At 44.0% G+C, this 72,089-nt stretch overlaps 2 protein-coding genes across 2 annotated transcripts; both read right to left on the bottom strand.

Moving 5' to 3' along the window:
- Nucleotides 1–15,713: 15,713 nt before the first annotated feature.
- LOC143963977 (olfactory receptor 10A7-like) lies at nt 15,714–16,680 on the bottom strand. Its single transcript, XM_077473702.1, has one exon. The coding sequence runs from the start codon at nt 16,678–16,680 to the stop codon at nt 15,745–15,747; it is 936 nt and encodes a 311-aa protein (XP_077329828.1). The 3' UTR covers nt 15,714–15,744.
- A 40,106-nt stretch (nt 16,681–56,786) lies between these two features.
- Nucleotides 56,787–62,783, bottom strand: LOC143963976 (olfactory receptor 10A7-like). Its single transcript, XM_077473701.1, has 2 exons — nt 62,680–62,783; nt 56,787–58,488 (listed from the first exon to the last, which is right to left on the bottom strand). Exons 1-2 carry the CDS (start codon nt 62,707–62,709, stop codon nt 57,550–57,552), a joined length of 969 nt encoding a protein of 322 aa, XP_077329827.1. The 5' UTR covers nt 62,710–62,783; the 3' UTR covers nt 56,787–57,549.
- Between the last annotated feature and the right edge of the window lie 9,306 nt (nt 62,784–72,089).

The raw sequence follows: 72,089 nt of genomic DNA, 5'->3' as shown, positions 1-72,089 counted from the left end.
ATTAATTAGAGGTAAAGAAATGTTTAAAAATGCAAATAGATATTTTATCTATACAGCTTTCATTTACAAGACAAGCTAAGATCATAATTTCATTCACATGGTGGCTCAACAGAGCTTGTCATATCTAACCCCAGTAAAGATGAATCTTCATTTGAATGCTTTTGCATTTTTTGCACACATGTATAACATACATTTTAGGCCTGAAGATTACATAAAACCCCCAAAACATTATATATTTTCTGAAATCTGACACCTTAGAGCAGTAATGGGGAACCTTGGCACCCCAGATGTTTTGGAACTACATTTCCCATGACGCTCAGCTGCTCTGCAGTGGGCATGAGCATCATGGGAAATGTAGTTCATAAATATTGGGGGTGTCAAGGTTTGCCATCACAGCCCTAGAGAATAAAATAGTGGTATTTCCAATTTATTATGTCACACGATGCTGCCACAAAGGTCTAGGACAGTGATGGCAAACCTTGGCACTTCAGATGTTTTGGAACTACGTTTCCCATGATGCTCATGCACTCTGCAGTGTAGTTGAGCATCATGGGAAATGTAGTTCCAAAACATCTGGAGTGCCAAGCTTCGCCATCACTGGTCTAGGAAATGCAACATTTTAAGCAAAAAAAAATAAACTAAAGTTAATTTTAGGGCACACAAAAATAATAAATTTACCCAATTTTTTGTAAAATATAGAAGACGAGGTTGTACTGAGTAAATACAGTGCCTTGAAAAAGTATCCATATCCCTTGACATTTTCTACATTTTGTCATGTTACAACCAAAAACGTAAATGTATTTTAGTGGGATTTTATGTGACAGACCAACAAAAAGTGGCACATAATTGTGATGTGAAAGGAAAATGAAAAATGGTTTTCAAAATATTTTGTATAGCGCCCCCCCTTTGTAGAACCACCTTTCACTGCAATTACAGCTGCAAGACTTTTTGGGGATGTCTCTACCAGCTTTGCACATAGAGAGAGAGTGACATTTTTGCCGATTTTTCTTTGCAAACTAGCTCAAGCTCTGTTAGATTGGAAGGAGAGTGTCTGTGAACAGCAATTTTCAAGTCTTGCCACAGATTCTCAATTGGATTTAGGTCTGGACTTTGGCTGGGCCATTCCAACACATAAATATGCTTTGATCTAAACCATTCCATTGTATCTCTGGCTGTATATTTAGGGTCGTTGTGCTGCTGGAAGGTGAACCTCCGCCCCAATCTCAAGTCTTTCTAACAGGTTTTCTTCTAAGATTGCCCTGTATTTGGCTCTATCCAACTTTCCATCAACTCTGACCAGCTTCCCTGTCCCTGCTGAAAAAAGCATCCCTAAATATGATGCTGCCACCACCATGTTTCACTGTAGGGATGGTGTGTTCAGGGTGATTTGCGGTGTTAGTTTTCCGCCACACATAGAATTTTGCTTTTAGGCCAAAAAGTTATATTTTGTTCTCATCTGACCAGAGCACCTTCTTCCACATGTTTGCTGTGTCCTCCACATGGCTTCTCACAAACTGCAAATGGGACTTCTTATGAATTTCTTTCAACAATGGCTTTCTTCTTGTCACTCTTCCATAAAGGTCAGATATGTGGAGAGCATGACTAATAGTTGTCCTGTGGACAGATTCTCCCACCTGGGCTGTGAATATCTGCAGCTCCTACAGAGTTACCATGGAGCTTATTGCTGCTTCTCTGATTTATTCTCCTTGCCCGGCCTGATTGGGTTGTCCAGGTGTTTTTTTTTAGCCAGGATGAGGGAGAAGAGCTGATTTACCCCCCCCCCCCATTACTTTTTTGATTGCATCATCCAAGGTCTTTCCAAACAGTACCTCAAAACAAAAAAACTGATCTTGTCTTTTATTCACTACTCTGGTTATCTATAGTGAAAATATAAGAAGATTTTTTTTCTTTTTCAATAAACCGCTTTATGCCACTCCTCCAAATTACAGGAGGCTAATGCTATAGCCAAATCGCAAACAATTTTTTTTTTTTCCACTTAGGACACACCTAAGAGGAGGGGTGTCCCAAAGTGGTAAAGGTGGCTACTCTAGCTTTAGTGGGCAAATAAGAGATTGGAGATTGTATAAATCAAAAAGGTTTATTAAATTGCTAAAATGTATACATATAAAATTAGCTTGGCCAAATGGCCTACTAAAAACAATCTTATTATGCTCTACCTATACATCCTACTAATACCCCACAATTCTATTCATACTGAGCAACTACCTATATACACCAAAGGACATACATACAACAATTAACAGACAAGGTGAATGGCTAAGTGTCAAGGATATCAGGGTTTTGGAATTTTGAGCAATTATTTAAACACTGTATTCTAGATGTGTTAAACTTTGGTGACCGACTCTATAATGATACAACTCGTAATGTTTAAACTATTTACATTAACTGACCAGGCAAAATGTTTTGTCAAACTTTTTTATGGTTTTTGACTTTTTTTAAATGTTTTTGCTTGTGTTAGCTTTCACATGTAAACCTGTATCCATAAACTGTTTGGATATCTTTACTAATGTACTTCTGAACACCGAAAGACAGTCATCCTTGCAATATCTGTATTGAAGGGCATTTCTTTGTTCAAAATAAAAAACAAAACAAAAAAAAAAGTCAAAGGGTGTAGCCAATAGGCAGCTTTCCTATACAAGAATAACATACTGTAGTTTATTAACTTAGCAAAGGCAGTTTTTATGTCTCTGTTTCTCAAGCTGTATATAATTGAATTAATCAGTGGTGTTCCCCCTGTATAGAACAGTGATATGAATTTACTTATAGTCAATGACTGCCCACTTGTTGGAAGGTCATAAATGACAATTACTGGTACATAAAATATACAAACCACCATCAAATGGGAGCTGCAGATAGAGAAAGCCCTTGTACACACGGTCGGAGATTCCGACAACCAAATCCGTCGGACAAAATCCGACGGATTTTGTCCGAAACTGTTGTATACACACAGTCGGACGAAGTTGTCGGAAAATCCGATCGTTCAGAACGTGATGACGTTATTTCGTTACGACGGGACTATGTTCAGGCTAGTAGCCAATAGCTTTGATGTAGGAATTTGATCTAAACATGCGTGGCACTTTGTCTGAACGGAATTCTCTACACATGATCGGAGTATGTCCGATCGGAGCATTTTGTCGGAAAATATTTCCGGCAAGTTGGAAAAGTTGGTCCGACGGATATTCCGACGGAAACAGTCCAATGTAGACCACACACAGTCGGAATATCTGACAAAACGCTCTGATCGGACACATTCCAACGGAATCTCCGACCGTGTGTACAAGGGCTAAGTCTTCTGTTTTCCAGTGTTGGATGGGATTTTTATTATGGTGGAAATAATATAAGTGTATGATATCATAATGGTTAGAAATGGCAAGAAAATAAAAGGTGCACTATTCAATAATATATTTAACCAAACACAGAATATATTTGAACAAGATAGTTTTAAAACTGGTAAAACATCACATAAGAAATGGTCACTTATGTTAGGTTCACAAAAATCAAGACAAGCTCTCATAATTATAGGATCCACCATAGAACACATGCTAAACGACCAAGAAAAGATAGTAAGCTTTATGCAAAACACCTCATTCATTATAGATGTATATTGCAAAGGGTTACAGCCAAATATTGGTCATAAGACATCACTGTTAGAAGAAGGCATTCAGTGAATCCCATTACTACAAAAAGATATTGCTGGAAAATACAGTTTGCAAAGGACATTATTGTACCTTCATAAAGTTGAACATAAAGCAAATTTGGGGCAATATCTGTGGTTATCATAATATCAGATAAGGAGAGTTGGGCAAGGAAGAAGTACATGGGAGTTTGGAGGGTCTTGCTGTAGACCACCAATATGATGACCAGAAGGTTTTCAACAAGAGTCAAAATGTTAACCATGAGGAGAAGAATGAAAATTAAAATACTGATTTCTTTGGAACTATGGAATCCCAAGATGATGACTTCAGTAATGAACATCTGGTTATTTTTATACCCTACTGCAAAAAAATACTGAATATAGATATTTGTTATTTAGGTGTTTATTGGATCATCAAAAAGCAAATTATAGGCAAAAGTAATGTTCATACACACAGTTACCAATGCATTCTAGCAAATTTATTTTCCAAGAGCCTTCTCTGTTTATGTGAACAAAATCTCCTAAAATCCTTTTTATGCAGTAGAAGTAAAACTTTAACCTCCCTGGCGGTATGATTAGTTCTGATTTTAGGTGCTGAAAGCGGTACAATTATTTTGCATGGAAATTTGGCGTTTTATATTGTAGGCCTGCAATTCTTAGGAATAACTCTCTTAAATCTGCTCAAACCAGAGTCTAGCAGACATCCCGGGTATGATAAAATCTATATTATAATAAATAATGATAATAAATAATAATAAAAATTATTCAATAATGTAATCAAATCCAAAAACACTGACATTTTCTCATTTGCAGAATTGTCGCTGTCATTAGATTTAGTGTTTGATGACTAATTTCCCCACAAATCGCTATCGCTCAATTCTGCAAGTGATTATAATTTATTATCTCTGTTTTCTAGTTGGTTTAAAATCACTTTTGAACTTCCAGTTCCGGCGCCGCATGAGCTAGCTGCGTCTTAGCTAAGCTACCGCCACAGAGCCTCCTTAATCAGCCTACAAAGCCATCGCCAGCGGACACAGCACCCTGCCTTGGACCCGAGCGTCCCCCTCACGTTCCCCGACACCATGGACCGTTTTGTGGAAAAAACGGGGGCCCGGTCGTACGCGGCCGCGGCGGCGCCTCCCGAACGGCCGCAAATTGAGCCCCCGGCTCCGGCCTACTCCGCGTCTGCATCACAGGCCTCAGCTCCAGACCTTCCGGACACGGCCATGGAGGTAAGCGGGGTCGCCTCTCATACATCCCCTGCCCTCACCGGACCCCCCCCCACTCACGGGGGCAAGCCATAGGACCACCGCACGTCATTCCGGGGGATGCTAGCACGCCGTCCCCCGGCGAGGACAGCCATACTAACCGCATTGCACAGGCTGTGGCGGCCTTGCTGTCCCCTATGATCACCGCCTCGGTGGAAAAAGCCATCCAGGCTGGCATGAAACAAATCAAGGCCCAGCTCACGGAACACAGCAACAGGCTTAATGACCTTGAGCACAGAGTGTCTGAGGTGGAAGATGATCTATATCAGTTTCAGGCCACGGAGCAGTCCCAGGAAAAAACTGTCCAATATATTATACAGAAATTAGATGATTTGGAGAACAGATCCAGACGATCCAATCTGCGATTCGTCGGTGTCCCCGAGACGCTCCCTACAGCCGAATTGAACGACTTCTGCTCCAAACGTGTGCCAGAGGCCATGTGACTTTCAGGCTCCTTCACGGTGGAAAGGGCGCACCGCATGGGCTCCTTCAGCGCGGACCGCAAGAATCCTCGCCCCATCATAGCCAAGTTCCTCAACTATGCAGATAAAGCCCTTATTCTACACACATTCCGGCAATCCCCATCCCTACATGTTGATGGGGTCAAAGTTCTTGTTTTTGCAGATTATTCTATCGAAGTGTCTAAGAAACGCAAGGCTTTTCAACCGATCTGTTCGGAGCTGTTTAAGATGCAGATTAAGTTCTCCTTGGCATTCCCCGCAGTGCTCCGCCTCAAGTCCCCTAAAGGGGATCAACTCTCCTTCCAGGACCCCTCGGAAGCAGAAGCCTTCTTACGTTCTCTGCGCTCAGACACACAGCCGGTTACACCCTCCAAACCGGCCTCATCAATCCGGGCACTGGACCAGAGGAGCCCCAGGAAGGACTCACCGAAGCGCTTTAGAGCATCTGCCCCGGATCACCGTCACCGTAATGTTCCACGCTGAACCCTCACCTGCATTCCTTGTTTGACTTATTTCTTTTTTGTCTACCTCTGTCCGGGTCACAAGGGAAGCTATTTCCAGCGGCGGCTCTCCGCCACTTATGTCACTCTAATGCTTTTCTTTTTCCCTCCTCCTTGTCTCTGTTAGCAGGTCCGCCACTCTCTGACCCCAGGAGTTGCTTCCCTTCCGACCACAGAGAACTCAGACGCTGGGCACTGCAGGCCATCTGTCTCTTTGCCCCACCTTAGAGATTCTTTTCCGAGTTTCACATTGGGCTGCTCAGGTTATGTTTTATTGTTTATATTATCTTGACTTACACTAAGATTGTTGATGTTCTTTATGTCTTGCTATGCCAAGCCATGCATTGCATTGTTTACCACAGCGCAACAGTTCTGGCATGACTCCACTGTGTATCCTACCCCACCACTACTTTCCGGCAGCCACGCCGCGATTTTTCGTCCCTGACTTATGTACCTACTTAACCTTCTTGAGACGAGCCCCTGGCTCTCCACTTTACCCCTAGGGCTCTGTTTGTGGAGCGTTCCTTTCTACACAGTGAACTCATGCGGAAAAAAGTGAAGTGTGTGCTTTTGTTATTTAGTTTGGTTATCCCTCCTTTACTACTGTTTTACCCTTACAGTTCCCCTACATCTCCCTCCCCCCCCCCCCGTCCTCCCTATATGCTCACCGGGGCTCCCCCCCTCATCTGTTTAGGACCTATGAACAGGATATATCTTTTCTGATCCATACTTTCACCTACCCAAGACATCAAATCTGTCCCACACCTCTCAGCCAGATCACCAGCCTTCCAAATCCCCAACCACTGCCCCTCTTAGAGTAGTTTCTTGGAACGTCAAGGGCCTTCGCTCTCCTCATAAGAGAGTGAAGATCCTTCGGCATCTTAAACGTCTCAAGGCAGATATTGCCCTTCTACAGGAAACCCACTTGCTTGCATCTGATTTCCCGCGCATGCAAAAAATGTGTGTGGGCTCAGTTCATGGAGCTGAATCTTTGGGACGGAAGGCTGGTGTCCTCCTTTTGATACACAAAAATCTCCCTTGCACAATCCTATCCACCGTCTCGGATGATAAAGGCCGCTTTTTCACCGCAACGGTACGGATAGGGTCTAAAGAGTTGTTCATCACCAATATTTATGCTCCCAACAACCCCACTAAACACTTCTATCAGGAACTCTCTACATGGCTACTTGACTTCACCCGCCTGCCTCATTTGGTAGGAGGTGACTTTAATGACGTCATGTACCCCTCGTTAGACAGATCCTCGCCAAGACCACTGACATCGGGCACGACCGTTTCAAACCCCTCCCTATTTTCTTCCACCATGGACTCCCTACACATGACTGATCTCTGGCGTCTTTCACACCCTGTGGACAAGGAATTCACTTTTTTCTCCAACCCTCATAGGTCTCTAGCGAGACTTGATTACTTTTTTGGGTCAGACGATCTCATATGCTTGACTTCTGACGCCGAAATTCATGACATCGCGATATCGGACCATGCCCCTGTAGCAATCTCCTTGGATAGGCTGGACCTCCCTCCTCACCCTAACCTCTGGTGCTTCCCCGCCTTTCTAACAAATAACTCCGATTTTCTCCAATATCTAGACAAGGCATGGGCAGAATACACGTCTGCAAATGCCACCCACCTCGCTAATCCTAACCTTTTCTGGGATGCTGGGAAAGCGTATCTTAGGGGGCGCATTATTAGCTATGCCATATCTTTTAAACGTAACGCTCTCCAACATTACAAATTGGCCAGTGCCAGACTTCATACCGCCCAACGGCAGTTGTCCTTCGCCAATACCCCTAAACACCGTGATGAATGGGTCTCAGCTAAGTCGAATTTTGACAACTGGGCTGACACCCTTGAACGCACGAAGAAGGCTCATTTAGATGCCACTCTTCATAGATACGGTAATAAAGCAGGAAAGCTTCTCTCCAGGTTATGTAAAGGCAGTTTTCGCCCTACTCATATCACTGCCCTCTCTGATCACACGGGTCGCACACTCTCGTCACCTCAAGCCATTAACGAAGCGATGCTACGTTACTACACCAATCTGTACGCCCCAGACCCCATTAGTCAACGAAAGGCTCGACAATTCCTAGACACTCTTCACCTTCCCTCCATCTCGACGGAGCAACTGGAGGCCCTTAATGCCCGCATTACTCTCCCTGAGATAGAGAACACCATACGCCATCTCAACTCGAACAAGGCCCCCGGCCCTGACGGCTTTACTAGTGATTTTTATAAAAACCACACACATATAGCGGCACCCACCCTACTGTCCGTCTATTCCGCTATCTGGGCAGGAGGTCCGTACCTCCCCTCAGGGAATCAAGCTGTCATTAAACTCCTCTCAAAAAAAGGAAAGGATCCACTTCAGCCCGGCTCTTACAGGCCCATCTCCCTCCTTAATTTAGATGTAAAAATCCTTTCGAAGATTGTCGCCACGAGATTGGCTGATATCTTGCCCCATTTAATACACTCAGACCAATCGGGTTTTACCAAAGGGCGAACAGCCACACTAAATATCCGTAAAGTCTTACTAGCCCTTGAAGTAGCCAAACAGAACCCTAAAGGCTCCTATGCCATTATCACGTTAGATGCAGAGAAAGCCTTTGATAATGTTAGTTTCCATTGGCTCTCTCTAACCCTCTCCAAATGAGGTTTCTCAGGCCCCTTCTCCCACCTCATTAACTCTATGTACTCGTCCCCTTCCGCCAACCTGGTAGCAGCTGGCCTCCTTTCACCCAGTTTTCCCCTACACAAAGGAACTATACAGGGCTGCCCTCTATCCCCTCTACTTTTTAACATAGCCCTTGAACCTCTTTCTAGACATCTAACCTATACGGCTCCACTCCACGGCATAGACATAGGGGGCAAGGAACTCCGCACATCTCTGTTCGCAGACGATGTACTTATATTCTCATCCAATCCAGCAGCTGATATCCACACTATTAAGAGAGTTTTCGACGAATTTAGGCTTTGCTCAGGGCTCCGCATCAATTATTCTAAAAGTGAGATTCTCCCTATTGGCTCCCATTCCACCCCCCCCCCCCCCTGGGCCGCTGGCTCTTTATTTTCGGTTGCCCCTTCCTTCATTACATACCTAGGTATCAAGATTGGGAAGCTACCCTCCTCATTATACCAGTTGAACTATCCCCCCCCTGCTTTCTAAGATTTCTCAAGAACTGACCAACTGGATGGATCTGCCCCTTTCGCTCCTGGGAAGGTGCCACCTTGTGAAAATGGTCAGCTTTGCCAAACTCTTGTACCCTATGCAAACTCTACCATTATTGCTTAAGCATAAAGATGTTACTTCTTTGGATTCTGCTATCTCGAAATTTTTATGGCACGGCAAAAGGCCACGTATTGCCTACAAAAAATTACACCTTCCCAGGGGCAAAGGGGGTATCAGTTTACCTAATAGTAGATTGTATAATTTAGCTTGTCTGCTCAGAACCAGCCTAGATTGGATCACACACTCGTCCAGGTACTCCAATTTTGATCTTGAATCTGCTATGGCTCACCCTTTCTCCTTGTCTGCTCTACTGCACTGCCGATGGAAATCCGTCCCCCCCCTCACCAACACAATCTTGTCTTCAGAGACACGGCGATAGCCTGGAGAGAATCCAGGAAACTGGCTAACCTCCCACCCTTCATCTCTACTCACCTGCCTATCCAAGGAAATCCTTGCTTCACTCCAGGCCTTCATTGCAAAGCTTTCTCGTCTTGGTCAGAACGGGGCCTATTCCTCTTTTCCTCCCTGTGCGACACGGCTACTGGCAGACCTCTTCCCTTTCAGTCAGTGATGGACTTGTTCTCCATACCTGCTTCGCATTTTTTGCACTACCAACAGTGTGTCAGCTTTATCACCCAGAGTTGCAAGTCAGAGCCTCCTCGTTTCCAACCCAGCTTCATGGATCAGCTGATACGGGATGAGTGTTTTAAGATCTCTGATGTCTATAAACCCCTTCTGGAACGCTCAACGCCACCTGCCTCATCTACCTCTATTGCAAACTGGTCCTCGGCCTTCCCAGATCCCGATATCGTCTACAAGATTATGCTGGGTCTTAACAAAGTACTAAGACTCACGCCTAACGAAATCTGGAGAGAAACTCAGCTCAAGATTGCCCACAGGGCCTACGTCCCTTTTCTATCTCCCAAAGCAAAGCAAGACGGAGCATCCTGCCCTCACTGTAAAGATTCAAAACCATCTCTATCTCATCGCTTCTGGTCGTGTCAGACAATATCTACGTTCTGGGATCAGGTCATAGCATTCATTTTTGATATTACTCTACTGCAACTACCCAAGGAACCCTTACTCTTAATTTTTGGTTACTGCGACCCTTTGCTGTTGCCATGGTCTACATAGCCGGGTGCCGGACCCATTTTAGGGCCCCACTCCCAGCATGCCACAGTCGACTGGATCTTGTTATGTCTACTTCTGGCCCGCCGACTGATACTTCATTTTTGGCTCTCACCTCCGGGCCCTCCAGCCTCCCAACTTCTCAAGGACCTGCTATCTCTCCTGTATAAGGAGAGACTTCTTGCTGACTTCTCCCATGTCTCTCAAAAGGCTGCTTTTTTCGCCAAATGGAGTCTGTTCATCACCGCGGTCATGCCACCATCTGATCAACGTGCATTGGATCAACTGTCTTTTACCTACAATAACTTGCTGCACTCCCAACACATCTTCAGAATTTATTTAACCGCCTGGACTGTCACGGTCCGTATTTGCTCCTCAGGTTTCTCCATTGTGATCACTGCATATGAACCACGTCCTAAAGTGTTTTTCTTCTTGTTCCTAATCTGCCTTCTCTCCCCCACACCCCGGTCCCTTCCCCCCTCCCCCCGTTCCTCTTCTTCCCCTCCCTCCTACCTACTTGGATTTATATAATGTAATTTAGGCACTCGCTCCGCTAGGGAGCCGGTACTGTTACCTACTCTACTTATCGTTCGTAACAGTCTCAGATTCATCCGGTTGGTCCTTACTGCCTTATGATACTATAGTGTTACTGTTTGCTGAACTCTCTTTTGTACCACGATTTTTTTTTTCTTTACCCCAGGGATTGCCCTGGATATTTATATCCTCTCTTCTTATCACTGATTGTCCCTTCATGCATGCCTTTGTATGCTTGTATATCCTTATTTCTTTTTCTGAATAAAAATTATTAAAAAAAAAAAAAAAAAAAAAAAAATCACTTTTGACATAAAGGGACAGTTTTTGGTTGCTATCGGCAATCTCCAAATTTCAGGCAGAAAAAAAACAGTATTTATAATATAAAAGTGCATGCAGGGCATTGGACAGACCACTAGGGACAAAGGGGGTGTGTATTTTTTTTTATACAGTACTGTAATCTGTAAGATTACAGTACTGTGTGTGTTTTTACTTTTTTGAATTTGGCGCCAATCTCCGATCTGAGGAGGACAGCTCGATCCCACAGCGTGGAGGTCATCGCTGGATCCAGGGGACAAGGTAAGTATGTCTATCTGAATACACGATGCGATCCCGAGTCTGGCTCGGGGTTACCGCTTATGGTACTGAAATCCCAGCCTGAACTCGGGATCACCGCCAGGGAGGTTAAGAGATCCACTGGGTAGACTTTTGTGGAGTTAATATAACTATGAGTGCACCCAAACTTCTTAAATCTTCTCTGGAAAAAGTAAGTAAGCAAAGAATGTGGCTGTGAGCATCTGCTATTTTTAGGTGGCAATTAACAGAAGAGTCCATCACCTTGTGAGTCATTTAAAGACTTGAAAATATCTAAATATACAGGGATGGGCCACAAGAATTGTGCAAACTGATCTGCCTACTGTTATTTTATTTGCATTGGGTTCCTGAGACATTTGGTATATTAGTGTACAGTATATTACATATATTACATATTACGTATATTATCTCCTTCACGCTGACCGTATGCACATTTTCATTCATGGCTTGAAGGGGTTAAAGTACCGTTTATTAGAGAAAGCGGTTGGCTTTTTAGTTATAACAACTGATGTGGCTAAAAGACGCTTGCCTGTTATCCTATAGGGTGGGAAGGGACTTCTGCCACCTTCCGCCACTCTTCCCAGGCCTCCGCCCCACCGGGAGGCCCGAGCCACCAGTCGGCACATCCGCAGCCTAGGTTGAGACTCAAAGAAAGCCAGATTCGGCTTTGATCAGGTCTCCATTGTAAAATCCCAGAAGCAACGACATCACTTCCAGTTTACTTGACTGCTAATGGTGCCGATTTTTAAAAAAATTACAGTATCAGAATCGCTGATTTTGGTGACAGGTAACAGGCTGTTTTTCTGTTTTGTTTTTATTCATGCAAGCGTCTTTTTTCCCAAAATAAAGTGTTTAAAAGACCCCTGTGAAAATACCGTAAGACATAAAAAATTGCAACATGGGTCTCTTATAAAAAAAATTAAAACATTTTATCTCTGAAAAAAACAAAACATGTAACATGCTACAAAAGGTGAACTTATCTTTTAAGTCATCATCAAACTGATCTAGAATAATGTACTCATTGTATGCATTAATCATCCACATATGGCTTTGTGTTTTTTGCTCTGTTCATAAACAATACACATGTGAATTTTTACCTAACATTTACAAAAAAAAATGAAAGGTTCATTACCTAGTTCAGCTCTTTGGATGTACTAGGTACTCCCAAAGAGTAAACCATTAATCACAAGTTGATAGCTGTAATCTGTTTTTTCTGTTTGTTCAACCAGATCCTGGCTTCAAAGTGAATGTATTGTGGTGGCTCTATGGCTCTATGTGGCCATCACTTTCACAAAGTGGGGAGCACAGTGCCCCCTGCTGGCACCCCCCCAGTAGGAGCCAGAGAGCCTGAAACAACAAACGCCAACTTTGGAGAGAAGAGAGAGAGACTGTGGCACACCCATGCATCAATCTCACATGTAAATAAAGAAACCAGAAGTGACGATAATTATCGCCCAAACAGTGCTCTCCTCTCCTCCCAAGAACTCTTGCTATCTAGCTTTCTTGTCTCCTCCTCCCATGCTTATCTCCAGGACTTTTCCAGAGCCTCTCCCATCCTCTGGAACTCTGTCCAGCTAACTTTGGCTGCCTTTTGGCGATCCCTGAAAATCCATCTCTTCAGGGAAACCTATCACACCTACTAGTAATTAACCACTTTCTGCCTGGCCTATAACAGATGGACGTTTGGAAAGTGATTCTGTTATCCTGACTGGGTGTCATAGGATTACATGCCGGCACACGCCCGTGGGATCATGCAGCACGGCGATCGAGAGTGTGACGTGTCAGTTTGACGCACCACATCTCTGATCGCTATAAGAAGCCTCTGAGAGAGGCTTCTTACCACATGATCAGTTTTGACCAATCACAGCTGATCATCGCGTGAAACAGGAAGTGCCGGTAACCGGCATTCCTCGGTTTGCACTGACAGAGAGAGCTGATTGGCAGCTCTCCATGTCAGGGGGGGGGGTCTGTGCTGATAATCAGCACTCTGATTATCAGCACAGCCCCCATCAAATGTACCCATACGCTTCCAATTGGTGCCCAGTTAGTACCCCTTCATAACCTCTTGCCCAATAAAGTGCCAATCAGTGCCCAACACAGTGCAAATCAGTGCCAACCATAGTGCCAGTGTCCACCACAGTTCCAATCAGTGCCCAGCATTAACACCTGTCAGTGCCTGCCAAATCAGTGCTGGCTATCAGTGCCAATCAGTGCCCCCAGTCAGTGCCAATCAGTGCCCCAGTCAGTGCCCATCAGTGCCACCTGTCAGTGCCCATCCGTGTTGCCTGTCAGTGCCCATCCGTGTTGCCTGTCAGTGCCCATCAGTGCTGCATATCAGTGCCAATCAATTCTACATATCAGTGCCCCCTATCGGTGCCCATCAGTGCTGCATAACAGTGCCACCTATCAGTTTCCATCAATTCTACATATCAGTGCCTCCTCATCAGTGCCCATCAGTGCCATGTTATCAGTTCCAACTCATCAGTGCCCATCTGTGCCTCCTCATCAGTGCCATAAGTGAGTGAGAAAACAACATTCTATAAAAGAAACTAAGAAAAACTTTTTTTTTTTTCAATAATGTTGATGTGGTGATCAAATACCAAAAGAAAGCTCTTTTTTTGGAAGAAAATGATAAAAATTTTGTTTGGGTACAGTGTTGTATGACCACACAATTGTCGTTCAATGTGCGACAGCACTGAAAGCTCAAAATTGTCCTGGGCAGGACGGGGTGAAAGTGCCTAGTATTGAAGTGGTTAAATTTGTATCAGCTCATTCCCCACAGTTTTCACCCTTTGTACCACTTGCCCCACCCTATTTGTTTTTAAGCTCTCATCTCAAGTGGGCCCTTCTTAAACCTCTTGTATCTTATTGTGTTGTAACTGTTTTGTCTCTCTTTACAAGTGCTGCACAGACTGTTGGTGCTATATAAATCCTGTATAATAATGATAATAATAATTATAATAGATTTATATTTTGGGGATCTTTTGATAAATCAACATAAATCTGGAATTGTCAATTTTTTGCCAATCTATTCATCACTCTTTACCATAAGTACACAATATACCGTGCATGCATACCCCTGCATATGACAGCACATACTACATACTGTGAGGATATGACTGATTGTCTTTATACTATCAATGTGCTGACATATGCAAAAAAAAAAAGAGTCTTAGTAAATCAGGTCCAAAGTCTTTCAGCTTTTATTGAAGATCAGCACTCAAGATCAATATAAGAAATCAAGATATAAAGTATGAATCCACAGTCATTTCTCCTGTAAATTAGGTCATCAGCAGAGAATTTCAGCATGTTAGCCATCAGGTATTGGCTTTAAAAGTTTGCACCATATTTAGAGGAATTATATTATCTTAACCACTTACAGGCCGGACCATTTTGCTGGTCAAAGACCAGACCACTTTTTGCAATTCGGCACTGCGCTGCTTTAACTGACAATTGCGCGGTCATGCGACGTGGCTCCCAAACAAAATCGACGTCCTTTTTTTCCCACAAATAGAGCTTTCTTTTGGTGGTATTTTATCACCCCTGCGGTTTTTATTTTTTGCGCTATAAACAAAAATAGAGCGACAATTTTGAAAAAAACGCATTATTTTTTACTTTTTGTTATAATAAATATCCCCCAAAAATATATAAAAAAACATTTTTTTTCCCTCAGTTTAGGCTGATACGTATTCTTCTACATATTTTTGGTAAAAAAAAATCACAATAAGCGATTATTGATTGGTTTGCGCAAAAGTTATAGCGTTTACAAAATAGGGGATAGTTTTATGGCATTTTTATTAATAATTTTTTTTTTTACTAGTAATGGCGACGATCAGCGATTTTTATTGTGACTGTGACATTGCAGCAGACACATCGGACATTTTTGACACATTTTTGGGACCATTGTCATTTATACATTAATCACTTCTATATAAATGCAGTGATTCCTGTGTAAATGACACTGGCAGTGAAGGGGTTAACAGTGGGTGGCAGTGTAGGGGTTAAGTGTTCCTAGGGGTGTGTTACTAACTGTGGGGGGGTTGGGCTTTCATTTAGTAAACACTGATCTCTGCTCCAATCACATGGAGCAGAGATCAGCGTCACTAGTTGCTAGGCAGAATGGGGAAATGCTGTTTACACAGCATTTGCTCCATTCAGCCGTCCCGTGAGACCATCGCGGGTATGTCCACGGCGATTGAGTCCGCGGGACCCGGACTCACGGGGGTCCCAACCGGCACGCGAGCGCGCCGTCGGCAGGGCGGCATTGAAGATTGGACGTACCTGTACGCCAATATGCCTGCCTGTGCCATTCTGCCGACATACATCGGTGTGCGCCGGTCGGCAACCGGTTAAATACAAACGTTCGCTAAAAACTTACAAAACTGTTTTTTAACTTAGCAAAAGCAATCTTTATGTCTTTGTTCCTCAAGCTGTATATGATTGGATTCAGCAGTGGTGTCCCCACTGTGTAGATCAGTGATACTAATTTACGTATAGTCAATGACTGTCCACTTGTTGGAAGGTCATAAATAACAATTAGTGTTATATAAAATATACAAACCACCATTAAGTGGGAGCTGCAGGTGGAGAAAGCCTTCTGTTTTCCAGTATTTGATGGGATTTTCAAGATGGTAAAAATAATATAAGTGTATGATATTATAATAATTAGGAATGGTAAGAATAGTAACGGAACACTATTCAATATCATGTCTAACTGAACCCAGAATGTATCTGAACAGGAAAGCTTTAACACTGGTGACACATCGCAGAATAAATGGTCAATTATATTTGGCCCACAAAAATCAAGATACGCTATTGTAATTGCAGCAATCACTGTTGTCAAAATGCTAAATAACCAAGAAATTATGGTCAAAATTATGCAAAACAACTCATTCATGATAGAAGTGTAATGCAAAGGGTTGCAGATGGCCAAATATCGGTCATAAGACATCACTGTCAGAAGAAGGCACTCAGTAGATTCTATTATATCAAAAATGTGTTGCTGGAAAATGCAGCCTGTAAAAGACATTGTTCCACCCTCATGAAGTAATGTATACAGCAAAAATGGGGCAATATCTGTGGTTAGCAGCATATCAGATAAGGAAAGCTGGGCGAGAAAGAAGTACATTGGAGTGTGGAGTGCTTTATTGTAGTAGACCAGTGTGATGATCAAGAGGTTTCCAAAAAGTGTCAAAACATAAACAATGAGGAGAAGAATAAAAAGAACAATTCTGATTTCTTTGGAACTTTGGAATCCCAAGAGGATAACTTCAGTAATGATGGTCTGGTTGTTTTTATACATTGCCTTAAAAACAAAAAATGCTGAAATAAATAAAAAAAAAAAAACATTTCTTGGTAGTTATTTGAGCATTAAAGAGTTAGGAAATAATTACAATAATTGCAGTTTACGATTAAACTGATTCTCCTCCAGTTTTAATGAATGTCTGCATGTCTTTTTAAACTCTCTGCAACTGCGTATATCACCATTAGTGTTGGGCGAACAGTTGGGCCCGAGCAGGAGTTCAGGCCAAACATTGGTTGTTCGTCCCCTTCGGGAAACATCCAAGTTTGCAGGGTGTTCAGTGGGTGTTTGCCCCTCCAAATGCCCTGCAATGCACTGCGAGCTGAACAGTGCATTCTTCACCCTGATTGCTTTGCCCAGTTAGGGTGCAGTAAAAGCTAGTTGTTAAGGAATGGGGCCGTGAAGCCATCTGTGATGTCCTTTATAACCGATGAGTCATCAGCTGTCAATGGGCTTCCCCGCTGATAGCTGAATGAAAAAAAAACATTTGCCGGTAAAAAATCCATACCAGACCCTTATCCAAGCATGCAGCCTGGCAAGTCAGGAAAGGGGGGGGAGTGAGCGCTGCCCATCCTGAACCATACCAGGCCACATGCCTTCAACATGGGGGGGGTGGGTGCTTTGGGGCATCAACATGGGGCCGCAAAGCAACTTGATCTGAAGAAGTGCACGGAGGTGCATGAAATGTTAATGCAGCCGGTGCAGGGCTTAACTGTAGGCATCCAGCACACCCCGAATCCAGCAACGGAAGGGGATAAAAATCCTTCATGACTGGCATCTGACTCTGTGTTCTGTGACCCATTCCACTATATGTAGCAAGACCCAGCTTCTTTGGTTTACCTCTTAACATAACTGATCGGTTATGTGACTGTCATGTGACTACAGACCATGTGGAAGGGCGTGGAAGGACTAGAGATGCTCTCTACCGAATATAGCGGCATGTTCAGACAGTAGTCACGGGAGTTACCTGGAACTGCCTTGGAACAGCCATAATTCACACTACCAAAACCAGCAGGTAAACACTGAACCTGAAGTCCTACAGCGATCAGGAGCGGTGAGAGCCCAGCAGAGCAGCCCTTTCATCTGTAATCTATTCAGTGTATTCATATGCTGCTGCCTTCCGCTTGTTTGGTGAGAATCACAAGCGGTGAAGTGAATCAGTGTTACCTCTGTGTCTGACTGGGACATTAGCTGCGCCTTTGGTCTGTGATTCATGAATTTATTCCTGAAAGAACTTGATACTATGAAGGTGTTTCTATATATCTGGATACATTGTTTAGAACAAAAACAGAACTGTCTCAAATTTCCAACAGATGCTTTAATGCTGTGCACTATGCTTTAAGACTTGAAATAAAAAGGGGGGGGGGGGGGCTTCGTGCTACTAAGTGAAAATCTATCTAATAAAATACAAATAGGTTTAAAAATAGTACCTCTTCAACTACTCAATATAAATAAATATATATAAAAAATATACATAAATAATCTCAAAGTGCACGTGCAAATATAAGGTGCAAAAAATGCAGCAAGACGAGATAGGAAACACAAACTACCCAATAAAGTGATAAACGTGAAAAAGTCCTGCTCAAATATGCCAAAAAAAATAGTCCTGGAACTGCTAAGTGCAAAAAATGTGTAAATGAGTCAATATATATATATATATATATATATAAATTATCCCCATGAAGAAGTCACGTGGTCTGACGTAACGCGTAGGGAGTGGCGGTAGGACGTACCGGAAGTGAAGTAGGACTGGCGGAAGACGCCACGCCACCATTTTTTTTACTTCTTGTGCTGTTATTGTTTTTCTTAAATGTGAGAGTCCGATTTGCTTTTATATTATTAAAAAGATTATTTTACTCTAAATACTACACCATTGGAGCTTCCCTTCTCTCCCCCCCTCTTTTATTTGAGCCGTTCACTACGGAAAATATCCTTCAGGTTATTGCAATAAGTACATGTGCTACTAATGGCCCTCTAGTGGCCCAATATGGAAACCATCATCTTTAATCTGGCACAGTAAAGGATCCCTCTGGTGGCTGGACACGAGGAGTGGAGTGGGATACCCCCCTTTTTGTGATGTGCTTGATTTTCTCCTTTCTGAGGTGAGAGTTCTGAGAGCCTTTATTTCTGGATTTTAAATCACCGTTTTTCATCAGCTTATTTTCATCATTGTTGCTTGTGATTATACGGACTTTTAATTTTTATATATTATGACTCATTTACACGTTTTTTGCACTTAGCAGTTCCAGGACTATTTTACTTTTTATTTTTTTTTGCCATATTTGCGCAGGACTTTCTCACGTTTAATGCTTTAAGACTTGCTGCTGGTCTGCCTTCCAAAATAATGGCCTAAGCTCAAGAGGGATAAAATCTCCTGCAATAGGACTTATTACTGGTAAATCCAGGAATGTGGTCTTTAGCTAGTTTATTAGTCCATGAATCTATATGCAACTATTTGTGTGTGTGAATACATAAGAATCCACACCGCAAATTCGTTAATTTAGACCAGAGTATGCCGTCACCTCTGATTGGTGCTATATGGATATATTGAATGCGCCTTTTTCTTGCCTACAGGAACGCCCTGCATTTTTAAATTTTATAATCTTGCAGCATATTTTTATATACTGTTTATATTTAGTGAGATAGAGTGTGTGAATTAGGACTTATTATGTTCCCCTTTTTTGACATACACCTGGAATACTGTGTATGTGGCCCCTCCCCCTACGTTTCAATAAAGCCATTTCTTATTCTGTATCATAAGCCGTGGTGGATTCTCCCTTTGCTCTCTTGGGACTCTCTTGTCCCCAGTTTTTTGTTTTTAATACGAGCGAGCGCTGCCCCTCCTGAACCATACCAGGCCACATGCCTTCATCAAGGGGGGGGGGGGGTGGGTGCTTTGGGGCATCAACATGGGGCCCCAAAGCACCTTGTCCCCATGTTGATGGGAAAAGGGTTTCTTCCCTACAACCCTGGGCTGTGGTCGTGGGGGTATGCGGATGGAGAGTTTATTGGAATCTGGAAGCTTTTAACAAGGGGGCCCCCAGATCCCAGACCGCCTAATATAAATGATTATGGGGTACACTGTACCCCTACCCATTCACCAAAAAAGTGTCAAAAGTAATAAAAACACAGACAGTTTTTGACAATCCCTTTACAAGAAATAAAAAAATAAAAACACTGTCCCGTAAATCCATCCTCAATCATGCCACCTGCCACATCCAATAAAGAACAAAAATACCCCTGTTCCCGCTGTCTATGAAGACCGACCACCTACTGCAGGCTCCACCGTTTGACAGTACTTATATAGGTAAGGGCAGGCCCACCTGATGAAATCAGCCAGCATGCACTGGTCTGTGACATCACAAGGGGGTGGTGCCATCAGGTAATGTTGCCAGGTAGTCCCGCCCTTACCTATATTAGAACTGTAAAATGGCGGAGCCCGCAGTAGGCTGTCGGCTTTCAGGGACAGTGGGATTTTTTTTTTCGGGTGTTTAGCGGGCGACAGGGACACAGTTTTTTTTTGTTTTTTAATAATGGAATTGTCAAAAACTGTCTCTGTGTTTTTATTACCAGGGCTTGTTTAGTTTCAGTCTGTTGTAAAAGATAAGGATTTGCTCTCCACACTGGGGTAGAATTGGAAGATAAGGAATCTGAAATGGTCAAAATAATCGAACATGTGTTAGTATTGATGACTGTTGAGGAAGTTTTAGACAAAAGCCATTGATCAACCAGGAACAAGTCGATGTGTGTATAGGAGTTGTAAGGTGTACAGAAAAAGGTAAAATCCCTCTCTCCTGCATGAAAACAGTGCAATGTATCAAATAAGTCATGTTGTTATATTGATCATTGGAGTGAGGGACCTAGAAGAGGTTGTGGTGTCTATTGATGGATCCGATATTGGATTAAAGTTTACACAAATTATTAGAGAGCCTTGTTAGAGTAAACATGTTTTCCTTAACAGTTTGTGGAAGAAGCGGGAGAATTGGGAGCATAGCCATTTACAAGTGTGTGTACTTCACAGAGTTGATATTGCATATCAAAATTAGGTAGCGACCCTTTGTGTCTTTTATTTCTTTGTGGAGAGTGTAAGATACTGTGTCGTTAATGGCAGTAAGGACTCTGCATCTCTTAGAATCAGTGTTAGCTGTAAAAATGTGTGAAAAACTCATATTAGTGCAGATAGGGGGTGCTTGATCACAAAAGTGTTTCCTGCACACAGATGAATTCATACTTGTAGTGAAGGGCATTCTTCCATAGGGATTTCCTTTTTGCCAGATGGTTGAGACCCTTCACATTTATGGAAGGGAGAGTCAGTCCCATTGTCGCGTGCTTAATTTGGTAGACTTATACAGCGTGCAATGGCAAGTACTCATGCTGTGTAGTAAGCTCCCTCCTGTGGTCATGCTTGGGATTGTCCAGGCTTATTGTTTCTGCCTCTGGGGCACCCGTGAGGTAGGTTCCGGTAGCTTTGGTAGCATCGTGGAATTTGACTGTGTTTCGTCAGAAAACTCAAAAACTAAAAGTGACAGGATAAGGAAAGGTACAGAAAATAACAGGTTAACTCGTCAGACACATATATTGGATTTCATCCAAGACATAGAAGGGTATCTAATACCTGTATGCAGCTTACTGCTGCCCAAACTGAAAGCAGTTAAAGAGCCCAACACAGTCCTCCAACCTCCTGGGGGTTATAAATCTTGCGAGATGCCTCTCAGCCAGGTTTAATTGTGTTTTTTGGAATTTTTGGCAGTTACCACCCGCAACTCTGGCTCCACTTGGTGGATACTTTTGAAAGATGAGGGGTCAATAGTAGATTCGGGGATGATCTGCCATTCCCTCGGTAAGGAAAGGCTATTTTTCCAACAAACCCACAATGAATGTAGAACCCTTCTTTGTGATGGAGCATTTGGTTGGGTAACCCCATTTGTAACTGATCCTATGATTCCTAAGAGCCTTGGTGATGAGATTATTTCTCTTTTGCAGCATATACTGAGAAATATCTGCATAGAACTGAAGGTCTTGGTATTGTGGTGGAATATGATCTTTATTGCGCATAACCACCATGAGCTGTTTTTTGGGATGATAGAAATCGAGACGGAGTATCACATCTCTAGGGACATGTTCAGACAGATGTGGTAGTTTAGGCGATGTATCCTGTCTATTGTGAGGTCCAGATCTGAGAGGACAAGCAGGATTGCTTTAAACATTGTGGTGGCATAAGAGCGGAGATTTGTTTGTACAACTGACTAAGAGATCCCCCTCATCTTCAAATTGTTTCTCCTGGATCTGTCCTCCATGTTGGCCAGCTTGGCCCTGATCAATTCAATCTCCCCCCCCCCCAATTCAATCTCCCCAATCTTCCCATCATGAGCATATACAAGGTCATTTTTTTTTTATTTATTCTTTATTTTCCAAGTTTTCCAATATTATACTCATTTACAAAAAATACAATCAATACATCATAATTTCTGTAATAAATACATCCTTTCCCCCCATCCTCTCCCTCCCCCCCCCCCATATACAAGGTCATTAATGGTTGTGGCAAATTCACCCATCTGAGATTCAATGTGATCTACTCTGGATTACATGGCATGTATTTGAGTATTAAACTTATGCATGCAGGACATCATATCAGCCTTAGTGAACTCCTCAGAGCAGGAAGCATGTCCTTCAATATGGTGTCAAGAACAGGCTGAATGATAGCGGGGAACTCCTCAATGGAGTTCTATAGCTCCCTAGTGTCTTCTTCAGAATCTGAGTTAGGGCTGACTGCAGGGCTGCATCCTGCTCCATTCATCCTAAATTAGGCTTTAGCTGGGCTGCCAGATGAGGGAGTAGGAGGATAGGAAATGGGCTGTGAGGATAGCCACGTTTTTTTGTGAGAGGGGTTGGTTTTAGAGGGCTTTGGATGCATTCTGACTGCCGGGGTAGAGGTTGACCCTGGCCATCTTGCTTACCTCTATGCAGCTGCTGTTGGGAGAAGAAGGTAATCAGCTTCTGCTGCTTCCTCTTCTCATCCTTCCTCTTTCTGGACATGTTCCCTGGGTGCTGTCATGTCAGAACGCAGAGGATGGATTGTGGAATGGTCTTCTGGAGTGCTGCTGTGTGCCACTAAATTAACCTAAGCCCTTATACACACGGTCAGACATTCTGCCAAACCAAATCCGTTGGATTTTGTCCGACAGATTTTTTTCCGACGGATTGTGTCCGAAACTGTTGCATACACACGGTCGGACCAAGTTGTCGGAAAATCTGATCGTTCAGAACATGATGACGTTATTTCGTTACGACGGGACTACGTTCACGCTAGTAGCCAATAGCTTTGGTGTAGGAATTTGATCTGAGCGTGCGTGGCACTTTGTCCGATCGGAATTCTCTACACATGATCGGAGTATGTCCGACTGGACCAGTTTGTCGGAAAATATTTCCAACAAGTTGGAAAATTGGGTCCGACGGATGTTCAGACGGAAACAGTCCGATGCATACCACACACAGTTGGATTATCCGACAAAACGGTCCGATAGGACACATTCCGACGGAATCTCCGACCGCGTGTACAAGGGCTAAGAACCAGAGCTTCTCTCTCAGGCTGTCATCTCACTCTGCAGAAAGCTCCGGCCCCCATTTTTTTTTTAAAATAACAGAAGTGGACATAATTAAATTCACCTGGGATAGTTCCAGTGTTTAATCTTAACATATAACTAAACCCAAGAAACAAAAGGTATCATATTGCAACTTAACAGTTATTAAATGTGTTCACTGCATTACATCTTATAAGGCTAAGAATGTTTTCACCATGTATAGAAAATGCCTTTCAATTCAAAAGCAGACAAGGATGGACTGGCCTGCTGCAATAAAACAACTGTGTGGAAAATACCTCATGATCTTGCCAGAAGTACCAGAGAGTGTCCTTGTCACTAATTATGAGCTAAACTGAACACATAGTGGTGGTGTATATAAACATAGGTAATGCCAACCATGGAACCCTCCACCGATACATGGGAGGAGTAAGCCACCAGGCTTTTTTAATTCAGGCACAAAATTTTACCAAATTAAAATAATGTGAAAAGAGCCTGAAAAAAAAAAAACGATTTAGTAACTACATATAAAGTCTGGGGAGCTTCAATATATTGCATTTTTGTTTTATGGTTAAGATATGCATTCAGGAAAATAATTATGTTAATTTTATTCATAAATGATATAGAGGTTGGCATAAATATCTCAATCTCAGGGTTTGATGATGATACAACACTAACCAGGGCAATAACTTCAAATCAGGATAAAGAAACTTAATAGGAGGACCTTAATAAAAATATGGGGTGGTAGACTACATGGCAAATGTTGAAAAATGTTCAGTAATGCACTTGGGGAACAAAAAGATGACTGCAAGTTACTCGCTAGGAGGAGAACCATTGGGGAAATCAAGAATGGAAAAAAAGATCTGGGGGTTCTTGTAGAAGCACAACAATAACACGCAATGCCAAACTGCAGTAAGCAAAGCATGCAGACTATTAGCATGCATCAAAAAGTGCGTTTACTCCAGAGATAAAACAATAATCCTGCCACTGTATCCATCCAGTTCTAATCACCAGTCCTCAGAGAGAATGTGCTGGAACTGTAAAGAGTCCAGAGAAGGGGGACAAAACTAAGAAAAGAGCTAGAGGATCTCAGTTACGAGGAAAGACTACAAGCATTATTCTCCCTGGTGAAGAGGTGTTTGAGAGGAGAAATGATAGTGATATACAAATACCTCAATGATGATTCCAATATTGGAATAAAACTATTAAGTGTCAGGGAGTGTAAAAAGACACGTGGCTACCTGAAATTTGAAGTAGAAGCGGTTCAACCTGTAACTGCATAGGGGGTTCTTTACTGTAAGAGTTTGTTTATAAAAAAACTCTTATATGGGAAAATACTGGATACGGGAATTGATTTTGACATAAACACCTAAATACACACAGGTTGAACTAGATGGACTGGTGTCCTTATCCAACCTAACCAACTATGTAAATCTGCAATTATGGAAAGTAGATACCGAAATATGATCAAAAATGTCATTCCTAGAATCAACAGCTCAGCAAAACATTGATTTACTAAATTGTTAATTTAGCCAATGTGCCCCAAAAATAATAAGGAAATAAAGCAAGTAAAGTAATACAAAAACGCATATTCCATACTAAAAAAAATAAACCTAATTTTTACCCTAGGCACAAAACTATGGTCCATGACTGGAACAGTTTCATGAAACACATTTTCAACAATATTTTTTTTTATTACAATGCCATGTACTGCTAGAATGATCAGTTTATGTAATGAATAACATTGGTTAAAAGTTTACTACCCAATGTGCCTCAAAAATAAGGATATATAAATAGTAAATAAATAAGATAATGCATTATTTTTTTTTATTTTTTTTATTCCATACAGATAGAAAAAAGTAACCATTATCTTACCTTTTTGCCCAGCACAAAATTATGGTTCTTGACTGAGACTGTTTCAAGAAGCAAATATATCTGTTTATATAATGAATAAATGCATCCTCCTGAAATCTTCTGATAGATTTATTTTTACCATTTAATCTTCAGAGGCCAATTAGGGAAATATTCAGAAGCAGCAGGGTATTTCTTGTTGCATAATCATATTATTTAGTAAATTAAAGTGGTTGTAAACCCTTACAAACCACTTTGACCTACAGATAAGCCTAGATTAAGGCTTACCTGTAGGTCCAAGAAATATCTCCTAAATCTTTACGGTTTAGGAGATATTTACCTGAAGACAGCCACCACTGTCTATGGCGCATGCGCCGTAGACAGCGGCGCACAGGCGCACTGGGCAAGCCGCAGATCGCGGCGATATGCCGCGAGTGTTGGCTCCCGTGCGTCATCGCTGCTCCGGCGAATCACAGCGCCGGAGCAGCGAGACGCACCAAGAAGATGGACGCTCGGAACTACAGGGGACAGCGGGGACTTCAGGTAAGTGACACATAATGAACTACTATGCGATGCGTAGTAGTCCATTATGCTTTACCTTTGCAGGGAATCAAAGAGGAAGTAAACCCATCAGGGTTTACTTCCTCTTTAAAGTCATTTACTGACTGTCCATCCATAACACATATTTTAGATGTTTTAGAGCCACAAAAATGTTCACAAGTTTATTATACACAGAAAACACAGTGCCAAAATGTTTGTACCAAATGTTGTACTTTTTTTCAACCATTACAATGGAATGTTACGGAACCTGATTTTTTTTATATTATTTTCAAATAATAGTGTTTCATGGTCCCCTAAAGCAGCCAGATAAATCAACATTCTTTAAGGTTATTACGTATTACCATTATTAACAATGTATATTCTTTGCATTTATAAACACAACCAAGACTTTTTAAAATAATCCACAGAGTTTGCCAGAAATAGCCCTTGTGGAAGTCTAATTACATATTTTCACAGCTCTTACTGTTATGAAGCCTCTCTATATGTGGAGGTCCTACTAATACTGTACATACTGCATAGATCTTCCCTGCAACACAAAGTCACTCTACCTGTCTTCGATTTCCCACCTGACTTTTCATACTCTCTGGTAACTGCATAGACTCCACTCTTCTCTTAAACACTGGACTACATTGCCAAATGCCGCGTACACACGTGGCCAACTATCCGGCGGACTTAGTCTGACGGACTTCCCGCCGGACTGTCCGCCGGACTTTCCGAATGAGCTACTTGCCCACGCTGTACTTTTTCAGCGGACTATCCACCATACTTTTGAAATGAACGGACTCGCCCACACACGCGGAGGAAAGTTCACTCATTTTGAGTGCGTCTCCAGGTACCCGGGGCCAGCGGAGGAGGCGTCGCTGGCCCCATCACCTGGTAGGTATGGATTAAAGGGGAACCCCAAGCTGAAAATCGGCATGGGGTCCCCCCTAGGTCCACATCAGACCCTTATCCAAGCACGCTACCTGGCCGGCCAGGAAAGGGGGTGGGGACGAGCGAGCACCCCCCCCCCCGAGTCATGCCAGGCCGCGTGCCCTCAACATGGGGGGTGTCTTGGGGTAGAGGCGGGGGGCTTATCGGAATCCGGGAGCCCCTTTAATAAGGGGGCCCCGGATACCGGCCCCCCCACCCTATGTGAATGAGTATGGGGTACAATGTACCCCTACCCATTCACCTGTAAAAAAAAGTAAAAAAAAAAAACACAACACACAAGGGTTAAAATAGTTTATTGCACAGCCCTGGGGGTCTTCTGTCTGTCTTCGGGGGTCTTCTCGTCGGACTCCTCCGCTATCTTCTGCTAGCTCTTTTGCTAGCGGAGGAGCTGTCAGGTCACCTTGAGGCAAGGTGACAGATGCACACCGTAGGGATCAGGAGTGCACCGCAAGGTTGTGGACCCTACGGCTGACTGCTGCAGATGGGAGACAGATCCCACTGGGGTTAGAGTGTAAGATTCCCTGGGGCGCGGAGTCTAATGCCGCGTACACACTACAGGACTTAAGTCCGGCAGACTTTCGACTGAGTTCTGACAGAGTTCTGACAGAGTTCTGACGGACTTTCCGAATGAACGGACTTGGCCACACACAATCACACCAAAGTCCGATGGATTCGAATGTGATGACGTATGACTGGACTAGAATAAGGAAGTTCATAGCCAGTAGCCAATAGCTGCCCTAGCGTCGGTTTTAGTCCGTCAGACTAGCACATACACGAGCGGATTTCTGGGTCCGGCACAGTTCTGGCGGAAAAATTTGAAGCATGTTCCATTTCTAAAGTCTGTCAGACTTTTGTGAATCAAAAGTCCATTGCAGCCCACACACGATCGAATAGTCTGCCGGAATCATTCCGTCAGACTTTGGATGTTGAAAAGTCCGCTCGTGTGTACGGGGCTTAAGAGCCAGCAGGTGTTCACCAGCGCCTCTAGTGGTGAGGATGGACTTGGCTGCAACTGGCTCCAGGTCGCGACCCCCAGGGTCCCCCAGCTCACACCCACAGTAGGCAACAGGAGGATAGGGATAGTGAGGGACAAAGCCAAGGTCGGGGCCACAAGCAGACAGGAATAGTCAGGGACACACCAAAAGGTCAGGATCACAGGCAAACAGGTATAGTCAAGGACAAGTCAAAATCGCTAACGGAAAACAACAGAAGAACACGTGGCAGGTAACAGGAAGCTAACACACAAAGGTTGATCAGCACTGTTGGCTTGCAGTGCACAGGTTAATATAAGGTTCCCTGATAGGGCCTGGGGTGGAGCCATGCTTAGAGAAGAGGTTATAAAAACCACCAGGTGGAAGTGTCTGGCCTCTTAGTCGGAACACATGAGGAGAGGTAAGCAACCAGGGGAAAGATCACTGCATAACCATGACAGTACCCTCCCTATTACGAGGCCTCCCCCTCCCCCGCCTGGGTCCAGGCTTAAAGGGAAACTCCAGATGGAACCTCCTCAACAGATGAGAAGCAAATACCTCAGATGCAGCGATCCAAGACCTCTCCTCAGGGCCAAACCCTTTCCAATGTACGAGGTACTGAAGAATGCCTTTACGGAGCCGGGAATCCAAAACTTGACTAACCTCGTATTTTAGATTATCCTCAGAGACCGAAACCGAGGTAGGGAGAGGACGAGAGGACTTGAGGACTAAAAGCCTTTTAGGAATGGGTAAGGGAATGAAAAGATCAGGAGTCTGAGCAGGGTCCCCCAGACCCTTAAAGATGAGCTGGAGATCCAGCACAGGACCACCAGACTGGGCAGGGGTCAGTGGATCCCTGAGGTCAGGTTGTTTAGAAGGTGACATGTCACAAGAGTCAAGCTGGATAGCTGAAACACAAACAGAATGCAGAGAGCCCTGAGAAAAAGATTGAAAACCCCACCTGGCCGAATGAGGCAATCTATCCAAAGGATGGATTGAGCCTCTTAAACGGGTTTGAATGGACATAGTAGCAGTAGGGTGAGGCCAGGTTACAGAAGGTCCTGAACAAGAAGCAGGAAGCTCATTGGGCATGGGCTGGACTGGCATAACTGGTGCAGAGGCCAACTGAATAGTATTGTCAGGTGTAGCGACCATCTCAATCGCATCACAGGGCATAGCGACTCTGGAACTTGCAGACAAGTTAGCTTGGCTGTGCGTCCAAGGGAGATTAGGGACAGGCAAAGGTAAATGGCCATGCAAACTGGAGTGAAAGATTGATTCAGGTTCACAGGTGGGCCCCTCATCCAGAGTACCACATGACCCAGAGAGTGCACCAGTCCGACTATTGCAGGACACATCCCATAGATCTCTATATACAGTGGGAAGAGCAGAAGATACTGGGATGGTGGCAACATGAAGTTTCTCTTTTGAGGTACCCTTGAGTAGGCAGGAAGAGGAACAGGAGGAACCCCAAGCCAGGATCTGTCCAGCAGACCAGTCAATGTGTGGAGAATGGAGCCGTAACCAAGAAAGACCTAATATGATAGGAGATGAAGCCTTAGGTAAGACAAGGAAGGATATCCACTCCTGGTGTAGTGTCCCTACTGACATCTTAACAGGAAGGGTCTGGAAGCGGATAGGGCCCCCTGGGAGAACATCAATCGCCAAGACCACCAATGGCGTTGTAAGGGGCAAAAGGGTAAGTCTCATGGAGGATGCAGTTTCCCAATCCATGAAATTGGCAGCAGCTCCGGAATCCAGATGTGCTGAGACCGAACGAGAGGAAGCACGGACATGAAGCAACACAGAAAGGAGAAGACAAGAAGGTGAATGTGATATTTCAGGGTCTAATACTCCACCTTCCAGATGTATTAGCCCTGAGCTTTTTTCCGGACGAAGAGAACAAGTGTCACGGAAATGACCTTTGGCCCCACAATAGAGGCATAGGCCCAGAGTTCTGCGCCTAGCGCGTTCTTCGGGAGATAACTTTGTCCGGCCCAACTGCATAGGTTCCTCAGCAGGCAGTTGGTGCTCCTCAGATCGATGAGAAGGGACTGGGAGCTCAGACTGCCTAAAGAACGGGGAGTGCTGGTGTCTTTTTTCCAGGGCCCTCTCCTGAAAGCAAATGTCGATCTGGTTACACAAGGTGATGACACTGTCCAGATCAGCAGGAAGGGATCTTCCTGCTAATTCATCCTTCACTCTATCAGAGAGGCCATGTAAAAAGGTTGCAACTAGGGCCTCATTATTCCAGCTCAATTCAGCTGTGAGGATACGGAACTGAAGAGCATACAGTCCCACAGAAGCGGACTCTTGACGGAGACGTAAAAGAGCGCTAGCCACTGAGGAGGCACGACCTGGTTCCTCGAAGTTATTCTGAAAAAGTTTCAAGAAATCAGACAGGCTAGAAACCACTGGATCATTCAGTTCCCACAGAGGGGCAGCTCAAGCTAGCGCCTCGCCGGACAGGAGGGATATAATATATGCTACTTTTGCCCGATCGGACAGGGAGTTTTGGGGCTGAAGTTCAAAATAAATTGTGCACTGGCTAAGGAACCCCCTGCAAGCCTTGGAGTCCCCAGAGAAACAGGACGGAGCTGTCAGTAATAATGCATGCGTGGATGCGACTGGTGCGATAGGTGCAGCTGCTGACTGTACTTGAGGCTGCAGGTTCGGGGTTCCCAAGGAAGCCTGTAGCTGCTCGAAGCGGGAAGCCAGATCTTGAAGGAATCGCATCACCTGGGTCTGATGCGATTCTTGGGTCTCAAGTCTGCGAACTAAGCCCTGCAATTGATCGACTGTAGGAAGCGGCGCGTCAGCCGGGTCCATGGATGATCAAACTGTCAGGTCACCTTGAGGTGAGGTGACAGATGCACACCGTAGGGATCAGGAGTGCACCGCAAGGTTGTGGACCCTACGGCTGACTGCTGCAGATGGGAGACAGATCCCACTGGGGTTAGAGCGTAAGATTCCCTGGGGCGCGGAGTCTAAGAGCCAGCAGGTGTTTACCAGCGCCTCTAGTGGTGAGGATGGACTTGGCTGCAACTGGCTCCAGGTCGCGACCCCCAGGGTCCCCTAGCTCACACCCACAGTAGGCAACAGGAGGATAGGGATAGTGAGGGACAAAGCCAAGGTCGGGGCCACAAGCAGACAGGAATAGTCAGGGACACGCCAAAAGGTCAGGATCACAGGCAAACAGGGATAGTCAAGGACACGTCAAAGTCGCTAACGGAAAACAACAGAAGAACACGCGGCAGGTAACAGGAAGCTAACACACAAAGGTTGATCAGCACTGTTGGCTTGCAGTGCACAGGTTAATATAAGGTTCCCTGATAGGGCCTGGGGTGGAGCCATGCTTAGAGAAGAGGTTATAAAAACCACCAGGTGGAAGTGGCTGGCCTCTTAGTCAGAACACATGAGGGGAGGTAAGCAACCAGGGGAAAAGATCACTGCATAACCATGACAGGAGCCCGGCTTTCTTCGCTGCCGCCCTCTTCTTCTGACTTCGGGGGTCTTGTCCCCCTCTTCGGGGGTCCTGTCCCCCTCTCCGGTTCTTCTTGCCGGGCCACCGCATCTTCTTCTAGCTCTTTTACAGACGGTGGCCCGGTCTTCTGTCGTCGCTGTCGCCGTCTTCTGTTCTTCTGTTCTCTTCTTCTCATCTTTTCTTCTCTTCAGATGTTGCCTCGTCGATGTCTCCACTCACAATGACGGGGCCGCGGCGTGCGGCGACTTATATAGGCACATCACCGGATGATGTCCCCGCCTATTATGATGTCACATTCCCAGCATCCTCTGGGACTGTGACATCATAATGGGCGGGGACATAATCCGGTGATGTCCCTATATAAGTCGACGCACACCGCGTGTCCCGTCATTGTGAGCGGAGAGATGGACGAGGCAACATCTGAAGAGAAGAAGAGAAGAAGAGAACAGAAGACGGCGACAGCGGCGACATAAAACCGGGCCACCGCCTGTAAAAGAGCTTAAAGAAGGCGCGTGGCCCGGCAAGAAGAACTGAAGAGGGGGACAAGACCCCCGAAGTCGGGAGAAGAGGGCGGCGGTGGCGAAGAAGAAAGCCAGGCTCCTCCACTAGCAAAAGAGCTAGCAGAAGATAGCGGAGGAGTCTGGCGAGAAGACCCCTGAAGACGGAAGACCCCCGGAGCTGTGCTATTTTAACCCTTGTGAGTTGTGTTTTTTTTGTAAATTTTTTCCACAGGTGAATGGGTAGGGGTACATTGTACCCCATACTCATTCACATAGGGTGGGGAGGCATTATCCGGGGGCCCCCTTATTAAAGGGGGCTCCCGGATTCCGATAAGCCCCCCGCCCACAGACCCCGACAACCAATGGCCAGGGTTGTCAGGAAGAGGCCCTTGTCCTCATCAACATGGGGACAAGGTGCTTTTGGGTGGGGGGGCCACGTGGCAGCTCGCTCGTCCCCACCCCCTTTCCTGGCCGGCTGGGTAGCGTGCTCGGACAAGGGTCTGATGTGGACCTAGGGGGGACCCCCGCGCTGATTTTTCGAGGTAGGGGTTCCCCTTTAAGTCCATAGCAGGTGACAGGGCCAGTGACGCCTCCTTCGCTGGCCCCGGCTACCTGGAGACACGCTCAAAATGAGCGGACTTTTCTTCGGGCGGGAAAAGTCCATTCATTTCAAAAGTACGGCGGACTGGCACACACACGGCCTGATTGTCTGCCGAAATGCGAGTCCGGCGGAAAGATTGGAGGGAAAAACCAGTTTCTAAGTCCGCCGTACTTTTGGGTAAAAAAAGTCCGCCGGAGGCTACATACGGGCGGATTGTCCGGCGTACTTGAGTTTTCCGGACTTTTCCACCGGATTGTTTGATCGTGTGTTCGCGGCATAACTGAACTCTAATTCTGCCTTACTAAGAATTTGAATCTGCTGTCTAAACTTGTTTATTTTTAAAGTGTCACTTATTTTGTATTATGCTGCCTTGGACAAAATCAAACATTTAACCTTATCCTGTCGCTCACTCTTGCATTGCACTCTGTCCAGGTCAGTTGTAAGCCACAACCACCCAGGAGCCTGGTTTTATCAGCTCCTAACTGAAAAATTGTCAATCCCCTCCCCCACACCATCCCTGTATAAACTTAGTTAATTTCTTGGGATGGCTGGTGAGGGTTCGGGCTGGCCACTCCTTGCGCAAAGTGTCACTCCAGCGACAAGTGTTTAGCACTTGTACACGGGCACTTTTACTAAGGCACTTCTAAAAAAAAGCAAGTACTGACATTAGTGTTCCACACCTATTTTATACAAAGTTCTCCTTCATCCTCTAACTTTCCTTAGCCTTCCTTCTATTGCCATCTCCCCACCCTCCAACATGCTCACACTAATCTTTACTATAACGTCCTCTCTCCTCAAACTCTAATTTCTTTACTCCCCCCTCTCCATCCTGCAACCTGTACATATCTCCCTCTCTTCTACCCACTCAATATTACTGCACTTATCACCTCCTGCTCATTCTAAGCCTGCACAGTATCACCACTTCATCTCCACTGCCCTCCTATAAATTCCACTCCCGCCTTACCACCCTCACACTCCTACTACTCCTAATGTCAGGGGACATCGCACCAAATCCTGGCCCTCCCACACCCAATTCCTACCCTCAAAATTGGCTGTCTACTTCCTCCAACAGTAGTTGTAACTCCCACCTTCTCATCCCAGTTCCCCTGATTCCACGAGTCAGCCCCCCTCTTTCATGTTACCTCTGGAATGCCCGCTCAGTCTTCAGTAAACAAACTAGCTTCTGTCAAAAACATTTTCCTCTCCAAATCCCTTAATCTATTTCCTATTATAGAAATCTGGCTCCAGGAATTCAACACTACCTCTCAGCTGCCCTGTCCCACAGTGGCCTCCTCTGGACTTATTTCACCAGACCCAGTGGAGGAAAAGGAGGTGGCGCTGGACTTCTCCTCTCACCACAATGCACCTTCTAGGTTCTTCTCACACCTCCCTCTCTTCCCCCCTGCTCTTTTGCAGTGCACTGCATTCATCTTTTCTCTCCAGCTTGTCTGAGGGTCACAGTCATTTATCGGCCTCCTGGACCAGTGTCACACTTTCTGGATGACTTCTCTGCATGGCTAACCTACTTTCTCTCCTGTGAAGTACCTGTCATCATCCTAGGTGACTTTAACATTCCAATCAATGTCAATATTGCAACCACTTCTCAACTACTCAACCTAACATCCTCTTTTAACCTAGCACAATGGACACAAACCACCATTCACTCCAACGGCAATACTCTCGACCTCGTATTCTCCCATTGCTGCACTCTCTGTAACCTTTCTAACACCCCCTTTCCTCTCTCTGATCACAACCTTATCCGTTTCACACTCTCCTTGTCTCCTACCTCCCATGCTGCCAACCCATAAACCACTACCCGCAGAAACCTTTGCAACCTCAACCCTTTTTCATTCTGCTACTGATGGCCTTAATGACAAAATCACACCCCTGTCCTGCCCAGATCTTACCACTTCCATTTACAAGCACACACTGTCATCCACCCTAGACGTACTTGCTCCTCTTTCTACACACAGAACCAGGCCCCATCTGCCACAACCCTGGCAAACAGATGACACCAGAAGTCTCAAGAGATGCAGCTGTGCTCTTGAGCGAGCATGGCTTGAAATCCCTGCAAGACGTTACCCTCTATAAATCTGCCCTTCTCAAATACAACTCCTGCCTCCACACTGATAAACAAACCTACTACAACACTCTCATCAAAACCCTCTCATCCAAACCTTGTCAACTCTTTTCTACTCGGAATTCCGTATTTCACCCCCCACTGCCTCCGCCTACCAACTTGCTTACTGCTCAACAGATTGCCAATCATTTTAAAAGCATAATCAACACAATTCACAAGGAGAAATCCAGCATTCAACTTCCTCCCCTACCCAACACAACAGGTCCAACACCACACTCAATACTCTCCTCCTTCTGCCCAGTTACCACCGATGAAGTTGATAAACTCATCTGCATGGCCCACCTCACCACCTGTCTCCTGGTCCCTGTCCCCTCCAAATTACTGCAACCACCTTCCCACTCTATCCTAAACTTCCTAACCCACATCTTCAACCTCTCCCTATCCTCCGGCACCTTTCTTTCCCCACTCAAACATGCACTGGTTACCCCCATACTTAAAAAACCCTCACTGGACCCCACCTGTTTGAATAACTTAAGACCCATCTTCCTGCTCTTATTTGCCTCCAAACTCACGAACACCTTGTCCATGACTGAATGAGTCGCTACCTCGTGGACAACAACCCTTTTGACCCCCTACAGTCTGGCTTCCATCCACAACATTCCATTGAAACTGCCCTACTAAAACTCACCAATGACCTATTAACTGCTAAAACCAAAGGCCATTATGCCATACTCATACTCTTAGACCTCTCTGCTGCCTTTGACAAAGTTGACCACCTGCTCCTCCTCAGTAAACTACACTCCCTTGGCCTCTGTGATTCTGCTTCATCCTGGTTCTCTTCCTAACTATCACAGCACACTTTCAGTGTCACTTACAACTCCATTTCGTACCTGGGGGGTGTCTATAGTATACCTGTAAAGGGGCGCATGTTTCCCGTGCTTAGAACTGTCCCTGGACAAAGTGTAATTTCTGCAGGAAAAAAGTCATTTAAAATCACTCGCAGCTATAATGAATTTTCGGCTCCCCGTAATACAGAGAACATTAATTGAAAGTCATTGATAAAAAATAAAAAAAAGCGTGGGGTTCCCTCAAATTCAATTACCAGGCCCTTCAGGTCAAGTATGGATATTAAGGGGAACTCCACGCCAAATAAAAAAAAATGGCATTACGTTCCCCCTAAAAATCCATACCAGACCCTTTACCCAAGCACACAACCTGGCAGGCCGCAGGAAAAGAGGGGGGATGAGAGAGCGCCCCCCTCCTGAACCGTACCAGGCCACATGCCCTCAACATTGGGAGGATGCTTTGGGGGTCTGTGACCCCCCAAAGCACCATGTCCCCATGTTGATGAGGACAAGGGCCTCCTTCCCACAACCCTGGCTGGTGGTTGTGGAGGTCTGAAGGAATGGGGTTTATCAGAATCTGGAAGCCCACTTTAACAAGGGGACCCTCAGATCCCGGCCCCCCCTGTTTGAAATGGTAAGGGGATACAAAAGTACCCCTACCATTTCATAAAGAAAGTATAAAAGAATGTTAAAAAAGACACACACACCGTTGCAAAAGTCCTTTATTAAAAATAAAAAAAAATAAAAAAAGATTCCAGCGGTGGTAATTCACTCTTGCTATCCAGCGACGGATGATCATCATCGCAGCGCATCCATCCTCTGTCTCCACCGGCGGAGACACTGCGGGATCCCGGCAGCCTGACATTTCTTATATGAGGAGGGCGGGGCCACCCATCACCTGACCCAGCCCCCTCTAAAGCAAGTGGGAAAGTCTGGCTTCCCCAATGACGTGTGGGTGACCCCACTCCCCTCTGATGTAACAGAAACCAGCCTTAACCTGCCCACCTGTACAAGATCCCTGAAAACTCACTTATTCAGGGAAGCCTATCCCACACCCACGTAACAACTGTCCCTGAGTCACCCCTATCAAATCATTCCCCGCATCTATTATCTTTTGTACCACCACCCCCTCCCTTTAGAATGTACTGTAAGCTCTATGAGCAAGGCCCTCCTGTGACTTCTGTATTGTACTGTAATTGTGCTGTCCCCTCTAAATTCTAAAGCACTGCGTAAACTGTTGGCATTATATAAATTGTGCATAATAATAATAATAATAATCATAATAATACATTGTACAGGAGCTTAATAGATGAAAATGTGACAAAAAGTACGGTGAACCTATTTTAATTTCAAACATCCAATCATGTACAGGGGAACTTAAGAAGAATCAAGCATTGAACCAAGATGGAAAACATCAGACTCATCATGTAGTGGTGGATATGACTAATGCAACAATTATAAGGAGGAGGAAAAGAATGGCAGGAGGTACAAAAAATAACATGCTAGGCAAACTTGTCCATAAAGACTGGGTCAACCTCATCCATTATGGTGCTCCACTGCTTCTCCTATTTCCCCCTACAAGTGACAAAAAACAAAAACATGCACCTAGTAACCCCAAGTTAATAAACACCTGATCAAGACATGCAATCAACTCTGTCACAAAGCAGAACTTGCAAATTAAAAAGTAGCCTGAAAAGAAGAAAGTAAATATGTACCTCTTCTGCCACTCATGCCACTGAACACTGCTCCATTAAAATTAGATCCCGTCTCTTCCTTAGAAACCAGCATTTTTTGGGGTGTCAGTCTTCTAGTTCCCTACTTTTTCTAATGCTACATACACACAATCAGACTATCCGGCGGGCTTAGTCTGGCGAACAAACCACCGGACTGTCCGCCGGACTGTCTGAACGAGCATACCTGCCCACACACGGTACTTTTGCAGCGGACTAAGTCTTAGTCCGCCGGACTATCCTCCGTACTTTTGAAATGAATGGACTCGCCCACACACACGGAGGAAAGTCCACTCATTTTGAGCGCGGCTCCAGGTAGCCGGGACTAGCGAAGGAAGCATATTTTTTATTCCCAGCATCCTCTGGTACTTTGACATCATAATGGGCAGGGACATCACCCGGCGATGTCCCTATATAAGTCGCCGCACGCCGCGTCCCTGTCATTGTGGCCAGCGATGGCGACGAGTCAACAGCTCAAGAAGAGAAGAACAGAAGGCGACGATATAAGACCAGGCCACCACTTGTAAAAGAGCTAGAAGAAGGCGCGGAAGCCCAGCAAGAAGAACCGAAGAGGGGGACAAGACCCCGAAGTCGGAAGAAGACCCCCGGGCGGCGATGAAGAAGAAAGACGGGATTCTCCACTAGTAAAAGAGCAGAAGATAGCAGAGGAGTCCGGCGAGAAGACCCCCCAAGACAGAAGACCCCTGGAGCTGTGCAATAAATTATTTTTAAACCTTGTGTGTTGTGTTTTTTTTACATTTTTTTTCACAGGTGAATGGGTAGGGGTACATTGTACCCCATACTCATTCACATAGGGTGGGGGGCCGGAATCTGGGGCCCCTCTTATTAAAGGGGGCTCCCGGATTCCGATAAGCCTCCCGCCCGCAGACCCCGACAACCAACGGCCAGGGTTGTCGGGAAGAGGCCCTTGTCCTCATCAACATGGGGAGAAGGTGCTTTGGGGTGGGTGCGGCTCAGGGGGGTGCTCACTTGTCCCCACCCCTTTCCTGACCGGCTGGGTAGCGTGCTCGGATAAGGGTCTGATATGGACGTGGGGGGACCCCCACGCAGTTTTTTCTGCGTAGGGCTTCCCCTTTAACTCCATACCAGTTGACAGGGCCAGCGACACTTCCTTTGCTAGTCCTGGCTAGCTGGAGCCATGCTCAAAATGAGCGGACTTTTCTCTGGGTGGGAAAAGTCTGTTCATTTCAAAAGTACGGTGGACTAGCACACACACGGCCGTATTGTCTGCCGGACTAGCACACATACGGCCATACTGTGAGTCCGGCGGACATATTTTGGTGCAAAACTACTTTCTTAGTCCGCCAACTATTGGGTAAAAAAAGTCTGCCAGAGCCCACACACGGGGGGATTGTCCGGCAGGACGCGAGTCTACCGGACTTTTCCACCGGATTGTTTGATTGTGTGTACACGGCATTAGTAATCCTTCTTGCTGTCCCTTAAAGTATTCATTTTCTTTGTTCCAGCAAACCCTTTTATTGGCAAGAGATTTTAATTCATAGGCCATTCAAACTCATCACAAATTCCAGAAAATGCTATTTTTTTTCTTCCATAAATTTTTATTGAAGATAATGAGACATACAAGTGTTAAATCTCACATTATGACATGAATACAGTATGAGTTAACAGATTGTTATTTGAAACAAATGAACTTTAGTAGGATTGTAAATAGCATATAATAGAGATTATTCATTTTCAAATCAAATCAGAGCAGTTCAATGTAATATTATCTTAACAAAAATGACCATAGAAGGAATTTGGTTAGTTAGTTCCTATATATAATCATAAGATGTAAATTTTAGATATTTGTTGGCTGTAGGAAAATGGTGTGCTTATTTTATTTACTATTATTATTATTTTTATTAATATTATTATTATGATATTAGGAAGAAGTAGCAGGGTAGCGGGAAAGAAAATAAATAAAATAAAAATTAAAAATGATAATAATAATAATAATAATAATAAAAAAAATAGAGGTAGAGAAGGGGGAAGGAAGATGGGGAATGGGGGTTCCAGATACCCCTCTCTCTCCGTTTGCACTGTAACAGGTAATTCAGAGCGTAATTTAGTTAATTATTTATTACTAGGTGAGATGAAAAGTCTCTGTGTTAAAGTCTTGTGTTAGGGACTGGAAGAAGAGACATCAAGCAAAGTATTTGTATGTATCAAATTCAGTAGATCATATGTGATAAGAAGGAATCATCCCATATTCATCAAATATGCAGATGTTGATTTAAAGTGTTGCCAACTGTACCAGGTTTATGTGAATTTAGCTATCTTTCCATATGAGATACTGATGAGCTCTTCAATTTTTTCTATGTTGTTAAATCTACCACTTCTCCCTCATCAGAGCGGCAGGAGAACACCAGTGGCAAGGGATGCATTGCCTTGCTGCATTTATCATAAACATTGTGAGTGATTTGAGATATTGCCTCTTTGGTATGGGAGTGTGCTGAAGCAGGTATACGTTCGGGGAAAATTCTATATTTTCTGAGGTAACCAAAAGAATGGTGTTATGAAATAATTTCCAAAAATAATTGGATTATAGGGCATGACCACCAGATGTGCAGCATTGAACCATCTTTGGCTTCACATCGCCAACATCTAATGGGAATTGAGTTATGGAGCAGTTCTGGGGTTCTGTACCATCTCTAGATGATTTTAAATCCACATTCTTGGGTGGCAACATTGAGGGACCCCTTGTGTGTCAGGGAACAGATAGATTTCCATTCAGGATCAGTAAATTTAATGTTTAGATCTTGTTCCCAAGCTATACATGTGTTGCTGGAAAAAGCTGAATAGTCTTTGAATAATGAAGAATACAATTCTGAGATAAGGTGTCTTGGGGGGAGGAGGGGGGGGGGGGGGGTTGTTGCATAGTACTTACAAAGTCGAGGGATGTTTCCTCCACTGGTGGAAAATTTCTGGCCTGGACAGAAAATTTCTTATCTACATATATGTCCACATTGGAATACTGTTGGGAGCTAGTTTGGTATTAAGGTCATCCAATTTCAAGAAGACACCTCTGTGGAAAAGGTAAGTTGCCAGAACATCCCTATATATTAAGAATGTTCCAAAGTTTCAAATCCTCCCTTTCTTTTAGGGTTGGGGCAAAATTGTATTTGGAAAGGTTCGACAGATTTTTTGGAGTTTTGATTCCAAGGTGAATGGGTCCTTAGCCCGGGTGAAGGGAAAGTGTTTTTGGCATTGTGAAACCATTTCTAGAGGTAATGTTATGTTCAAGGCATTTGATTTAGAGTGGTTTATCTTTAGATTAGAGAGTGTCTGAAAGTGTTTTAGGCCCTTTAGCAGGTTTGGTAAAGATATATGGGGTTCAGTTAGAAAGAGCAAGAGTCATCTGCAAATGCTGCAAGCTTATAGGTCTGTTTTTCAATGGTAATACCTCTAATATCAGAATTTGAGTGTATTTTGTTTAGTAGAGGCTCGAGGGTAAGGAAGAAGAGTAATGGGGATAGGGGACATCCCTGTCTGGTACCGTTAAAGTGGCCATTTATGTGAACTCTCGCCATAGGAGAGGAGTATACTGCTCTTATGTATGAGAGCATAGGTTTCAGAAAGCCGATGGATTCTAGGACTGTGTCTATAAAATCCCAGGCCACCCTGTCAAACACTTTTTCTGTGTTGAGGAATAGAAAGCCAGAGGTGAATGTTTTGAGCTTTTAGTGTGTTGTCCCTGCCTTCTCTACATGGTGTGAAACCCACCTTATCAAAGGAGATCGAGGAGGGAATGAGTGATATTAAGCGGTTATCGAGGATCTTGGCATATATTCAACATTAATAAGTGATATTGGGCAGTAATTTGTAACAAGAGAGGCATCCTTTCCTTCCTTGGGAATAATCGCTATATACCCTTCTGGGAGTTGTGGGAGGGCTGAGTGTCCTATTTGAATGGACAAAGCTAGGAGGAATCGAGCCTTTAGTATATCTTTGAAAGTTTTGCAGTACTGTATAGACATGTGCATTCATTTTTGTCCGAATGCATTTTCATCCGAATTTCGGGTATTTTCGTTATCGTTTTAACAAGCGATAACGGATGTGCTGAATCCGAAAACCGAAAGATCCGACATAAACAAATGTATTATTTTCGTTTTCGTTGCAACATTTCAATATAGATAGGAGATTCAACATGACGCTGACAATAGTGATCTGTGTCCATCGAACCTGTGGTCGAATGTGCCTAACCTTAGCTCTATTAGTCCAAGATTATTCTACATAGAAAGAAAAGATTTGATATAGAAAGAAAAGATTCAACATTGTAGAAACAATAGCAAAAAAGGTTTAATGTGCCTAACCTAACTCTAGAGAGAAAAGATTCAACATGAAGATTCAACGAAGCAGTCGCCACAAACGGACATTTATGATCAAATGCTCTGCCCATAGGCTATAGAAGAATTCTAATGTTGGTTGACTAGTAATAATAATTAATTAATATAATTATTACTAGTGTCACATAGGGATGACCTTATTGTTCGACTCGAACATTGGCTGTTCGCACGTTCTGTGAAATTCGAATATTTTGGACCGTTCACGCCACATTTGAGTGGCGTGTCATGGCCCATAATTCACTGCTGCATTGCAGTGCATTTCTGGCTGATGATTGGCCAAGCATGCACTATGACCCGCATGCTTTGGCCAATCACAGGGCAGAAAAAACCGAGAGCCATGATTGGCCAAAGCCAGCATGGCTTTGGCCAATTATGGCTTGGGGGGTTTAGTACACGCCCCACACTATCTAAGGCACCTGCGCAGCGGCCTTGCATAGTGTGTTGTGTCAGCTGAGAGAGAGAGAGATAGATGGAGAGACAGTGTCTGAATTTCCTTTGAAGCTGTTGCAATTACAGTCGGTGTATTGTGCCACCTGCACAGTGTACACCTAAAGCTACCCCAATTGTTGGTGTTCTTCTGATCCTATACTACAGGCAGCTGCTGCAGCAATTACAGTCGGTGTATTGTGCCACCTGCACAGTGTACACCTAAAGCTACCCCAATTGCTGGTGTTCTTCTGATCCTATATCACAATTAGCTGCTGCAGCAGCAATTACAGTCGGTGTATTGTGCCACCTGCAGTGTACACCTAAAGCTACCCCAATTGCTGGTGTTCTTCTGATCCTATACCACAAGCAGCTGCTGCAGCAATTACAGTCGGTATATTGTGCCACCTGCACAGTGTACATCTAAAGCTATCCAATTGCTGGTGTTCTTCTGGTCCTATACCACAGGCAGCTGCTGCAGCAATTACAGTTAGTGTATTGTGCCACCTGCACAGTGTACACCTAAATCTACCCCAATTGCTGGTGTTCTGCTGGTCCTATACCACAGGCAGCTGTAGCAATTACAGTGGCTGTATTGTGCCACCTGCACAGTGTACAGCTAAAGCTACCCCAATTGCTTGTGTTCTGCTGGTCCTATACCTCAGGCAGCTGTAGCAATTACAGTCGGTGCATTGTGCCACCTGCACAGTGTACACCTAAATCTACCGCAATTGCTGGTGTTCTTCTGGTCCTATACCACAGGCAGCTGTAGCAATTACAGTCGGTGTATTGTGCCACCTGCACAGTGTACAGCTTAAGCTACCCCAATTGCTGGTGTTCTGCTGGTCCTATACCTCAGGCAGCTGTAGGGATGAGCCGAACACCCCCCTGTTCGGTTCGCACCAGAACCTGCGAACAGACCTAAACTTCGTGTGAACTTTAGAACCCTATTAAAGTCTATGGGACTCGAACGTTCACAATCTAAAGTGCTCATTTTAAAGGGTAATATTACTGTCCTAAAAAGTGTTTGGGGACCCGAGTCCTGCCCCAGGGGACATGGATCAATGCAAAAAAAAGTTTTAAAAACGGCCGTTTTTTCAGGAGCAGTGATTTTAATAATGATTAAAGTGAAACAATAAAAGTGTAATATTCCTTTAAATTTCATAGCTGGGGGGTATCTATAGTAGGCCTGTGAAGAGGCGCATGTTTCTGGTGCTTAGAACTGTCCCTGCACAAAGTGTCATTTGTGCAGGAAAAAAAGTCTTTTAAAATCACTTGCGGCTATTGTCGGGTCCCGTAATACAGAGAACACTCAATGAGTGTTCTCTGCATTAGCCGACAATTCATTCATTCATTGATAAAAAAATAAAAAAAATTAAAAAAAAAGCGTGGGGGTTCCCCTAAATTCAATTACCAGGCCCTTCAGGTCTGACATGGATATTAAGGGGAACCCGTGTCAAATTTTAAAAAAAATTGACGCGGGGGTCCCCCTAAATATCCATAACCAGACCCTTCAGGTCTGATATGGATATTAAGGGGAACCCCGCATCAAATTTTAAAAAAAATTGACGTGGGGGTCCCCCTAAAAATCCATATCAGACCCTTTATCCGAGCACGCAACCTGGCAGGCTGCAGGAAAAGAGGGGGGGACGAGAGAGCGCCCCCCCTCCCTCCTGAACCGCACCAGGCCACATACCCTCAACATTGGGAGGATGCTTTGGGGGTCTGTGACCCCTCAAAGCACCTTGTCCCCATGTTGATGAGGACAAGGGCCTCATCCTCACAACCCTGGCCGTTGGTTGTGAGGGTCTGCGGGCGGGGGGCTTATCAGAATCTGGAAGCCCCCTTTAACAAGGGGACCCCCAGATCCCGGCCCCCCCTGTTTGAAATGGTAAGGGGGTACAAAAGTACCCCTACCATTTCACAAAGAAAGTGTCAAAATGGTTAAATAAGACAAACACACTTTTGAAAAATTCCTTTATTAAAAAAAAAAAAAAAGATTCCAGCGGTGCTAATCCACTCCTGAAGGGTCTGGTTATGGATATTTAGGGGGACCCCCACGTCAATTTTTTTTTTTAATTTGACACGGGGTTCCCCTTAATATCCACGTCAGACCTGAAGGGCCTGGTAATTGAATTTAGGGGAACCCCCACGCTTTTTTTTTTTTTTTTATCAATGAATGAATGAATTGTCGGCTAATGCAGAGAACACTCATTGAGTGTTCTCTGTATTACGGGACCCGACAATAGCCGCAAGTGATTTTAAAAGACTTTTTTCCTGCACAAATGACACTTTGTGCAGGGACAGTTCTAAGCACTAGAAACATGCGCCCCTTCACAGGCATACTATAGATACCCCCCAGCTACGAAATTTAAAGGAATATTACACTTTTATTGTTTCACTTTAATCATTATTAAAATCACTGCTCCTGAAAAAACGGCCTTTTTTTTGCATTGATCCATGTCCCCTGGGGCAGGACCCGGGTCCCCAAACACTTTTTAGGACAGTAACCTGCATATTACCCTTTCAAATTAGCACTTTAGATTTCTCCCATAGACTTGTATAGGGTGTTCCGGCTTTTCGAATTTGCTGCGAACAGCCCAAATTGTTCACTGTTCGCTGAACAGGCGAACAGGCAATGTTCGAGTAGAACATGAGTTCGACTCAAACTCGAAGCTCATCCCTAGGCAGCTGTAGCAATTACAGTGAGTGTATTGTGCCAACTGCACAGTGCACAGCTAAAGCTACCCCAATTGCTTGTGTTCTGCTGGTCCTATACCACAGGCAGCTGTAGCAATTACAGTCAGTGTATTGTGCCACCTGCACAGTGTACAGCTAAAGCTACCCCAATTGCTGGTGTTCTTCTGGTCCTATACCACAGGCAGCTGTAGCAATTACAGTGGGTGTATTGTGCCACCTGCACAGTGTACAGCTAAAGCTACCCCAATTGCTGGTGTTCTTCTGATCCTATACCACAGGCAGCTGTTGCAGCAATTACATACGGTGTATTGTGTCATCTGCACAGTGTACGCCTAAAGCTACCCCAATAGCTGGTGTTCTGCTGATCCTATACCACATGCAGCTGCAGTAATTACAGTCTGTGTATTGTGCCACCTGCACAGCGTACACCTAAATCTAACGCAATTGCTGGTGTTCTTCTGGTCCTATACCACAGGCAGCTGTAGCAATTACAGTGGGTGTATTGTGCCACCTGCACAGCGTACAGCTAAAGCTACCCCAATTGCTGGTGTTCTGCTGGTCCTATACCTCAGGCAGCTGTAGCAATTACAGTCGGTGTATTGTGCCACCTGCACAGTGTACACCTATATCTACCGCAATTGCTGGTGTTCTTCTGGTCCTATACCACAGGCAGCTGTAGCAATTACAGTCGGTGTATTGTGCCACCTGCACAGTGTACACCTAAATCTACCCCAATTGCTGGTGTTCTGCTGGTCCTATACCACAGGCAGCTGTAGCAATTACAGTGGGTGTATTGTGCCACCTGCACAGTGTACAGCTAAAGCTACCCCAATTGCTGGTGTTCTGCTGGTCCTATACCTCAGGCAGCTGTAGCAATTACAGTGGGTGCATTGTGCCACCTGCACAGTGTACAGCTAAAGCTACCCCAATTGCTGGTGTTCTTCTGGTCCTATACCACAGGCAGCTGCTGCAGCAATTACATACGGTGTATTGTGTCATCTGCACAGTGTACGCCTAAAGCTACCCCAATAGCTGGTGTTCTGCTGATCCTATACCACAGGCAGCTGCAGTAATTACAGTCTGTGTATTGTGCCACCTGCACAGCGTACACCTAAATCTAACGCAATTGCTGGTGTTCTTCTGGTCCTATACCACAGGCAGCTGTAGCAATTACAGTGGGTGTATTGTGCCACCTGCACAGCGTACAGCTAAAGCTACCCCAATTGCTGGTGTTCTGCTGGTCCTATACCTCAGGCAGCTGTAGCAATTACAGTCGGTGTATTGTGCCACCTGCACAGTGTACACCTAAATCTACCGCAATTGCTGGTGTTCTTCTGGTCCTATACCACAGGCAGCTGTAGCAATTACAGTCGGTGTATTGTGCCACCTGCACAGTGTACACCTAAATCTACCCCAATTGCTGGTGTTCTGCTGGTCCTATACCACAGGCAGCTGTAGCAATTACAGTGGGTGTATTGTGCCACCTGCACAGTGTACAGCTAAAGCTACCCCAATTGCTGGTGTTCTGCTGGTCCTATACCTCAGGCAGCTGTAGCAATTACAGTGGGTGTATTGTGCCACCTGCACAGTGTACAGCTAAAGCTACCCCAATTGCTGGTGTTCTTCTGATCCTATACCACAGACAGCTGCTGCAGCAATTACATACGGTGTATTGTGTCATCTGCACAGTGTACGACTAAAGCTACCCCAATTGCTGGTGTTCTGCTGATCCTATACCACAGGCAGCTGCAGTAATTACAGTCGGTGTATTGTGCCACCTGCACAGTGTACAGCTAAAGCTACCCAAACTGCTGGTGTTCTGCTGGTCCTATACCTCAGGCAGCTGTAGCAATTACAGTCGGTGTATTGTGCCACCTGCACAGTGTACAGCTAAAGCTACCCCAATTGCTGGTGTTCTGCTGGTCCTATACCTCAGGCAGCTGTAGCAATTACAGTGGGTGTATTGTGCCACCTGCACAGTGTACAGCTAAAGCTACCCCAATTGCTTGTGTTCTGCTGGTCCTATACCACAGGCAGCTGTAGCAATTACAGTCAGTGTATTGTGCCACCTGCACAGTGTATAGCTAAAGCTACCCCAACTGCTGGTTTTCTGCTGGTCCTATACCACAGGCAGCTGTAGCAATTACAGTCAGTGTATTGTGCCACCTGCACAGTGTACAGCTAAAGCTACCCCAATTGCTGGTGTTCTTCTGATCCTATACCTCAGGCAGCTGCTGCAGCAATTACATACAGTGTATTGTGTCATCTGCACAGTGTACGCCTAAAGCTACCCCAATTGCTGGTGTTCTGCTGATCCTATACTACAGGCAGCTGCAGTAATTACAGTCGGTGTACTGTGTCATCTGCACAGTGTGCACTTAAAGCAACCCAATTACTGGTGTTCTCATAATAATAATACTACAGGCATGCAGTTGATTCTGATAGCTGCAGTATAATCAGTATATACGTCCCAGCTTTGTGCAGCTACATCTCCCTGCAGGCCATTAGTATGCCTGGAAGGCCAACAAGGAGAGGCAGACAGTCACGAGCCAATAAAATAAGGCAAGCAGGCTCTTATGCTAGAGGCAACAGTGCTGGTTGTGGGCACGGTGCATCCTCATCAGCACGTGGCCATGGGACACGCTTGTCCTTATGTTCGGCAGCTGGACATGTTGAGCTGCAACATGCCAAAGACTTGGTAGAATGGATGACCAAGCTGTCCTAATCCTCCTCATTCTCTTTAACCCAGGCTCAGGGTACTGGCAAAGCAGCTGCCAACAAAGCCTCTTCCCTCATCTCAATGGCATCAGTCACTCCTTCCCTAGACCCAGCATGTCCTCCTGAGGAGTCCCCCGAACTGTTTGAGCACAGTGTTGCGTACATGCTCCATGAGGATGCCCAGCGTTTTGAAGGCTCTGTTGATGATACCCAGATAGAGGAAGGCAGTAACATGAGCTCAGAGAGAGGGGATGCCCAAGAAGGACAGCAATCTAGCAGTCATGTTTCCTCAGCTGCAGCATACTGCCAGAATTGCTCCAGTGATGAGGAGGGAGGGGGTGATGAGGTCACTGACTCCACATGGGTGCCTGATAGGAGAGAGGAGGAGGAAGAGGCACATCTCCAACGAGGCAGGATCCACCACATGCTTGCCCAGACATATGTCGACCTGCCATGCAGTTCGTTGGCAAGCGTACCTAAAAGACCCACACCAAAGAACAAAGTGGACCTCTCCTTGCTCCTCATCAGCTGGGATCTCCAACCCCACTATACCTTCAGTCCTCTCTGAAACCTGCACTGATAGAAATGAAGGTGTAGAATTAGGTGTGTCACAGCTAAGTACTTGCGGGCAATCTGCTAGCGGTACACCGACGTCCGATTGTACCAGGCAAATTTCCCTGCCCCAGCTGCTGCACCGTCAAAATAAGTTCACTCCCAGCCATCCACATGCCCAGTGGTTGAATGCTAGCTTGGTTAAATTGCTAGCACTTCAACTGCTGCCTTTTCAATTTGTAGACTTGGCCCTCTTCCGTCAGTTTGTGCAATGTGTAGTTCCTCGGTGGCAGGTTCCCAAACATCACTTTACTCACGGAAGGCGATTCCGGCTCTCTACCGGCATGTGGAAGGCAATATCCATACCTCGCTGGAAAGGGTGGTCAGCCGTAAAGTGCATATTACTGCTGACTCATGGTCCAGAAGGCATGGACAGGGACGTTACCTATCTTTCACGGCGCATTGGGTGACTCTTCTGGCAGCTGGGAAGGATGCAGGACAAGGTGCAGTAGTGTTGGAGGTTGTTCCGCTACCACGCCTCCAAAATGCTACTACTAGTGATTATGACACACCTCTATCCTCCACCCCCTCCTCTTCTTCTTCCTCCATGGCCTCTTCCTGTGCTTTGTCCTCGGAATCAGCGGTGCTCCATAGGCGTTCAAGGGGCTATGCATGTACGCAGGCAAAAAGATGCCATGCTGTGCTTGCGCTGGTGTGCTTGGGAGACAGGAGCCACACTGGGGCAGAGATTCTGTCATCTCTGCAGGGGCAGGCTGAGCCTGACCCATGTGCCTTGTCTGGCTCATGTCCTTAACTTGGCAGTGCAGCGGTTCTTGGGCAGGTACCCGGGCTTACAGAATGTCCTGAGGCAGGCCAGGAAATGATGTGTGCATTTCCACCGGTCATATAATGCCAGTGCTTGGCTGTCTAACCTCCAAAAGGAATTGAACCTGCCCAAGAACCGCCTAATCTGTGACATGTTCACCAGGTGGAACTAAACGTTGGCCATGCTGCAGCGGCTGCACATGTAGCAGAGGGCCATCAATGAGTACCTGTGCGACTATGGCACCAGGACAGAGTCAGGGGAGCTTGGATTTTTCCCCATGCCAGTGGGCCATGATCAGGGATGCATGCACTGTTCTGTCACCATTTGAGGAGGCCACGAGGATGGTGAGCAGTGACAGTGCATGCATCAGTGACATTGTCCCTCTTGTCCACCTGTTGGAGCACACACTGCATGGAATAATGGACAGGCCACTTGAGGCAGAACAGAGGCAGGAAGAGGAGGACTTCCTTGCCTCTCAAGGCCCCCTTTATCCAGACAGTGTTCCTGCTGGCCCGCCGATCACACAGGAAGAGGACAAGGAGGAAGAGGAGGATTGGGTCAGCATGGAGGTGGAGTCTGGCACTCAGCATCAGCAGCAGTCTTTTAGGGATCATTTACAGTCCCAAGAAACCCATGGACTTGAATGTGGCTGGGAGGAGGTGGCTGCAGATCATGTCATCCTTAGTGACCCAGAGGACTCCGAACCTAGCTAACCTATGCTGCATGGCCTCCCTGATCCTGCAAAGCCTGCAGAAGGATCCTTGTATTCATCGGATCAAGAAAAGGGATCATTACTGGCTGGCAACTCTTCTTAATCCACTGTACAAGGGTAAGGTTGCACACCTTATCTTGCCGTTGCAGAGGGAGCAGAGGATGAGACCTCTTCGAGAGGCCTTGCAGAAAGGTCTGTGCAACGCGTTCCCAGAGACTGGGAGGTTACAAATTCCTGGTCCTGGACAACGTATTGCCGAGGCTTCAGTCAGTCACAGAAGGAGCGGTGGAGAATGTGGCCGCCTGACCGGTGCGTTCAGACAATTTTTTAGTCCGCAGCCCCAAGGTATGAACCGGTTCCACCAAGCATCGCCAGCATCTGATTTACATGGTGCAGCATGTGGGCACTGAATGGCATCTACTGTGCATATTTTTAATTTTTGTGGATGGACATGGGGTACATACCTGGCCATCCACATGTTGACCCCTTCTTTGATGGTTCTGGCAGCTTCTCTGGTGGTCCAGTGGGGGCATCCATGGTGGGGTTGTGCTGATAAACAATCAGCGCAGACCCCCTGTCAGGAGAGCCGTCGATCAGCTCTCCTCCACTCACGTCTGTCAAGACAGACATAAGTGATTAAAAGCTGATCAATGGCTCTTCCTGTTTACAGCGTGATCAGCTGTGAGTGGAAATGGCTGATCATGTGGTAAAGAGCCTCCATCTGAGGCTCTTTGCCAAGATCGGTTTAGCGGTGTGTCAGACCGACACACCACACCCCGATCGCCGCAATGCTGGATGTCATCAGGATAACAGAACCACCGCCCAGCCGTCATTCTGCTATAGGCCGAGCGGGAAGTGGTTAAGCAACAGACAGCATGGATTCATGAAAGACAGAAGTTGTCAGACAAATCTGATTTATTTTTATGAAGAGGTAAGAGAAACTTTTGACAGAGGGGTCCCGGTGGACGTGGTATACTTGGATTTTCCAAAAGTGTTTGATACAGTTCCCCACACATGACTCATGTGTAAGGTAAAGTCTACAGGCTTGGAAATATCAGTTTGTAAATGGATAAAAAATGGGATAAGACATAATTCAGAGAGTAATGGTTAATGATTCTTACTCTGAATCTAAGAAGGTTATCAGTTTTAAAAAGGGCAGTTTTTTCGTGAGCAGTGATTTTAATAATGCTTAAAGTGAAACAAAAAAAGTGTAATATTCCTTTAAATTTCGTACCTGGGGGTGTGTATAGTATGCCTGTAAAGGGGCGCATGTTTCCCGTGCTTAGAACTATCCCTGCACAAAGTGTCTGCAGGAAAAAAAGTCATTTAAAATCTCTCGTGGCTATAATGAATTGTCGGCTCCCTGTAATACAGAGAACAGTCATTGAAAGTCATTGATAAAAAAAAAAGTGTGGGGTTCCCCCAAATTCAATTACCAGGCCCTTCAGGTCTGGTATGGATATTAAGGGGAACCCCATATCAAATTTTTTTTAAAAATGACGTGGTGTTTCCCCCAAATATCCATACCAGACCCTTCAGGTCTGGTATGGATTTTATGGGGAACTCCACGCCAAATAAAAAAAAAAATGGCGTGGAGTTCCCCCTAAAAATCCATACCAGACCCTTTATCCGAGCACACAACCTGGCAGGCCACATTAAAATAGGGGGGATGAGAGAACACCCCCCTCCTGAACCGTACCAGGCCACATGCCCTCAACATTGGGAGGATGCTTTGGGGTCCCCCCCAAAGCACCTTGTCCCCATGTTGATGAGCACAAGGGCCTCATCCCCACAACCCTGGCCGGTGGTTGTGGGGGTCTGGGGTGGGGGGCTTATCTGAATCTGGAAGTCCCCTTTAACAAGGGGACCCCCAGATCCCGCCCCCCGTTTAAAATGGTAAGGGGGTACAAAAGTATTCCTACAATTTCACAAAGAAAGTGTAAAAAATAGTTAAAAAAGACACACACATCGTTGCAAAAGTCCTTTATTAAAAATAAAAAATATATAAAAAACATTCCAGCGGTGGTAATCCACTCTTGCTATCCAGCGATGGATGATCATCTCTCCGGGGTCCAGCAATGGGTGATCTTTCCCTCCAGCACAGCACATCCATCCTCTGTCTCCACTGGAGACACTGTGGCAATCCCGGCGCCTGACACTTATCTGAGGAGGGTGGGGCCACCTGTCACCTTACCATGCCCCCCTCTGATGCAAGGGGAAAGCCGGGCTTCCCCAGTGACCCTGCCCCCCTCTGATATAACGCAGGTTTCTGTTACATCAGAGGGGGCGGGGCCACTCTTTTTTTTATCAATGCCTTTCAAAGACTGTTATCTGTATTACGGGGAACCGACAATTCATTATAGCCTCGAGTGATTTTAAATGATTTTTTTTCCTGCAAAAATTACACTTTGTGCAGGGACAGTTCTAAGCAAGGGAAATATGCGCCCCTTCACAGGCATACTTTACACCCCCCCCCCCCCCCAGGTATGAAATGTAAAGGAATATTACACTTTTATTGTTTCACTTTAAGCATTATTAAAATCACTGCTCCCCAAAAAAATTCAGTTTTTAAAACTTTTTTTGCATTGATACATGTCCCCTGGGGCAGGACCCAGGTCCCCAAAAACTTTTTAGGACAATAATTTGCATATAAGCCTTTAAAATTATCGCTTTATATTTCTCCCATAGACTTGTACAGGGTGTTCCATGGCTTTTCGAATTTGCCGCGAACACCCCAAATTGTTCGCTGTTCAGTGAACAGGCGAACAGGCAATGTTCGAGTCGAACATGAGTTCAACTCCAACTCGAAGCTCATCCCTAGTCTGGAATTAAAAATACAATTTCAGTCTTTGCAGATGATGCCAAGCTATGCAGTGGAATACTGTCCTTACAGGATGTCTCCAATGTACAAGCCAACCTCAATGCTCTGTCTAATTGGGCGACTATGTGGCAGATGAGGTTTAATATTGATAAATGTAAAGTTATGCACTTGGGGGCTAAGGATTTGCATGCATCATACATATTAGGGGAGGTACGACTGGGGGGATCAATGGTGGAGAAGGATCTGGGGGGTTTTGATAGATCATAAGCTCAATAATAGCATGCAATGCCAAGCTGTGGTTTCTAAAGGGAGCAAAGTCCTTTCTTGTATTAAGAGAGGTATGGACTCCAGAGAGAGAGATATTGCAGATATGTATACAGATACATTTTGCCCCTGTACAAATCATTAGTAAGACCTCATCTGGAATATGCAATTCAGTTGTGGGCACCAGTTAACAAAAAAGATATGGGGGAACTGAAGAAAGTGCAGAGAAGGGCCAACGTAACTGATAAGAGACTTGGGAGAACTCAGCTATGAGGAAAGATTAGAGGAACTGAACTTATTCACTCTTGAGAAGAGGAGATTAAGGGGGGATTTGATCACCATGTACAAGTATATAAGAGGTCCATATAGTGAATTTGATGTTAAGTTATTCACTTTACGGTCAACACAGAGGACACAGGGGCACCCTTTGTGTCTAGAAGAACATAGATTTCATCTTCAAATACAGAAAAGTTTCTTCACAGTAAGAGCTGTGAAAATATGGAATAGACTCCCTCCAGAGGTGTTTCTGGCCAGCTCAGTAGATTGCTTTAAGAAAGGCCTGGATACTTTCCTAAATGTACGTAATATAATTGTGTACTAACATCGGGGGATCAGGAAGGATTTTTTTCCCCTGCTATAGCAAATAGGATCATGCTTTTCTGGGGTTTTTCACCTTCCTCTGGGTCAACTGTGGGCTTAGGATTGGATATATGTGATTGTTAATTCACGTGGACTCTATAGCCTTCTCTGGTCATATATAATTTGCTAATCTTTTCAAGTGATTTTTTGGAATGTACATTTGTTTACTATACCTTCCTCCAATCCCTCTTCCTTAGTCCTCCCTCACATCCCCACCCTCCCCTTTCCTTTCCTTCCTCCCTTCCCTTACCCCTCTAGACATCCCTCTAGGCAATGTCATATCATTGTCTTTTGCAATCTGAATCTGAATTTAAACCCTCTTGCTAACTTACTTGTTTGGCACCAACTGTCCTTTTGCATTTTCTTTTGTTAACATACATGTGGTATGTTGGACTGACATAAATGTATCATTATCATTTCTGTTTATACACCAATTTTTATTCAACAAAAAATATTACTTTGAAATAAAAACGTAGAAGCTGATTGGTTACTGTGCCAAGCTCCACCAGATTGTGCACCAGTGTTAGTAAATCTTCCCATAAGGTAGTATTTGTCAGGGCTGGGCTCAGCTCTTCCTTGTCAAAGCTGGCCACTCAGTTGTTGACTAATTGCCATCTCCTATCTCTCCACAGTGACTCACCTGTTGATGATATCCTGCTCGTCAGTCCTGCCTGCTTAAGCCATCCAGTCCAGATGATCTCTGCCTTCGCCTTGGTCACATCTCTAGAGACGTTCTCCTGTGTTCCTGTTAAAGATTTGCTTGACTGACATTCCTTCTGGCTCCAGTTCCTGCTTGCTGTTCTAATACGCTTATCTCTGACTCCCTGACGTTTTGGCTTGACTGACTATCCTTTCCGGTTCCTAGCTATGTTTTGACTACATTTACTCTGTTTACCTGTTTTATTATTATTAAACAAGTGTGATTTAACTGTACTTCTGTCTCAGTCTGATTCATGGTTTCTGACAGTATTGCATACAAGAATAACAGACAGTTACAGTATTCAATGCCTGTTCAAAGAGGTGTGTGCTTTTCTTGGTACTGAGTTCTGTACTTAAATTTCTAATAGTCTAATATTGTAGTGGGTCAATTAAAGATAATAAAAGAGCTACAATGGTTATTACCAAAGCTAGGTGATAGTAGATGTTACCTGTCTTCATAGATGGGTTTAGTTGAAAGTTGGTTGAGTATATTATAATGGTTATCAGAAAAGCTAGGTCATACTAGCTATAACCTGTTTTCATGGATGGGTTTAGTTGGAAGTTTGTTAAGTGTATTGTTTGGTTCATTGTTTTTTTAATACATTTTTATTTGAGTTTTTATTTCAACATACAGAAAAAGAAAAACAGGTTACAAGTTATATTTTATGAAGATGACCAAAGAGGATCATACTCTGGTAACATACAAAAATTTATGCCAAAACATTAAGAGCACAAAGATGGTGTGCCTCGCAACCATGGGAAATAAACAAGAGGGTGTCCCCACGACCCCTCAGACATCTCCCCGCTTCATCCCTATCGGGCAGCGAAGGGGGGAGTGGCTGATAGGCAGGGGGGTAGCTCCACTGAGGGGGGGGGGGGTTGTATTCATATGAAGCATTCCTTAGAAACAATGAATGAAAAGTGATAAAGAAGACATGGAAATTTGGTAGGGGAGACATTGGGTGGGTAAGATAGTGAGTAGGTATGTTAATCAGAACCTAGAACTGCAATTTTAGCGATATATATATGTTAAGGTGGGAGTTAGGTGAGGGGTTACCAGGGAGGGGGCAAAAAGAAAATCGACTAAACTGGAAGCCCAAAGACTTAGGTAGTGTTGGTTCATTTTTAATATCAAGTATTAATATTGCACCCAAAGAAAGACAAAGCAAGTGCCAAGGACAAAGAAAATGCCACAAATCTGACTTCTTGGTCCAAAGGTGTGGCTTTTACGTATTATATAATGTATTTAAGAATTTGCACAAACACCAGATCATTATTTATGAGAGATTTATTTCTGTGATTTTGAAGCATCTAATCAGTTTGATCATGACCCAGACTCTCAAACGCCTCACTGTAGAAAACAGAGATTAGATGTCTCTCCCCATTGTACTGTACAAAACACTTAAAGCAACCAGGGAACAAAAAAATATTATTGTATAACAATAGCATTTAATCACTTGATATTGTCATATAATTATTAGTAAAACACAAAATAAATGTTTTTTCTTATCGGTTGGCAAAAATCTCCTCCACAGCTGTACAGTTCTCCAATGCCTTTGCTTGCTTAGAAGCCCTCTAAGGGCCACAACTCACCATCAAAATTGACCTCTTATTGACTTTAATGCAATTCACTGGTTTCATTTTTAACAAATGAAACCACCAAGCTACTCATTCAATCCCTTGTTATCTCTCACTTTGACTATTGCAACTCCTTACCTCTCCATAGGTTATCCTCTCTTCAGTCTATCATTATTGCTGCTGCCAGACTCATCTACCTTACAACCCAAAGCTGTGAGAGCTCTCCCATGCATTTGCTTGCTTAAAAGCCTTCTAAGCCCTTGTACAAACGGTTGGAGATTCCGACGGAATGTGTCCTATCGGACCGTTTTGTCGGATATTCCGACTGTGTGTAGTCTCCATTGGACTGTTTCCATCGGAATATCCGACGGACCAACTTTTTCAACTTGCCGGTAAAATTTTCCGACAAAATGCTCCGATCAGACATACTCCGATCATGTGTAGCCTACTCCGACGGACAAAGTGCCACGCATGCTCAGATCAAATTTCTAGACCTAAGCTATTGGCTACTAGCCTGAACGTAGTCCCGTCTTAATGAAATAACGTCATCACGTTATGTACAATCGGATTTTCCGACAACTTTGTCCGACCGTGTGTATGCAACAGTTTCAGACAAAATCCGTCGGACAAAATCCAACGGATTTGGTTGTCAGAATGTCTGACCGTGTGTACAAGGGCTAAGGGTCACAACTCATCATCAAAATTCATATCACAGGCACATGATAAATACTCTGAGGATATGACTTTTTGTCTATATACTATCAATGTGCTGGCATATGCAAAAAAGGCCTAGTAAATCAGGCCTTAACCCCCCTGACGGTATTCCCGAGTCTGACTCGGGGTGGATTTTTTATACCAAAAGCGGTATCCCCGAGTCAGACTCGGGACAGCGTCGCTGGATCCAGGAGGAGGTTTCCTTACCTTCTCCTTCGAATCCAGCGATGTCTCCCCGCTGTACGAGCGAGCCGTGCCTCGCTCGATCTATCACATCGGCGATCTCCGTGCCCTGCGAGCGTTGCGACGCACGGGCACGGAGATCGGCGCCAAATTCAAAAAGTGAAATAAACAGTATACATACAGTATAATGTAATCTTACAGATTACATTGCTGTATGTAAATATTTCACATCCCCTTTGTCCCTAGTGGTCTGCCCAGTGTCCTGCATGCAGTTTTATATTGTAAAAACTGTTCTTTATGCCTGGAAACTGGAGATTGTCCATAGCAACCAAAACTGTCACTGTACATCAAAAATGATTTTAGACCAGCTAGAAAACAGCGATAATAAATTAGAATGACTCGCAGAATTGAGCGATAGCGATTTGTGGGGAGATCCGTCATCAAATACTGAAAAGTAATGACAGTGACAATTCTGCAACTCGGCAAATTTCAGTGTTTTTGATTAGATTACATTATTGAATAATTTTTATTATTGTTATATTATTATTTGGTACAATTATTTATAATTATTTATTATATTATAATTTATGATTTAATTTTTCAAACTTTATCATACCTGGGATGTCTGCTAGACTCTGGTTTGGACAGATTTAAGAGAGTTATTCCTAAGAATTGCAGGACTACAATATAAAACGCCAAATTTTCATGCAAAATAATGGTACCGCTTTTAGCACCTAAAATCCGAAATAATGGTACCGCCAGGGAGGTTAAGTCTGTCAGCTTTTTTTAACAAAAGGGATCAAAATTGATATAAGCAATTTAGATATGAAGTATGAATCCATAGTCATCTCTCCTGTAAATGTAGCCATCAGCGTAAAGTTGTAGTATGCTAGTCATCTGGTATTGCCTGAAGAAGAAGTGACCAAGTTTTAAAAGTTTGCATTATGATATTTATCAAATGTCTGCTAAAAACTTACAAAACTGTTTCTTAACTTAGCAAAAGCAATCTTTAAGTCTCTGTTCCTCAAGCTGTATATGATTGTACTCATCAGGGGTGCCCCACTGTGTAGATCAGTGATACTAATTTGCTTATATGCTCTCAAAAGTGCATGTGCTTTTCAATATGTAATCAAGAAAAAGAGCGCTACCTTTCGCTATACTACTGCATCATATATACAGAATCAGTCATAATGAATTCATAAAAGATTGGTGACAATATAAATAATAAAGTCCATAGATTCAAATAAATAAAAATAAAATTAAGTTCATGTGCTTCAAAAACTTTGCGACTTTTGGTTAATCAAATGTGCGATTTAAAGTGTCAAGCGCCAGAGTAAACATCAGTGCAATCCATGCTCTCCTCTGTGTGCCCCCTCACTCACCAGAGATCCAGGGTTAAATAAAAAAATGAAACGTTTTAAAAGATCCTTTGACAACGTCTCGTGGGCGGGACAAAACACTTTAAAAGTTTGCATTATGATATTTAGATAATAATAAAATTAAAATAAATGATATTACCTTGAATACAAACTTTCGCTAAAAACTTACAAAATCGTTTCTTAACTTAGCAAAAGCAAACTTTATGTCTTTGTTCCTCAAGCTGTATATGATTGGATTCAGCAGTGGTGTCCCCACTGTATAGATCAGTGATACTAGTTTGCGTATAGTCAATGACTGTCCACTTGTTGGAAGGTCATAAATAATAATTAGTGTTACAAAAAATATACAAACCACCATCAAATGAGAGCTGCAGGTGGAGAAAGCCTTCTGTTTTCCAGTATTTGATGGGATTTTCAAGATGGTAAATATAATATAAGTGTATGATATTATAATAATTATGAATGGTAAGAATAGTAAAGGAACACTATTCAACATCGTGTCTAACTGAACCCAGAATGTATCTGAACAGGAAAGCTTTAACACTGGTGACACATCACAGAAGAAATGGTCAATTATATTTGGTCCACAAAAATCAAGATAAGCTATTAGAATTGCAACAATCAACATGGAAAAAATGCTAAACAACCAGGAAATTATGATCAAAATTATGCAAAGCAACTCATTCATCATAGTAGTGTAATGCAAAGGGTTACAGATGGCCATATATCGGTCATAAGACATTACTGTCAGAAGAAGGCACTCAGAAGATTCCATCACATCAAAAATATATTGCTGGAAAATACAGCCTGTAAAAGATATTTTTCCATTCTCATGAATTAACATCTGAAGCAAGTTTGGGGCAATGTCTGTGGTTAGCAGAATATCAGATAAGGAGAGCTGGGTGAGAAAGAAGTACATCGGAGTATGTAGGGTTTTATTGTAGTAGACCAGTGTGATGATCAAGAGGTTTCCAAAAAGTGTCAAAACATAAACAACAAGGAGAAGGATGAAAAGCACAATGTTGATTGCTTTGAAACTTTGGAATCCCAAGAGGATTACTTCAGTAATGATGGTCTGGTTGTTTTTACATTTTGCCTTAAACACAAAAAATTCTGAAATAAATAAAATGTTTATTGGTAGTTATTTGAGCATTAAACAGTTAGGATAGACAATAATTACAGTTCCTTAATTACTATTGAATTATTAGCAAGTGAATGTTTAGATAAAACTCTTTAGACTTAGCTTACATTTGTGGTTGGGGGTTGATAAAAACAGGAAGTTAAGCTGTGCCCCCCCCCCCCCCAAGCAAATTATCTGCCCGTCACATTTGACAAGGCATACTGCCCACTGAACACAACCCTCTCAAGTTAAAATGCCTCACCACCTGTCAAACATCCTCTGAAAAGTCATTCATCGTGGGTCATTTCACAGAGGGCTACCATGTGTGTAAATGAGTCCTTTGGGTGAGCTAGAGTTTTGTATTCTCTGGGAAACGTATGGCAGTTTTTATGCTGCTCATGGGGGATACACACATCTGCATTATAATTATTATTGATTTCCTTTTTTTTGTTTTGTGTGCATACATTGTGTGGACTTAACCTCCCTGGCAGTATTCCCAAGTCTGGCTTGAAGTGGAATTTCAGAACCAAAAGCGGTAACCCCGAGCCAGACTCAGGATCGCATCATAGGATCCAGGAAGAGTTTGCTTACCTTATTCCCTGGATCCAGCGATGTCCCCCCACTGTGTGAGCAGCTCATCCTCCGCTCGATGTATCACAGAGCCGAGCTCCATTCCCTGCGAGCGTTTTGAAGCACGGGGACAGAGAATGGCACCAAATTCAAAAAGTGAAACACACACATTACATACAGTCCACATCCCTTTTGTCCCGAGTGGTCTGTCCAGTGTCCTGCATGTAGTTTTATATTATAAAAACTGTTCTTTCTGCCTGAAAACTGGAGATTGTCCATAGCAACCAAAACCGTCCTTTACATCAAAAGTGGTTTTAGATCAGCTAGAAAACAGCGATAATAAATTAGAATCACTCGCAGAATTGAGCGATAGCGATTTGTGGGGAGATCCGTCATCAAATACTGAAAAGTAATGACAGCGACAATTCTGCAACTGAGCAAATTTCAGTGTTTTTGATTTGATTACATTATTGAATAATTTGTATTATTGTTATATTATTATTTGGTATAATTATTTATAGTTATTTATTATATTTTAATTTATGATTTTGTTTTTCAAATTTGATCATACCCGGGATGTCTGCTAGACTCTGGTTTGGACAGATTTAAGTGAGTTATTCCTAAGAATTACAGGACTACAATATAAAACACCAAATTCCCATGCAAAATAATTGTACTGCTTTAAGCATCAAAAATATGAAATAATCATACCTCCAGGGAGGTTAAATACGACCCCTTTATTTAGTAACCCTTGTAGAATTTACTATTGCATATGTGTTACACACATAATTTAAAAACTAGATTGATTTACTAAAGATGAAATGTGTTCATTATCCTTTTGCTCACTTCACATACACAGCCACATCTCAGGGACTATATTTAAACTCTGGAAATGTAACCTTTTTTTAATTACCAGAAGTGGACATATTTAAATTCACTTGAGATACTGAGATAGTTCCAATGTTTACTCCTAATGTATAACTAAATCCAAGAAACAAAATGTATAATATTGCAACTTAATAGTCCTTAATATGTGTTGGCTGCATTACATCTTCTAAGGCTAAGAACATTTTTGCCAAGTATAAAAAATACATTTTAATTCAAAAGCAGAAAAGAATGGACTGGCCTGAAGCAATAAAGTGACTATTTAGAAAATACCTCACGATCTTACCCGAAGTGCCATAAAGTGTCCTTGTCACTAATAGTGTGCTGAACTATATACATAAAAAAAAAAAAATTCCTCTGAAAGCTCCATGGTGGAGATAAACAAAGGAAATGCTAACCATGGAACCATCCACTGATACATGAGAGGAGTAGGCATAGCCACCCAGGGACAGAATTTTACAGAATTACTAAATGAAAATAAGGGGGGAAAAGCTTGAACAAAAGAAAACTGATGTAGTAACCACATATACAGTCTATTGATCTGCAGTATATTGCATGTTTGCTTTTCAATTTAGACATGCTTTTAGAAATAATAATTCTGTTTAACCACTTCCCGACCAGCACACGACGATGTACGTCGACAGAATGTCACGGGAAGGCATATTGGCGTACAGGTACGTCCAATATTCAATGCCGCCCTGCCGTCAGGAGCGCGCAGGAAAGCTCAAATTGTGGGAAAAAAGGACGTCAATTTTGTTTGGGAGCCACGTCACACGACCGCGCAATTGTCAGTTAAAGCGAAGCAGTGCCGAATCGCAAAAAGTGGTCTGGTCTTTGACCAGCAAAATGGTCCGGTCTGCAAGTGGTTAATGTATTCATAAACAATATAGAGGATGGCATATAGTAAATAACCCAATCTCAGTGTTTGCTGATGACACAAAGCTAAGCAGGGCAATAACTTTGCAGTAGGATATAGAAACTTTACAGGAGGACCTCAATAAAATAATGGAATGGGCCTGACAAATGAGGTTTAATGTTGAAAAATGTAAAGTAATGCACTTGGCCAAAAACATAGATGCAAGTTACTTGCTAGGAGGAGAACCATTGGGGGATTCCAGGATGAAAAGGACCTGGGGTCCTAGTAAATCATAGGCTCAGCAATAGCATGCAATGCCAAGCTGCAGCAAACAAAGAAAGCAGACTATTAGCACATGTAAAATGGTATCTATAAAGAGATAAAACCATAATGCTACCACTATATAAGACTCTGGTTCAGCCACATTTTGATTTTGCCATCCAGGTCTGGTCACCAGGCCTTCAGAAAGGATGTGCTGGAACTGGAGAGAGCCCAGAGAAAGGCAACAAAGCTTATGCTGTAAGTGGTCTGGAGGATCTCAGTTGTGGTGATTCTAGCATAGGAAGGAAACTATTCAGTTTAAGGGTAGCGATAAGGATGTGGCACTCCCTCCCACAATCAGTGGTGTCAGCTGGAAGGATTGATAGTTTCAAAAAACTCTTATGCCGCGTACACACGACCGGACTTAGGTCCGACAGTTCTGACTGACTTTCCGAATAAACGGACTTGGCCACACACAATCACACCAAAGTCCGACGGATTCGAACATGATGACGTACGACCGGACTAGAATAAGGAAGTTCATAGCCAGTAGCCAATAGCTGTCAGTTTTTGTCCGTCGGACTAGCATACACACGAGCGGATTTCTCGGTAGGAACTGGGTCCGGCGGAGTTCTGGCGGAAAAATTTGAAACATGTTCCATTTCTAAAGTCTGTCAGACTTTTGCAAATCAAAAGTCCGCTGCAGCCCACACACGATCGAATGGTCTGCCGGAATCATTCCGTCTGACTTTGGATGTTGAGAAGTCTGGTCGTGTGTACGCGGCATTAGGCCCCTTTCACACAAACCTTCCAATCAGGTCCGCCAGTCAGTTTTTCAGGCATATCTGATCAGACACTCCGTTCACCTCTATGGAGTGGCGGATGTCAGTGGTGACATCTCCACTGACATCCGCCGATATCTACTTCTCAATCTACTGAATGTTTTAAAAAAGGCCTTAAGACATTTCTTTTTAGCAAAGCTTTTTTTTTGTTTTAGATGTTTGTTTTATCTGTATAGTTGTTAATTTTAACTTGTAGCACTTTGAGATCTTTTTGATGTAAAGTGCATTATAAATAAAATCTATTATTATTATTATTATTTATTATCTAATCCGATCCTGTCCGTGAAATCCAGATGGATGGTGACCCTATTTTCCATCCGTTTGGAAGATCGGATCAGATAAAAACATTTTCATCTCATCTCTCCATAGAAGTCCATCTCAGCACAGTAAGCAGAGACGGACCTGTCGTCAGCCTGCTCATGCTCAGCAGGAATCAGCAGATCAATCCCTTGCTGAGCAAAACAGAGTCCGTCGGGCGAACTGCCCATGTGAAAGAGCCCTAAAATGGGCATTTTTAGCAAATGTAATATACAGGGATATGGGAAATTATTTTGATATAAACACACAAACACACACGCCTACACAGGTTGAACTAGATGGACTAGTGTCTTTAATCAACCTTACCAACTATGTAACTATGTAATTAAGGAAAGTATCTTTCAAAAAACTACCTAGAAGCCAATATATGATCATCATAAATGCCATTCCTAGAATCAATAGCTCTGCAGAAAAAAAAGTAAACATAATTTTTACCTTCTTGTCCAGCACACAATTATGGTCCATGGCTGAGACTGTTTCATGGAACAATAATGTCCATGAAACAATAACATAATGTCCTGTACTGCTAGGACAATCGGTTTATATAATGAATAAATGCATCCTCCTGAAATCTTCTGATAATTGTATTATTACCATTTAATCTTCAGAGGCCCAATTAGGAAGATATTCAGATGCAGCAGGGTATTTCTTGTTGTTTAATCATTATATTTGGAAACTAAACAAGTAATTTAGTGACTGTCCATCCATAACATATATTTTAGATATTTTAGCATCATAAAAATATTCACAAATGTATTAAACTTGGAAACCAACCTTTTTCCCAACCATTACAATGGAATGTTAGGCCGCGTACACACGGGCGGACTGTTCGCCCAACTTTGTCCGCTGAACAGTGTTTCAGCGGACAGTCCGCTCGTGTGTGGGCGTTCAGCGGACAGTTTCAGTGGACAGTTTGACGAACAAAGTTTTTCGGAAATTCCGAAAAACTGTCCGCTGAAACTTTGTTTGAGCGAACAGTCCGCCCGTGTGTAGGCTTGTTCGACAAACTAAGTTCCGCGCATGCTCAGAAAGGCTTAACACGCCGAAAGTTATAATGCAGTGTATAGGACATCGTATTTTTCGTCCCGTCGTACGTGCCGTTCACGTCATCGCGCACGGTTTCAGCAAACTGTTCGTTCGTCGTGTGTGGCCATGTCCGTCCATGCTAATTTTGAGCGGACTGTTTGCCGAAACTGTTTGACGGACAAAGTTGGGCGAACAGTCCCCGCGTGTGTACGCGGCCTTACTGAACTTGCTATTTTTTAAAATATTTTCAAATAATATTCTTTTATGGTCCCTTAAAGCAACCAGATAAATCAACAGCCTTTGAGGTTATTACTTATTAACTCCTTCGCACCTAAGGGTAAAACAAATCTTAATGCCTAAGCCGAATTTTTCAACTTTGACATGTGTTAGTAAAACAGTACATATCATCACAACTACTTTGTGCATCCAGGTGGATTATACCTTGATTTTTTCAGGACAAATTTGGTTTTCATTTGGCGGTAAAGGATATCTCTTGATTTTTTTTATTATCAAAGGAAAACTGTCCCAAAATAGTAAAACATATATATTTTTTTTTATTTAGCTGTATATTTCTTGCTACTACCATAACCTACCACCAAAGAACAACCCAAAACAAATTCTTCCACTCCTGACGATCACAGCAATACCACATGTGTGTATGTTAGTTGTTGTGTGTACCCATATATTTTTTTGTATCCTACCTAAAATACACTGACACGGACACTAACTGACAATGATAATAAAAAAAATAATAATAATTAAATAATAATATATTTTTTTTATTATTATTTTATTTTTTCTACACACTTTTTTTTCTATCTCTGCAAGGACAGAGAAAGATACAATGCATCTTTCTCGTTCATTCACAGAGACAGAAAACACAGGGGTGGGCTTCACAGTGACTGATCACTGTGATAGCCAATCAGAGGCTATCACAACAATCAGGTGACTCGGAATCGGACATTTCGGGTCCTGATTATTAGAACTGGGCCCGGGGCTATCAACAAGACCCTGGTCACTGTGTTGAGACGCACTTTTGGCCATTTTCTTCAATAGTGCAAATGTAATTTCTTTGATACATGAGGTGATAATCTCTTCTTCAGCTAACTATTACAGTAGGTGACCGCGATATTGTGTCAATCTCGCCGCTTTTATCGGGGAGATTGACACCCTGCGAGCGCCGTCGTGGGAGCCAAATGCCGAGTCGGCTCGCATCAGGAAAGGAAAAATGTTTATTTTCCTTTCCCGATAAGCGACAAGCATCGCTGGCCGGGTTCACACTGGTGGGGGGATCCAAATTGGATTCCCGCCAATACCAGGCACTGTATTTGGTATGAATCCTAAGGGAGAACTTCATGTCAAATTTAAAAAAAACGGCATGGGTCCCCCATCCGGAGGCATACCAGGCATACCAGACCCCTATCCGAGCATGCAGCCCGGCCGGTCAGGAAAGTGGGTGGGGATGAGCGAGCAGCCCCCCTCCTGAGCAGTACCAGGCCGCGTGCCCTCAACATGGGGGGGTGGGTGCTTTGGGAGAAGGGGGGCACCCTGCGGCCCCCCACCCCAAAGCACCTTGTCCCCATGTTGATGAGGACAAGGGCCTCTTTCCGACAACCCTGGCTGTTGGTTGTCGGGGTCTGCGGGTGGGGGGCTTATAGGAATCCGGGAGCCCCCTTTAATAAGGGGGCCCCTGGATCCTGGCCCCCCACCCTATGTGAATGAGTATGGGGTACGAGGTACCTGTACCCATTCACCTGTGAAAAAAAGTCCAAAAAAACAGAACAAGGTTTAAAAATAATTTATTGCAGTGCTCTGGGGTCTTCCGTCTTGGGGGACTCCTCCGCTATCTTCTGCTCTTTTGCTAGCTCTTTTACTAGCGGAGGAGCCTGGGTTTCTTCTTCGCCGCCGCCCGGGGTCTTCTTCTGACTTCGGGGGTCTTGTCCCCCTCTTCAGTTCTTCTTACCAGGCCTCCGCTTTCTTCCTTTAGCTCTTTTACTAGCGGAGGCCCGGTCTTTTGTCACCGCTGCCTCTTCTTCCAACTTCGGGGGTCTTGTCCCCCTCTTCGGTTCTTCTTGTCGGGCCACCGCTCCTTCTTCCAGCTCTTTTACTAGTGGTAGCCGCCGCCTTTCCGTTCTTCTGTTCTTCTTCCTCCTTGAGATGTTGACTCGACGCTCTCTCTGGCCGCAATGCCAGGGACGCGGTGTGTGGCGACTTATATAGGGAAAAGTGGACGGGATCGCCGGTTGATGTCACATGGTGACCCCGCCCCTTATGATGTCACAGTCCCGGAGGATCAAGAGAGCGTCGAGTCAACATCTCAAGGAGGAAGAAGAAGAAGAACAGAAGAACGGAAGGTGGCGGCGGCGGCAGAAGACTGGGCCACCGCTAGTAAAAGAGCTGGAAGAAGGAGCGGTGGCCCGGCAAGAAGAACTGAAGAGGGGGACAAGACCCCCAAAGTCAAAAGAAGAGGCGGCGGCAACAGAAGACCGAGCCTCCACTAGTAAAAGAGCTAAAGGAAGAAAGCCGAGGCACAGGAAGAAGAACCGAAGAGGGGGACAAGACCCCCGAAGTCGGAAGAAGACCCCCGGGTGGCTGCGAAGAAGAAAGCCGGGCTCCTACGCTAGTAACAGAGCTAGTAGAAGAGCAGAAGATAGCAGAGGAGTCCGGCGAGAAGACCCCCCAAGACGGAAGACCCCTGGAGCAGTGCAATAAATTATTTTTAAACCTTGTGTGTTCTGTCTTTTTTTTTTACTTTTTTTTTCACAGGTGAATGGGTAGGGGTACATTGTACCCCATACTCATTCACATAGGGTGGGGGCCGGGATCCGGGGGCCCCCTTATTAAAGGGGGCTCACGGATTCCTATAAGCCCCCCGCCCGCAGACCCCGACAACCAACGGCCAGGGTTGTCGGGAAGAGGCCCTTGTCCTCATCAACATGGGGACAAGGTGCTTTCGGGTGGGGGGGCCGCAGGGTGCCCCCCTTCCCCCAAAGCACCCACCCCCCCATGGTGAGGGCACGCGGCCTGGTACGGCTCAGGAGGGGGGGCCGTTTGCTCATCCCCATCCCCTTTCCTGACCGGCCAGGCTGCGTGCTCGGATAGGGGTCTGGTATGGATTTTGGGGGGGCCCCACGCCGTTTTTTTGGCGTAGGGGATTCCCCTTAAAATCCCTACCGGACCTAAGGGCCTGGTATGCCCCCAAAGGCATGCAGGCTTCATTAGTTGCCGATCTCTCTCGCTCGCTACTATAGGAAAATTAAATTTTCCTATTGCAGCCAGCGCGAGAACCAGCGCGACGGGATCACGCTGGTTAGAGAAGCCTTTTGCCGGGAACCAGCATGACAGGATCGCGCTGGAAACACAGTATCGGCGGCACCTACTGTATGTTGTGAGTCTGCTACACACACACATTGTTTTTGTTGTTAATGTATGTAATGCATTAATCCTAAAAATATTCATCATTTTCAGCACCATGAATTAATTTTTTGGAGTGACGAAAATGGCCTGAGGAAAATCATAAAGTTATTTACTAAAGGAAAATCCACTTTGCACTACAAGTGCACTGCAAAAGTACACTTGAAAGTGCACTAAAACTGCACTGAAAGTGCACTTGTAGTGCAAAGTGGATTTGCCTTTAGTAATAACATTGCTACTGTAAACACCAATGCTATTGAGCATTGAAAGAAGAAGACACACATTGCTGAGTAGAACATTTTTTACTCTGTGCACATTCACATATGCATTTAGAAAAGGGTTTTTGAACAAGCCAACATATTTTTGGAATATATATATTTTTTTGGACAATAGAAATATCCTTTTTTGTGGTAAACAGGCATGTTTTATAAACCAACACACAACTCAGGAACTTACAAAGTTCAACTCTGATAAATTGAAGGCAATATCAGACATTAGTATGTCCAAACTGTGCTGATATTGCCTTCATCAGATGGAGTGATGTCACCCCTGTGAGAGCCACATTTGGAAGATGCACACAAATTGGGAGTCAAAATGGGGATTTCCCTCCTGATCCCATGCCTAAGGTCAACATGTGCAATTTTAACTTGGGGCATCAGTGGCCTATACTGCTTATAGATTGAGGCATATATTGGGACAAGATTATGCGAGTTTTGCGTGACATTAGGGTTTGTCTTGTGTTATGTCTTGCAGATAAAATGAATCGATTCAACAATCATGATGTCCTCCCCCAATTCATTGATTTGTACAGAGAGCTGTAGTCAAAACACCCCTTTTATACAAATTGACTAAAGAGGACTGGCTGAGCCCAGCTTGAGTCAAATATAGCATTGTTCAACATATTTCTCAAAATTGTGTGTGATGAATAAAAAATAAACTAAAACTATGTCCCTTTTCATACACAGGAAAGCCTCAGCTAGGAGGAGGCTGTGGAAAGTGGTAGCCAGGAGGTGGCAGGGGAAAGTGGCAGCCAGGAGGTGGCGAGGGTAAGTGGCAGCCAGGAGGTGGCTGGGCCCAGTAGCCTGACCGAATCCCAGGTCCCTCCCCTCTGCCTTCAATAAAAAAGGCCCAGGAAGGGAAGGAGCGTGGAGGAGTCAGCACTTGGGTTAATTCAGTTAATTAACAGGCTTCTGTGGCCCTTAGAACCCCCCAGTCTTCTTGAGGCCTATGCCTGCATGGCTGCCAACAAAATGCAGGAAATGGAGGTGGGCCAACGCCTCTTTTGTGAGGACGTGATATATATGGCCCTAAATAAGGGGTTGAGGGGTGAACTCACAAGCAAAATGGTGCTTCAATATATACTGCGCTGTGGCGATAAACTTTATTTCAATGTTTCTTTATTGATTTCAATAAGGCAAACAAGATAAACACTTGAAACAGCATAGCAGATGTTCCGACTAGAGCAGACAGAGGCAAAGAATACAAAGTAGGGTTAAGTTACTCAATACCAGTCCACAACGCAGACTAACTACAGGTGGTTAAATGATGAACATTAGAATTGTAGCATATTAATGCAGTAACTCCAGTCGGAGGGAAAAGGGGTGTGGGAAGGGGAGCATCAGCTAGACACTATATTAGTTACACCAGAGGGGTTAGGAACACAGGAGAATAAATCAGGTGCATCGCAATAATGACAAAAAAGAAACTACACGCGGGAAAGAAACTCATGTGATTACAGTACATTTCGGATGAGTAAGCCATACATGCCAATCAGATAAAAACTTTTTCATACTTAGATTTTTGCGAGCTAGTAGTCTTTCCATCTCGCATTGAAAGTTTAGATCAGAGATCGTATGTGTGATGGATGGAGAGTCAGTGGTTTTCCATAGTTTTGTAATGTTTAATTTTGCTGCAAGGAGCAGGTGAATTATCACTACGCGTGTGTGTGGCGGAAATTTGTCAACACCAAGGTGTAGTAGAGCCAGGGAGGGGTTGGGGGATGTTGGAATCAGTGATAAAAAGGATATTAAAGCGAAAATTTGTTTCCAGAAGGAGCTTAGGGATCTGCAAAACCATAAAATGTGTGCTATAGTACCAGTACTACCACACGACCTCCAACATGTAGAAGGAAGGTCCGGGAAGAATTTAGAGAGACGATAGGGTGTGAGATACCATCTGTGAAGTGTCTTTTGATATGATTCCCAATGATTGGAACAGTGTGAGGCTGTGTAGGTATGTCGAAAGGCACGTGTCCACATGTCGGGTGTGACCGTAATATTTAGTTCTTCCGTCCATCTGGAGAGAGACGAAATTTGCGAGTAAGGCCTATTATCATTCAGAATAGAGTATATGACCGATATACCATGTTTAGGATATGTCGAGCTAGTGTAAAATTTATGCATGGTCTCCGGAATAATTGACTTCGTAGAAATTTTAAATTGTTGGAGAAGGTGCGAGATCCTCATGTACGTAAAGATTTCTGTGGGAGGGAGGCCAAATTCAGTTTGTAGATTATCAAAGGTTTTCAGAACATGGTTAGCATTATAAAGATCTGATAGGGTAGTTATTCTTTGCATCGTCCAGTTTCGAAGATTTAAGTCTGGTATTTGAGACATTAGTGATCGGAGAGGGGTTTGCAATGTACGATAGGGTTGGTCTGAAATTGTCGTCTGTGTGAATTTCTTCCAGATTGTTAAAGAGGCCGTTATTGATGGTGATTTAAATTTCGAAGTGGGAGGAAAGCCCGCTGATGTAGCGAGAAGTAATTCACTTAGTGAGTTTGGGCGGAAGGATGAGGATTCTAAGATAGACCAGGCCTTATTGGGATTAGGATGCCACCAGTAGTAGAGTTGGTCTAGAATGGAAGCATGATAGTAGTTCTGAATATGGGGAAGGTTGGTCCCCCCTTTTCTATGATGCCTAGTTAAGATATATTGAGCGCACCTGGGTGGTTTAGTTTCCCACACAAATCTGGAAAGCTGTGTTTGTATGGAGGCAAAGAATGAGTGGGGAATTGGCATAATTACTGTCCGAAAAAGATAGAGTAGTTTGGGTAGAATTAGCATTTTAAAAGACGCGATGCGACCTAGTTTCGAAAGGCCTGAGGTACGAAGTTGATTTAATAGTTGGGGCAGTCGTTTTTGGAAGGAACGATAATTGAGATCATAAAGTTGGGGTATAGATGGGGCTAGGTTTATTCCAAGATACGGAAGGGAATTGTTTGACCAAGAGTAGGGGAGAGTACTCTCCAGTAGAGATTGTTGCCTACGTGATAGGTTAAGTGGAAGGATTAGAGATTTAGAGGAGTTAAGTTTGTAAAAGGAGGCAGAGCTAAATTGATCAATGATGTCCTGGAGTGCAGGCATGGAGATGGTCGGATTTGTGATCATTAAAATGACATCATCAGCAAAGAGGCTGATTTTATGTTCCATGTCGTTATGCATAATTCCTGAGACTCGCTTGTCCTCTCTGATTTTAGCCGCAAGGGGTTCCATTATTAGGGCAAAAATGAGAGGGGAGAGCGGACATCCTTGACGGGTGCCATTAGAGATCTCAAAGGGTTTAGATAGTGTGCCATTGGTCAAAACCCTGGCTGAAGGGTTTGAGTACAGTGAGAGAATGGCCGTTTGAAACCAGCCTGTGATGCCGAATTTGGACAATACTTCTTTCAGGAATCCCCAATGTACCCTGTCAAACGCCTTCTCTGCGTCCAACGATAGCAGCAGAGAAGGCGTTCGAGATTGGGCAATCTGGTGAATCAGGTTAAGAACTCTTCTAGTGGCGTCTGGGGCTTGTCTGTCAGGCATAAAACCAACTTGATCTGGATGCACAAGGGAGGGAAGAAATTCTAACAGTCTTGAGGCTATAACCTTGGCAAATACTTTTACGTCTGTGTTGAGGAGAGATATGGGTCTGTAATTAGTGGTGGAGGTGGGATATTTTCCTGGTTTAGGGATAGTGGTAATGATAGAGCGCAACATATCTATTGGTAGAGAGCCAGAGGTGGCAGCAGAGTTGAAGAGGTCCGTAAGATGGGGGGCAATATTTGAGGCAAATGATTTGTAGAATTCATTGGTGTAGCCATCCTCTCCCGGAGATTTGTGAAGCGGTAGTGAGTGAATGGCTTTCAAAATTTCATCAGTAGAGAATGGTCGAGAGAGTTCCTCTAATTGGACGTGATTTATAGATGGGAGATCAATAGAGGATAGAAAATTGTGAATATTTTGGTCAGTTGGTTGGGGGGTATTGACATCGCTGGATAGGTTGTAAAGGGAAGAGTAATAATCGCTAAAGGCATTAGAAATATCCTGTGGGTTTGTCAGAAGTTGTTTGGAGGTGGGGTGTTGAAGGGATATTATCTTATTTTTAAGGCGTTGAGCTTTAACTTGTCGGGCTAGTAGAGCTCCAGATTTATTGCCTAAGGCATAATATTTAGCTTTGGTAAGTTTAAGGTTGTTCTCAAACTTAAAGAGTAAAAGAGAACGGAGTTTTTGTCGCTGTTCGTAAAGCTCAGTAGCTAATTTCTGGGAGGGGTGTTTTTTATTCCGGTTTTCCAAAAGGTTAATTTGAAGGAGGACCTCATCAACTTGCTTAGACCTCTGGCGTTTAATATTACTATGTAACTTAATTAATATACCACGCATGTAAGCTTTATAGGCTGACCAAAGTACAAACTTATCTGTGTCCGGTTGGTTATTGATCTGAAAATACATTTGGTGTTCATTAGAGAGTCGTTGAATAATTTTAGGGTCTGAGAGGAGGGATGAGTCAAGTCTCCACAGTCTATTAGCGTTAAGTCTACAGTTTCCCACAGTAACGGAGACAGGCGCGTGGTCTGTCCACGTGATATTGCCAATTTCAGATTTCGTCACATCTTGAAGAGTGAGTTTGTCAACAATAAAAAAGTCAATTCTGGAGTATGAAAGTTGAGAAGAGGAGAAGTATGAGAAGTCTCTTTCGGAGCTGTGATGGCATCTCCAAGGATCGTAAAGGTCATTCATTTGAAGAAAGGGGTTCAGAGCAGAACGTTGAGTCTTTGATGTAGAGGTAGTGTCCAAAGTAGAGTCACCAATTATGTTGAAGTCTCCTCCCATGAGGAGCCTCCCCCTGCGAATTTGTGTGATTTTTTTGTAAAGAAGTTTGTGGAATTGTAAATGACGAGTATTCGGACCATATACGTTGATCAGGGTGTAGGTAACTTGGTTAATGTCACAAATGAGGATCAAATATCGGCCATGGGGATCGACAACTGATTGATGAAGAGTAAATTGTATAGAATTCCGTATGGCAGTGAGGACTCCATTTTTCTTCTTCGGCCCTGAGGCTAGGAAAACCTGGTCGTAGTTTTTTAGGGTAAATCTGGGAGTTTTTGCAGCGGCAAAATGAGTCTCTTGCACTATGAGAAT

The sequence above is a fragment of the Lithobates pipiens genome, unplaced genomic scaffold (assembly GCF_037356315.1).
Source record: "Lithobates pipiens isolate NorthernLeopardFrog02 unplaced genomic scaffold, aLitPip1_a1.2 Scaffold_8, whole genome shotgun sequence".
Lineage (NCBI taxonomy): Eukaryota > Metazoa > Chordata > Amphibia > Anura > Ranidae > Lithobates > Lithobates pipiens.
This window is presented reverse-complemented; position numbering and strand designations above follow the sequence as displayed.

Coding starts and splice junctions, on each gene's coding strand:
- LOC143963977 (XM_077473702.1), bottom strand. CDS start 16,680: ATGTATAAAAACAACCAGACCATCATTACTGAAGTTATCCTCTTGGGA.
- LOC143963976 (XM_077473701.1), bottom strand. CDS start 62,709: ATGGACCATAATTGTGTGCTGGACAAGAAG. Junction 58,489..62,679: donor ATTGTGTGCTGGACAAGAAG/GTAAAAATTATG, acceptor TTTGTGTTTAAG/GCAAAATGTAAAAACAACCA.